At 46.0% G+C, this 72089-nt stretch overlaps 1 protein-coding gene across 1 annotated transcript; it reads left to right on the forward strand.

Moving 5' to 3' along the window:
• Positions 1–10105: 10105 nt before the first annotated feature.
• LOC142802874 (uncharacterized) lies at positions 10106–29667 on the forward strand. Its single transcript, XM_075887942.1, has 7 exons — positions 10106–10386; positions 13319–13539; positions 15839–16202; positions 20290–21124; positions 21835–22102; positions 28015–28266; positions 29065–29667. The coding sequence occupies exons 1-7, from the start codon at positions 10106–10108 to the stop codon at positions 29589–29591; spliced, it is 2748 nt and encodes a 915-aa protein (XP_075744057.1). The 3' UTR covers positions 29592–29667.
• The last annotated feature ends 42422 nt before the right edge of the window (positions 29668–72089 follow it).

Here is a 72089-nt window from a genome sequence, read left to right on the forward strand (position 1 = left end):
GCTCATAAGTTGATCTTGCGGATGGGACATCACCAGAAGCTACGTTATTCAAAGCTCCTTTCTCGGATCTCTCTCGGCAAGGTCGCAAATTGCTTCCTTTGAGCATGGGACGACAGCGCGGGAAGCTACGTTATACAAAGCTTCTTTCTCGACTCTCTCTCAGTATGCTCTTGTAACTATACACCACTTATCCCCTGGAATGCAAACTACGTCCGTCTCCTCCGCTGCTGGGGACAAGCACACAATGTGAAACGAACCCGCTCTGCCAACCGGCTTGGAATGTTTGTGGTTTAGAGACAAGTCGCCGCCGCCGGGGGCAAACGCACAATGGAATTAAGCGACCCCGTCTTGCTTCCGCGGCCGGGCGCGAGCTCAGTGGGAGTAGGCGACACGCTCTGCCCTGGCGATCGGCTCAAAGTCGCAGCGATGCACGACCCGAGCACAAGGAAAGCGGAGAAAGTCAATGGCCGCTTGCTACCTGCGGGGGCAATTACGTTCCGCGCGCAATCATTCAATTTCCGGCTTTGGAGGTTCGTCTCGGCTCGCTGGGTGTGGGAAAGGGCATGAATGTACCGGGTCTACAATGCCGATATCTCCCGAGCGTTAGAATTCCTAAGCGCGTGGGAGGTGGAGAGAGAGAGGCATGATGGGAAAGAGTACCAAAACGCCTGTTTAAACTGTAGAAGCGCTGCTGTCGAGAGTAAGGTCAGCCCAGTAGGGAGTGACTTAATCTTAGTGGAAACAGATTGGATGAAAGAATGTTGAGGCGGACCAGCAGTGGCCCCCTCCCCTTTTTCTTTGTTACCGCAAGATGCTTAAGACTGGAGGGAATCCGTTTCTCTTCAGTCGAGGCTGCAATCACTTAACTGATAGATCAGTACGACTCCGTACGATGCAACTTTGTCTGGGCCGTAACCACTTGGTGGTCGAACAGTGAGACTAAGTACGTTGTATGTAGTAACAGTGTTCTAGGCTCTAACTTAAAAGTTAAGTAGAAGAGTAAGACGCTGTTGATGTCTGTGTTATCATGAGTGTGCTTCGGCAAGATGTACATATGACTGTAAATATTTCGCTGTAATATACCTTCAAGTTTTCAAGAAGAATGGCGATTTGGGCTAGTTGGTTTGAATTCATAGTAATAAGGGCTGCAGCGCGAGCACGAATGTGCTAGAAGAAACAGACAAAGTCGAGGTACGGAAGGCAAAAGAGGACAACACAGCGCTCGTGTTGTCCTCTTTTGCCTTCCGTACCTCGACTTTGTCTGTTTCTTCTAGCACATTCGTGCTCGCGCTGCAGCCCTTATTACTATGACTTCAAGTTTTCATTACCTCCAACCTGCCTCCCGCTTCATCGACGCCGATCATCTCCTTGACGGGACTTCAATCCACATCAAGGAGATCAACGAACAAAAAGGAAAACTTGACTACCACGTTCCGCGAACTGTGCGAACGCACACAATGGTGGCGCCGTTCGGCTGCGGGCCCCCTCCATTACCGCGGGATGACTACGCTGTCCAGCGCGACAGCCGTCCCGCGGACTTTAAACCTGACTGATGGGTGGCTATGCACTGTTCTCACGTCACCCGCCGGCATTTCGAGGTTCGGGGACCATTTAGTGGGTTTCTAGAAGCCACGACTGACCGCGTTATCCTTGCCAGAGGGGGCGCGCTTACGCCGAGATTACCGTTTCCCGAGAATCGGCTTTTTGGGAAGCGCGCCCGTTTGAGACCGAGAAGACACGCTTCCATGGCCTGCACCGCCAGACCTTACACGCCTTTTCCAAGATTCGCGCAAGCGCTCAAATGCAGCTACGCGAATAACAACCTAAAGGTATGGCGCCACACGTCCCCGACCCTGTGGTCACACTTCGCAGTTCCTTGAACGCCAGAGACGTTTCTGCAACGCGTGCAACACTTTCTCTGCTTAACCCTTGGGGCCCCACCAAACGGACGCCACCACATAGCAAAAAAAAAGGAAAAAAAAACCGACACGCGGTCACTGTGTACACAAGTACAACCCATAAAGCAGGCAAGTCAAACAACAACAACTTCTACATGCCTACAGTCGTACATATACACAAAAAAACACTTCACTGAAACACACAGACGCCCTTCCGCACATGGTGCTGTTCAAATTCAACCAAATACTAATAACTCCTGCATGCTACACACACGCACAAGAGAAACAATACACTTCACTGAGGCACATAGACTTTCAACACGTGGTGCTGTTCAATTGTCCACAGGTTCGCGCACGTCACTCTTGCGTGTCCACAACGCACCTAGTCCTCTAGTGTCTCGACCCCCGGAGCACCGCTGCCGATTTCCCAGCACTCATTAGGCACCCTCGAAAGCGCATCTGCGTTGCCATGCTCGACGCCTTTCCTGTGCTGCACCACTACATGATACCGCTGGAGCGCCAAGGCCCAACGGCTAAGCTTAGCCACAGGAAGAGTGCCCTGGGTGAGAAAAGCTAGTGGGTTGTGGTCTGACACCACGGTAACCTGTGCGCCGAAGAGCCAGAAATGAAACCTTTTCAGACCCCAGATGACTGCAAAGGCCTCTCGCTCAATAGTCGACCAGCGCGTTTGAGTTGAAGAGAACTTGTGGCTCGCAAATGCGATCGGCATCTCGGTACCATCGTCCGCACGTTGCGACAGGCAGACTCCAGCCGCGACCGCGGACGCGTCTGTAAACAGCCAATACGGCCTCTCGGGATCTGGGGTCGATAATGCTGCTGCCTCACACAGTGCGATCTTAAGCCGCTGAAACGCCCTTTCAGCTTCCGCGCACCACGGAATTCGGTTCGGGATTCGCTTCCCCGTAAGCTCTGTCAGGGGCCTCGCTACCTCTGCGTAATCTTTCACATAGCTTCGGTAGTAGCCACACAGGCCCAGTACGCTGCGTAGTTCTCTTTTAGTCTCCGGCGCCTTTAAACCTTTGATCGCTGCAAGCTTCTCAGGGTCAGGTGCATGCCGTCCGGAACCTACCACATGCCCCAAATACCGGATCGATGGACGAGCTATCTGGCACTTATCCCTCTTGACCTTCAGGTTAACCCGCTTTAGGGTCTCACACACCCGCCCCAGGTGTTCCGCGTGCTCCTCGAGCGTTTCGATAAAAACGGCTATATCATCCAGGTATGCACAGCAGTATCCGCTGTGTGGCCTTAGCAGTTCGTTCATTGCCCTCTGGAATGTTTGAGCAGCGTTTTTAAGCCCGAAGAGCATTACCATCCAGGCAAACTGTCCGCGATGACACGCAAACGCTGTCAGCAGGCGCGAAGAAGACTCGAGTGGTACCTGACAATAACCTCTTCGCAGGTCGAGCAGCGTTATGTACTTCGCTTTTCCTACGCTCATTATGAGTTCTTGCTGAAGGGCCATTGGGTATGCGTCCGCCACCATCCCCGCGTTTAATGCCCGAAAATCGACACAGAGTCGCATGCTGCCGTCTTTCTTAGGAACGCACACCAGCGGATGGGCATACGGGCTCTCGCACGGAAAGATCAACCCTAATTCGAGCAGCTCGTCTACCTGCCTCCCCACCTCGGCCTGGAAGCTTTTGGGTACCCTGTACGGATGCGGGCTTCTGCGGACAAACCCATCTTGCAACCTTATCTCGTGTGGCCTTACTGCCGCTACCGTCGGCCCCCCGCCAAACTGCTCCACATGCCTCTTGAACACTTTGCAGATCACCCCGCGTTCCCGTTCTACTAAGTGGGCTACCATATCGCGGGATGGAAAAACTTCTTCACTACGCATTGCCCCTGGCTGTGGGGTGCACTCTACTTCACCGAAATCACCATCCTCCTCGAACATTACTCCTACCGACATAACCCTGGACTGATATGGGCGCAGCTTATTCGCGTGCACCAGTTTCCGGTTACCTGCTGGCATCTGCACGAAGTACGAATGCTCGCAATATCTCTCGGTGACACTGCCTGGCCCTTCCCATTTCGGAAACATTTTGCTGGTCGTTGATCATCAAACACCAGACCAAGTCACCGACGTTAAACTCTTTTGCCTTCGCCCTTTTGTTGAATTGCGCAGCGTAGGTGTTTTGCGATTTCGAGCTGACCATTTCCGCAACCTGCGCCGCGCGCCTAAGCCGCTCTCGTAATTCTTCCATGTACGCCGCTGGCGACACCCCCAACTCTCCTGGCACTGCAGTTTCCCCTGGCCAAGCCCTCTTAAGTATACTTAATGGACCCGTTGGTTGCCTCCCATATAGCATCTCAAAAGGCACTACTCCGGTCGTGTCGTGTGGGACTTCCCTGTACCCCCACAGCAAGAAAGGCACAAATTGATCCCAATTCCTATCCTCCTTCTCTATTATGTGGTATAGCATGTTCTTGAAGGTCCTGTTCCATCGCTCGACCGCCCCATTGCTCTCAGGGTGCCCCGGTGTGGAAAATCGAGGGGAGCAACCAAGTTTCGACAAAAACTCTCTTGTCAGTGCCGCTGTAAAGTTAGTGCCGCAGTCGGACGCAATAACCTCGTGTATGCCTGTTCTGCTAAATACTGCCAGCAGTGCATCGCAGGTTGCCCTAGCGCTTAATGAACGCAAACACACCACCTCGGGCCAGCGCGTGCATAAGTCGATGACGCATAAACAGTACTTATGGCCTCGGCCTGATACTGGCTCCAGCGGTCCAGTAACGTCCACGTTAACCTGCTGAAACGGATATCTTGGTCTCGTAAGGGGTTCGATCGGGACGCTGTCCCCGCGACGCCAGTCTGCCCTCGCCTGGCAACCATGACAACTGTTGCAGTGCCGTCGTACGTCGTCTCCTACGCCTGGCCAATAAAAACTGTACTTGATCCTAGAGCATGTTTTACGGCAACCAAAATGCCCGGCCCAGCTTGACTCATGCGCCAGTTGCAAAACTTCCCCTCTGCGGCATTGCGGCAGTACCAGCTGCGTTACCGATTGCCCCAAAACCTTATCCTTATGATAAAGTAACCAGTCTATTACTAGCATATTGCCTTTTCCTGTCGCTGCTCCTCTCCACGCTTCCTGTAAAGTCGGGTCTCCCCGTTGTTTCTCGCGAAACTCATCTGACGCGGACCTCTCCTTCACGCCGGCGCTCGGGGCTTCGTTATGCAACACGCTGTCGTCCCGCTGATCCCCTTCATCGCGGCTTGCTACAGCTACCTCGCTGATCAACACCTCCTCGGTCGCGTGTCGCTCTACCAATTCTACACGAGTGTCCACCTCGTCCTGACGCCACCCGGCCTCGGCGTGCTGAGGCTCGCTTTCGAACTCTGGCTGAGCGCCGCCCACTTCTGAGGTACCCTTCACTACCCCTTCGAGGGTGCACTCCTCGTGTAGTAGTTTCCATGCTTCTTCGGAAAGTAGGCAATCTGTTCGTGCCGTTAGACGATCCGTTAACGCACACAACACTGGGACTGGTTCTCTAACGTCGGGAAACACTCCACGCTCACGCGACATAGTCAGTGGAATAACTGCGAGCTTGGCCTGTACTTTCTCCCCGAACGCCGAAGTCAGGTTGACCATCCCATGCGGTTGCACCATCTCTGGCGGGACCACGCTCTCACGGACTACTGTAATTTCCGCACCTGTGTCTAACACTGCTCCTATATGTTTGTCTTTGCAGTCGAGCGATACTGGGATTAAATCACTGTGTGCGGCTGGGGGACCTTCAATCGAAACACGCGCCGCCAAGCTGTCTTCTTTACGGTTCGGAAGCACTTCAGTCGGCTGTTTCTGACGCTGCGGGCAATTCCATTTCTGGTGCCCTGTACTGCCGCAACTGTAGCAGGCCCTGGGCTTTGGTTTCCCCTCCTCGATACGGTTTTTCCCAGCCCCGCGGCCCTTCATTGTCTCTTCGTCGGATCTAGCCCTGCTCGCGCTTTGCGACTCCGCCACGCTTTGCTTCGCCTGCCTCGCGGCGCTGTTTGTCCCCTGTGCTTCTTCAAACGTTCGCAGCAACGCGGATATCTCTGGGGCGCTCATCCACGCTCTACCTTCTTGGAGTGTGACATATCGCAAGGCCTCCTCCGACAAATTTTTCTTTAATTGGTCGGCCACCAAAAGCTTGACCAGGCCCTCGAATGTCGACACCCCTCTTACCTCAAGGTAAAAGTGGAGGTAGCTCTCTAAGCGTGTCGAAAAAGGTCTCCACCCCTCGTTCGCACGCTTGCCTGACCCCGAAAATCATTTTAGATATTCTCCGGCTGAAAGTCTGAGCTCGTCTAGCACCGTTTGCTTGATTACCTGGTAATCTTTGTGCTCCCTTGGGCTTAGCCGCGTGGACAAAAACGGGACTCTCTCTGCTACTAACGGGAAAACTAAACGTCCCCCAAACTCCCCCGGTACCTCGTACGCTTCTAGGGCACTTTCCACGGACTCAAACCACACCGGTGCTTCAGCCTCGGCTGGAAATTTCGGTAACACCCCGGTGAGGACTTTTGAGTAGCGTCTCAGTTCGCTACACGGATCCCGCCTGCCGAACTCGGGTCCTCTCCACCGAGAGCTTCCGCCCATCATCTGCGATAACTTCTCCATCTCCAACCGCAATTCCTGCAGTCTACGCTCCGGCGTGAGGTTTCCGAAACGGTCATCTTTCTGGCTCTTCCGCGCACTACCCTCTCCCGGGTTTCCCACGTCGCTCTCGTCTCCCGACTCACGACTCATGGCCTGCGCTCGCCTGTCCGGGTTCAAGTGGGCAAACCTCGTGTCCATGGGACGCCTTAAAACTAAAAAATAAAGGCAGCGGCACCCCTGAGATGTAAGAACACCAGAGGACTCACCACTTTTGAAGTTTCTGCTCGCTGGTTGCTCGATGTCGCCGGGGTTGTCACCGGACTGATGAACTGGGATGACCGTAGCTGGACCCCTGGCTTCCTCGGGTCGATGGCTGCCACACTGCCATCTCCTCAGCTTGGTGGCTTGGCTCTTCGTTAAAACAGCCGATGTCTTGGCTTTTGGTCTTGCGTGTTCTCCGCAACACGACGATCTCCTTCTTGCGCAGAGCGCTCCTTGTCGTCGTCGTCTCGATCCTGTCGGACTGCGCAGTAAAACTCAACCTTCTACCCACTCCCTTTTTTCCCTTGAGCAGATCTCTCCCAGCTGCGTAGCGGCTGTTGCTACAGAAGGGAGTGGAAGGTTGGTTGCTTCTCGGTGTCCGTCTTGTGTTCTCGTAGCTGCTGCTGCTTGTTCAGAGATGGAAGCCAGCACATCTCAAACGTGACAACTCGATTTTATATACACAAACTTATGTACATATTTACAAGACTTGACCGCCGGAACCGTTGTAAGGTCTGGCGCTGCAGGCCATGGAAGCGAGTCTTCTCGGTCTCAAACGGGCGCGCTTCCCAAAAAGCCGATTCTCGGGAAACGGTAATCTCGGCGTAAGCGCGCCCCCTCTGGCAAGGATAACGCGGTCAGTCGTGGCTTCTAGAAACCCACTAAATGGTCCCCAAACCTCGGAATGCCGGCGGGTGACGTGAGAACAGTGCATAGCCACCCATCAGTCAGGTTTAAAGTCCGCGGGACGGCTGTCGCGCTGGACAGCGTAGTCATCCCGCGGTAATGGAGGGGGCCCGCAGCCGAACGGCGCCACCATTGTGTGCGTTCGCACAGTTCGCGGAACGTGGTGTACAGGCCGGTCCATTCGTCTCTCTTTCCGACCGAGCAGTCGAGTGCGGGAAGAGGAGAGGGAGAGGAGGGGACGGCAACAAGTGTGTTTTCTGTCCAATAAACAGACTAAATTGCTTTGGTTGGCCGGGAGGAGAATCGGGAGGGGCAACCGAGGTATTAAAACCTGGCTTCCGAGTCCTCGCGGCTGGTTCTGGTCGCAACAAGGAGTGCTCTGCACGATCGGCTCTGCTGAGGCAACATGCGACGGTTCCGGCGGTCAAGTCTTGTAAATATGTACATAAGTTTGTGTATATAAAATCGAGTTGTCACATTTGAGATGTGCTGGCTTCCATCTCTGAACAAGCAGCAGCAGCTACGAGAACACAAGACGGACACCGAGAAGCAACCAACCTTCCACTCCCTTCTGTAGCAACAGCCGCTACGCAGCTGGGAGAGCTCTGCTCAAGGAAACAAAGGGAGTGGGTAGAAGGTTAAGTTTTACTATGACAGTGATATTGAGAATGAGTTTATTGTCGTAGAACACGTTCTTTTGACAATCCTGCTCATGTCAACCGCAGAAATGAGATGCTAGAAAACTTACCACGTTGTAGTTCATTATATCATGCTCCATTAGTTTAAAACAAACACAGGTTAGAGAAACTAGACGGTACTTATTCAATGAAGATGAGGAATTCATTAGGTACGGGGATTAGCCCTCGCACTTTTCAATCTTGGGACGCCATATTAGATTGCAGAGAGTGCCTAAAGACGTCCCATAAAAAAAAGAAACGCCAGGCCTGCGCGGAAGGTGCAGCACAGTCACAGCGAAACCTAGAAGAGCGGCCTTTCAGAGCCTCTTCTAAACACTCATTGGGTAACTGCTGCAAGCACACTTGCTTGATACCTACTATGGCATTAATAATAAAGAAATTTTGGGTAGTAGGCCGGCATCCACTATGCTATTTTTGTCATTGATACGATACTCATTGTCATTGTCATTGGTAGGAGTCATTTGTCATTTGTAGGAGTGGTAGGATACTGGGCTGGCACCCAGTGGACCCGGGTTCAAGCCCGACTGTGTCATTGGTGCTAGGCTTTATTTTTCTAGTTTTGCGCGATGTGGTTGCGGACACCTGCGGTGGCGGCAGCGTACTACTAGGTGTTCTGTGGTACTACTACGGTGTTGTGCGTGACCCGAGTTGTAGTCTTATAACAGCTTTCGCTGTAATGTACCAGTGACGTGTTCAGTATTATTTAGCAGTTTAGAGTTGTTTAGCAGTTTAGAGTTGTTTAAGCATTAGACGTTTTCGTTTTATCACACATGTACAGTGATGATTGTTTTCTTGTCATAGACCTGTTTATTTTACGCGTATGATCCCGAATGTTTTTATGAAAGTGTTACCGCTGCTGCGATGTGTTTCGGGGAGGGGAAGGGGGCCTGCGGCCTTGTCAAGCTGGCATCACGCCAGCCTTTTCTGCAGGTCTCCTGCATCATGTATCTTTGATGCGAAATAAAGTCATTACTATTATTATTATTGTTATTATTAGTTGATTCTACCCTTTTATTGCACGCTGAGATGGGGTAGCCGTCACGTTAACTAGTAGTAGTTTTCCTTGTGGATACGTGCAATAGTATCATTATCGTAATTTTTGCTCTTGTGGGTTGTTGGTCTTGGGTTAGCTTGTCGTAGCGTAGTCAAAACTTATTTTGCTGCATGAAATTTTCCGAACACGATAAACCCTTTACGTGCTAGTAAATATGAAATCTTGGAAATTCCCAATGATGACGATGGAATTTGAGCCACCACCACCACCACCACCACCACCACCACCACCATCATCATCATCATCATCATCATCATCATCATCATCATTGTCGTCGTCGTCATCGTCGTCATTGTCGTCGTCGTCGTCATCCTCTGTGTTGTCGACAATTTGAAGTGCGTTCCTCAAACACAAAGACGTAACAACTGTGACAGCTGTCAGTTCAGGCTTGTACTTTGTGTACCTGTGAGTTCTTTTCGAGCGTCCTTCTTAGTGCTTCAGTGACATGTACGCTGCAAGTATCTAGCTGCTTGTCGTTCTTCATGCAACAATCAATTTCTTGCTATCGTATTTGTTGTTCGCCCTTACGACGAGACTGTGATATTTTTCCTATTGTTAAATTTGTTTCTTTTGCACAATAGAGTAGAAAAAGAAACCCACTTTTTTCTTTGGCTGGTTCTCTTTATTGAACACGTAGTTTTGCCTTCTTACTTTACGTCCAATCAGTTCTCAAATGACGTACTGAATTTTAACTTTAAGTTAACGTTTCACTTTCCCAACCGATTTCCTCGTCGTGGGTATGAACCACGTCTCTGTCGCATACCAACAAGTCGTTGCCGAAGTAGAAGCGTCGCGAGCGGGGAGCCGTCATCACCGCAATCGAAAGCCGATCATTGGCCTCTCTCGCAGTCCTCTTCTCTCAGTCCTCATTCGCGGTCTTGGCTGACCTCTCTAACAATGTCCCGCTCGCCTCAAGGCGTTAAGCCATTGGAAGGCGCGGCAAGTTTGCGGGCCACCGCTCACTTGCCGGGCAGCTCGGCACTACGCAGTCCCGGAAACAAGAGTCCACGGCGCACGGGCTCTCCGCGCGAGGCGACCACGCCGAACCGAACGCCGACGCGAACGCCTGCAATGTCCGGCAGTCGGAGCCCATTAGGCAGTCACGTGGCCGGCACCACAACTCCAGCCCCGGCCTATGACTTAGCGGGGTCCACTGGTGCTCTGATGGCAGCTTTCGGGTAAGATTACGTTAGAAAAAAGCGACAGCAGATATAGCGACAGGAAACAGGACGGAACGAGCAGAGAGAAAGATGTTCATGTTAACCCCAAAGGTTATGAAAGTGCAATTGGCAAATAAGCTGGCTGAAATACGTCTTTGTGCACATTGTCGCTTTCGAATGGAGAAATTATTAATGAGGTTGGAGCCTAGGGCGAAAATAACTATGTTTGAAGCATAACAGATGTGGTGGCAGTGCTGTGCTAGCCTTTTCTTATCTTTTTCTCATTCCCTCATCTCGTATATGTGTATTTCTTCTCCCCAAATTAAGTCTCCTGTTTGTTCTGTCTCGTCTCCTATATTTCATGCTGTCAGTGTTTTATAATGTATCTATAGAAACTCGTCTAAAGGTTAACTAGTTCGGCATTAAGGGACTTTTAGTCTGAAGACAACATAAATATCAAATTATCGCTGAAGAAGATGACCTCTAACGCTAGCGGAGAAGGTTAAGAGACATGACATTGCGAAAGTTGTTTCACTGCATCATATAAAAGACCACCTTAATGAAGAACGTGAAGCCAATTTCGGTCAGTCGTATAGATAACGCCACCACGCTTGTATTACCGCCTTCAAAATCGACCATGCGACCATCATCAAAGGGAGTCCAAGCCAGCGCCACCTTGAGAACGCGATACGAAGCTGCGTCGTTTCGCGGCAGGTGCGCAAATGAAGTAAAGGCCGCGGTGAAACGTCGTCAAACTCATCGCTTGCGTTTCATTTGTCTGATTACTTCGTTACAACAGGAAACAGCGCCGTTCAACACGAGGAACGAGAAATGTGAGCGACTTCTAATGGTATGGGTATCGCTTTTGTATGATCCATCGCGTTCTGAGAAGCTGCTTAATGAGCCTCTACATTGAAAAGAGATCAAAGATGATAGCTGGAAAAACCTCATGCCTACACTCTTAAAGAAATTTAGTAAAATGGCAGCAACTTCAAGCAAAAGAATAGTAACTGTAGTGCTTACTACTTTTCTTGGACAATTACTAACCTTTTCCTACCTGCTTACTACACTAGTAAACAGTTACTGGCTGCAATCATTACTAACTTTTTGCTACAAGTTTACTACCTGGGTTAGTACTCAGTAACTAAAAGGGTAGTAACTGCAACGTTTACTAACTCCCTTGCCCCGTTACTACCTTTTTGCAACCCAGCCGTCAACTATCTCATCTAAAATGGTAGTTATATCTATTGTAATTATTTTTAGGAAGAATCGTCATGACTCATCATGTTTACACGAAAAAAAAAACTACACAGAAGGTATCCATGGGTCAAGAAAAAACACTGCTCTTGAATTGTGGAATCGAGTTTTCTGAGAGCCATTGTGCTATTGTCAAAACATTGAAGTACAAGTTAATGAACAATAAACAAGTGTTACACATTACACATGCTGCAATGGATAATTACAACTAACCTTGTAATTTACTACAAACTAACAAGATAGACGGATCAAGGTAAACCAGATAGTAAAATTAATCCGTAGTTTCGGACTATACAGTGTGTCTCACAATATAGTGGTTTTGGCACGTAAAACCCTCGGAACAATTATCACCTTTTAAGCATCAATATAATAACACTGTAAAATATTCAAATTCATCGAAACTATGTTGAATTGAGTACCTTGTTTCAGCCGCTGTATATATTGCTTTCTTGTGGCCATTTTTTTATCAATAGGTATGACAAGTGATTTTGTATGAGTACGGCTAATTAAAAATCTAGTGCTACGTCCCAAAACACGCATAACCAAGTATTATAGTATAGTGTTCTAAGCTCGCATTTTTATAACTCATCCTGAAACAGAAAAGCTCACTTGTGTCATACATGCGTCTTCAAAGTAGATTCAAAGTCTCAGACCTTCGCTAAGAGCATCGCATTTGTTTATTTCATGTTATTCACGGGAATTACCTAGATCCAAAATGTTCATGCCTCAGCCCTCACGCAAAGTGAAATGTGAATGTGTGCACTGATTATTTCCACGGGACGGCTTTATCCTCTCCCATAGTAGAGTACCGAGTACTCTAAATCGTTCCCAAATTTTTCTAAACACATAAACCACAGCGTTTTCTCAGCGGAATTTTTAGTGGGACGGCTCAGTGCTCTCCCATCGTTGAGTACGAAGTACTTGAAATCGTGAAAATTTTTTTCTAAGCAAATCAGCAGCTGGAAACGCATGGCGAAGAGGCTTTCCTTCGACGATGGCACACACGTTCCTTCAGAGTAAGAGAGGGACAGCCGCAGTTTCAGTTGTTTCGTACTAGTCATGCGCCAACTATTGTATGCATACACACGTGCTATTCTGGAAAATGTGATAGCCAGTGATCAATTAGATTTTGGTGCTCATTTGTAAGATGTATACACTGTCTTTACTAGTTTTGATGTTTCGTTTGTGTATGCACAAGTTATGTGTACAATAAACTTCCGTTTCTCAATACATTTGCCTGTTCATTCTGCATACAAGTGGAGTTCCTGTTTGTATACTCTGGTAGTCGCTTATGGTACTGTAGTGTAGCCAGCTTGTTAGGCGTATGTATTCTTCACGCTCATGTCACACCACGCAAGGTTACCCGAAGTTGTTTCGCGATGAGACATCAATTGACCAGCATTAACAATAGAGAAATAACATCGCAAAAGAAGTACGGTAGTGCCAGTTACAACTTTTTCTTAAAACCTTTGAAGGTTACTTCTTATGGCTTGTAACGGCTATAGGGTAGTAACGGTAACAGGTAGTAACGGCAAAGGTAATAGCTGTTACCACCCTCGTCGTTACTACCTGTACTTACTAGCAGGGTTGTAATATATATGTGACAAACCATTACTACCAAAAAGGTAGCACGTACTGCTACCCTTTTCTAAGAGTGCATCACATTGTTGTATGCAACTGCTTGTTTGCGCAGAGCTACCGGCTACATCACGTCCAGCAAGAAGGCCGCTTCGAGCGATGGCGCTGCTACTTCTCCGAAGGGACAGGTGCAACTCAAGGAGCCGGAGGTCGCGTCGAAAGAGGCACTGACTACAGCGAGCACGGTGGCGGGCGAGGAAACCGAAGCGAATGACGCAACAACCGTGACCACTGCCGCTTCGCTTAGGGTATCCCAAAAGCCGACGTCACCGTCCCGTAAGCCAGCTGCTTTTGCAACTAAATACCTTGAGATCATGACCTTCCGCAGTGCGTCTTGATGTGTTCGTTATGTGGGCAAGTAACATACAACAATGCCGGGAAAGAATACATGAAAAGTAATGTTAAGTTGTACAGAAACAATTGACGCTGAAATATATAAGCAAGGGATTGGTTTTTAACGGCGCATCTGTTAAAACCGGAGATGAGGCCGTTGATGTCTGCACTAAAGTTGGCATGTGCCACAGAAATCATCTATGTGCCATGCAGCTTCTAGGGTAACACAGGTATGCCTAATGTATAACAAAGGAAAAGAGAAGTGAGGGTGGGAGGGATGTCAGGACGTGAAGGAAAGAAAGAAGAGGGAAATGGGTAAAGCGGGAACGTGCCAAGCAGCTCCTATAGCACAGCATGAAATTGCCATGCAACCATAAGATGTTAGAAAGGGGTGGGAAAGGGAAGTGAGGGTGACGAGTGATGATAAGGTGAGGGGTATTGATAGCAGGTTATGTATGCATATTCATGTATTCATAGCATTGACATGTATTCAGTAAATCATTGCAATATAAATGGGGGAGGCTGCGCAGACTGGTACGTTGCTATTACAATAACTTTTCCAACCTGCCACGCCTTGAGCAGGCAGGGATTGGCGAGACATCGAACAACTCAGCTCCATGCATGGAATTGTGAAGACATTCCCCGTTTGGCGACGCTTTATTTTTTTTGCGATCGCAATTTAGGGGAAGTAATCTTGCAAGATAGAATTTCTGTGCTCGATTTACGAGATATATGTCAACGCCACACACACTCTTGCGGTGCCGGCAAAATTTTGTAGCAGCGCAGCCGCCAAGCGCTCACCACTTAAAAACACGTAGATTAGTCTTTTTCTGGCTATCTGCCGTACAATGGCAGATAGCCAGATCATTAAGATGTCAGAAGGGAGGCATACATGCCTCCCATTGGTAGGCTTCAATCGTGCACAAATATTTTCTTCGCTGGCCCTGCAACACTTCTTGAGCATGGTCTGAAAACGCTGCCGATTGGTAGTAGAGGCTTCCGACAACACGCGAGCCAAATATTATAGCGCAGCACGTGGCCTGGAATTCACAATAAAGTATCATAGTCAGGTAAAAACAGCTTTATTTTCTCCCGACAAATCATGGTATAAGCCCAAAAATCACTCGTAGTAAGTCCATAAATTTCGAGCATATCGGCCATTGCCTGATTTTAACATAGCACGCTTGGTCGTTGCAGACATTGCCGCGGGAGGACGCTACTTGTTCACGCGTGCGCGCGCAATCACATTCAAAAACCCGCGCATTCAAAAAAAAAAAGAAAAGAAAGAAAAGTGCTTAGGGTCCGGAGGCGCGCGCGACGTTTTTTGTTAGCCCCTCCCACTCCTCCCTGCTTAGCTTCCAGCGCTTCCGTCAGGACGAGAGAGGATGCGATTGCGGCGTGTGACAAATCTTTATAACTCCACTCGTACCGGACATATGCTTAAAAATTTTGCGGCGTCGAGTTTTTTAGGCAATACGCTTTTCCTGTGAATTAATTTCGTGGGTACTCAATGAAGTGTTTCACGGTCCCTTTAAAAATTAACGTGCAAACAGAAGAAAAGCCACTTGCGTAGCTCATTTTTTCCCTTCTATTGTTCTTCAATAGCTTTTCCCGTGAAGGCTTTTCGTGGTTTTATTCGAGAACAGCTCGTGCCTTGTTATCGCAGCCGCGTATTCTCGCCGATGCACCCCGATTCACTACTTGTAGCAGCTGTTTTACGGGACCTTTTTGTAAAGAATGAGGTTGAACATCTTAGATTTTTAAACGTGTTTGCTCAATAACATGATTAATAACAGCACCTGAAAGTGAAACATTAGACCTTCATATATAATAGCCTTCATATATAATAGTTGACATGTATAGGTATTTAGGCACAAATGCCAAAATAAGCAATAATAAACACTATAACAACACTGTAAAAGCCCCTTCTAACGATATAACTCATACTCGTATGTCAAAGGGCCACGATAGGAGCGGAACAAAATTAAATTTTGCCTAAAGTGCGGTCTCTAGATATTACCATAACTAACTTAGAGGCTAGCAAATTGCACCCAGAATCCATGTATAGCGTAAGTGCATCTCATGAGTTCACCACCTCGTGGTTCGTGACTATAGGCTACTGTAAGTTAGAAGCATTCGCCTCAATGCAAACTGGAAGCAAATTTGCTTGAGCTTACAGAGTTATGTAGATATGCATTTGAGCCACTCCGGACTCTGTTTTTTTTTCCCTTTTATTGCGCAGGTCAGGCGTCTGCGCCACCAAAACTGGTACCCACAGTGTCCGACCACCACGCCGCCTCACCAGGTCATTGCCCTCCCGAGGATGGCTCCCCGAAACATCCTGGTGGTCCGTCCGATAAGCAGTCACCGAAGCAGGAGGCGACACCGAGCAGCCCATCACCGCCTAGGCAGTTCCCCTTCTCAACCGAGACCCTGGGCTGCCTCGTATTCTTGATCCTAGCCGTCATCATCGCCATAGTGTTCGCTACCGTTTACTACCTAACGGAAAGCAAGAACTCAACGGCAGCTGCAATAAAGGCAGCGCCCGAGCTGGCGAATGCCTGCGCTGACAACAATTCCCACGCGGGATGTCATAATGTTACCCTGTAAGTAATGGATGAATTAGCCCTCTTCCAAGTGTTCAGTTGCGAAGCAGCTCTTTGATTAGCCTGTGTAACACTGTCTCTCCGTCCGTACCACTCCCTTCATATAGGTTTTGGAGTGGTGCCAAGTTTTGCAGTAGTGTCCTATTAGCAGTGGGTGGTGACGTCTCTCCTCTCTCTACTCTCTCTAGCTCGCCGCGTGTCAGCTCTCTCTCTATAGTCGCGCCTTTCTAGCCACTAACTTCCTCGCTTCACCCTATCCGCCGCTCGCAATGCTCGAGCCTATTCCTCACGTGGGCATCATCTCATCCGCGCCACCTCTCTCCATCTGTCCACGAGAAAAAGCCACGAGCCGGCGGGTGCGCGTGCTGCGCGTGCCTTGACGATCTCACGGCGCCGACAATAGCGAGCTTAACAGACAGACAGACAAAGAACTTTATTGGGTCCTGAGAAACGCTGCTCCTTTAGAGCAACGTCGCGGGCCGCTCCCACGTAGGAACGGGGGGGCCTAGCCTCACCGCCGCGTCGTGGGCTCTCTGGACAGCCCGTAGTTGTGGTAGCAACTCTGAACTTCGTAATGCAGAGTCCCAATCTTCTTCTGTGAGCCGACTTGGGGCCCCGTAACGAGGGGCACTGCCAGAACATATGTGCTAAGTCACTAACCTCACCACAATCAGGACAGGTAGAGTCAAAAGCCTTTGAGGAGACTATGCTGAGGAAAAATAGGCTTGGATAGGACCTGGTTTAGAGCATTCTAAACGTGATGGCTTGAGGTCTAGACAACTTGTTGTGTGGTGGAGCAAATGACCCCCTACTCAACTGCTAGTGTTTAGTCACTTCACTGATTGTAAGTAAAGCGTCCCTGAACATCTCACTGCCAACCTGCGGACCTACGTCCTCCCCAGCACGGAGGGTTAGTGTGCGCACGTGGGAGTGAGCAGTGTCATTCAGGTTTATTTGATAGTCCAGTAGGGGTTCGAGACGGGCAGGAAACCAGGTAATGGTGTGTGGAGAAAGTGTCCTATTTTCAAGTAGTTTAAATACTTCAGTACAGACGGAACCAGAGGCGAAAGCCTTGACCACTGACCTTGAGTCGGTGAAGATTTGCGATCTATTGTCATCCAAAAGGGCAAGGTCTACAGCCAACTGTTCGGCTGTTTAAGGAACTAGAGTGCCTAACTGACGCAGCATTGATAATAGAGCGCATATGATTGACGGAAATAACAGACATCCTAGCTGAGCGACCGTAATGAGCGGAATCGACAAAACAAACTGAATGAGGATCGTTCCTGATGTTCTTCAGAAGTGTGATGGCCCTAACCCGGCGCATTCCTACGTTGTGCTGAGGATGAACGTTTCGCGGAAATGGAGAGACCTGGATGGCAGTACGCTGTTCATCTGGTAGTTGGAGACGGTGATCCTATACGAGCGCCGGACTGAGGCCTAGGACGGACAGAATCTTCTTACCAGGCGGCTTAGACGACAGGTGCATTAGCTGTTCAGTCTCTTTGGCTTCAATGATCTCATCTAGGGTGTTATGAACTCCTAGCTGCATAAGCCGTTCAGTGCTTGTTCGCACGGGGATGCCCAACACCCTCTTTACGCTTTTTCTGATCAGTTTCCAGCTTCTTCTTTTCGAATCCATACCAAGAGTGCATGGCAGCACCGTATGTTATGTGGCTCATGAGGAATGCGTGAAAAAGCCTCAGTAGATTGCTTTCTCCAAGTTCCCCCCGTTCTGTTCGAAACCCTATTAATCAACCTGATCATGTTCTCGGTCTTGGTTGAAATCTTAGCGATGGTGTGTCCGTTGTACGCGTGCGACTCTATAATCATGCCCAGCACTCTAATAGCGTGCATTCTCGGAATCGGGGCGCCAGTTCTAGTGTGAAGTACAATGTCTACCTCCAATAAAGGCTTCCAGTTTTTTGGCCTGGCTCCTTTTCTATTGGGCCTGTATAGAAGCAGCTCCGATTTACTCGAGGAGCACCTCAGCCCTGTGCCAGCAAGGAAGAGCTCTGTCAATGGCGAGCTTAAGAATAACTTTTGTAGGCGCTGCGGGCGTCGCCGGCATCGCAGGCGCCATATGAGTTTTAGAATAGCGTTTGCCCTCCCGCAAACCGCAACGCACTATCGCAGCGACACCGTAGCCTCGAAACCATAGCGTTTGCTGGCCGCATGCGGGCCCCACTCGCGGCCGCTATTTCGGATTTCCTGCGGGCGGGCGGTGAGCGCGAACGGCGACTCACGTTACGACGCATGTGCAGTGGCAGTGACCACACTACAAGGGCTCGTGGTGCGCTATTCTAAAACTCCCTAACGCGAATAGCACGCCGCTGCTTGCCGGTCAATCGCACCGATGGGCGGGACGCCATTGCGGCATGCTCCCTGCTAATGTGCGCGTACGTTTCCCGGCTGTCGCCGGTGTTGCGAGGGTCAGTGAAGCCGATCGCGTTCGCGGATGGCGACGGCAACACCGACGAGGTGCGAGCCTGGGAAGCCGAGTGCAAGCGTCGGCAGTCGAATACCAGCGACACAGACGAGGTGCGAGTGAAGAACAGCGACCGTGTTCGAGAGTAAAGACGGCGCGAGGGTAACACCGACAAGACGCGAGACAAAGAAGTTGAGCGCAAGCTTCTTCAACGCCTCCCGCTTCCCGTGTCTTTGCGTTTCGAACAAACTTTGACTCGACTAAACGCTACACAGAGTTTCGCCTAAAACCGCTCTTCCAGCAGCCGTGTTCACGCCCGTTTCAACCAGGTCAACGTCATGCACAGGGCTGCGGCTTCGCATCCTATCAGAATTCCTCTCGAGGAGATGGTTCATAGTTTTCGGTAATAACGCGCAAGTGGACACCGCGGGACATGGCGGCATCTGCATTACGAGATCCGCTGTGAAGCGACCCGAACTACGGTACGATACACAAGCGGCGAAAGCAGATTCATATGCAAACACTGACAGCTACGCTGTTTGCTTAGAGACGAATAAAAACTTGACGCTCTATTTTTGATTGGATATGTGAGGTTTAACGTCCCAAAACCACTATATGATTATGAGAGACGCCGTAGTGGAGGGCTCCGGAAATTTCGACCACCTGGGGTTCTTTAACGTGCACCCAAATCTGAGCACATGTGCCTACAACATTCCCGCCTCCATCGGAAATGTAGCCGCCGCAGCCGGGATGTGACAGTTGTTGGCCCGCACCCGTCCTGTGTACGTTAATTTCGTGCGCAGTTTCTGCTTGAGGTGTGCGCTGGATATTTCGAGCTGCTTGCCATTGATGACGTGGCTTCATAATTTGTTTGTGTTGCTGAAACAATGCACAATAAACGCAAATCTACCCCTGTAAATACACGTGTCACTTTAGGGTTATTACGATTACTATATAGGTGGATTAGCTACGTTTTGTTTAGGTGGATCCGACATTTCAGCATTTGTTCGGTTTTTTGCCGAGGAATGAACTTTGCCGGTTGAAGAAGCAGGGTTGCTTTTTATCGCGTCTAAGCTCCTTCTTTCCATCACGTCGCAAAGGTGAATGAGCGCGGCAAACTTGGAAGGAGCTTTACCGTAATCTTTGGCTTTACCAAAGGTTCTTATGTCACTCTGAAAACTTCTACCAGCATTAACCACGGAAGTAAGCCTGAGCAACTAGTAACTTAACATAAAGGTTTAGGCTGTGCGCGATTAAAGAATTTTTTATAGTACGAAGAAAAAACGCTGTACAAGACAAATAAATTTACAGGACAAGCCCGTACGAACAATGAGATATTAGTGTGCGTTTGCCCAAAGATTTTTTATTTTTATTTTTATTCTGTACGTACAGCTCTCCCAAAAGTCTGTTCTTGTAAGTTTACCGCTTGTTTCGATAAGATTGCTGACTTTGAACTTGCATGGTCATCGCGACGTGATGGGAGCGAATAGCCGATGTTAGAAGACAAAGAACTCCTCTCCCCTAGCAAATACAAAGAACCACCGTGCAGCCTAGAGCACTGAAATTAAGTTTGTAAATTTATACATTGCAATGAGGTTTGTAATCATCCCTAGTAATGTCATGAAACGACAACCTTTCTTCCCGACTTTCATCCCGCAGGTACATGTTGAACGCGATGAATCCCGACGCACGACCATGCGCAGATTTCTACGACAGTGTGTGTGGGTGGTGGCGAGCGAAAAATCCCGACAGGCGTCCTTTTCTGGAGGAATACGTCGCGACCTTCAACCACCGCGTTTCCGACACCCTTGTGACCAAGGCGACCTTCGACTCGGAAAACTCGAGCAGCGCACAAAGCCTCGATACTCAAATGGCCTTGTTCTACGCCAGCTGCTTCAGGGCAACCACCGGACAAAGCGAGACGAGTGACACCTCCGCTGTTCTCGAGGCGACGGGCAGTGATATTTCGGCCTGGATGAATGTGTCGAGCTTCGCCGAACTGCTAGATTTAGCAGTCAGCACGACCCTCAGGAGCGGCCTTCCATCTTTCGTTCGCGTAGAGTACTTGGCAAACCGGACATTCAGCCTCGACGTAGGACAATCATTGGCGTCGACTTTTGCTCGTGACTTTCACAAGGCGAGAATGTTTGTTGCGCGAACCCTATACGATCTCGGTATTCAGTCGTCAGCGGCCTGGCCAAACTCTTCCACGCTCTTCGCCATCGACCTTGTCGTCGACAACGAGCGATCGAAGGGCAACGGCAAGAGGTCACCACCGTTGGAAAGTCCCAACGATCTTGCGTATATCGCAACTGAAATTGACTGGGAAGATGCCTTAGAACGGGGACTGCCTTCCAGGTTCAGCAGTAATGGTCGGTGTCAGATGACGGTGCTGATAAGAGCCGTGCATGAAATCCGAAGCATCGTTGGTCACCTGAGGAAACTGCCGCTACGACATGCTAGCATGTACTCCCTGGTGGTCTTGCTTGCGCAGGTGGTAGCATTTTCGAATTTTTCTGTTAAGATGTGATGAAGTGTGATGTGATGTCTGTAGCATTTCAGACGCCATATAGCATTTCTGTAGCATTTCAGTCAGATTCAGAAGACATAGAAGCTGGATGTATTACCATAACCCTATATTTTATGCACATTATGCACGCAGGATGCATTATTTCTTGTGTGCCAGATTTAAGATTCCTGATTCCGATGAAAACATAAAAACATTGTGAAGAAAACATTGGGAGCTTTTTCTGGCGAAGTTCACCTATATATAGTAGGGAATATTGATGGCTAATATGTAATCACTCCACCAACATATTTCGTTTTTATAAATTTTCTGTAATGGCTTATACCCAACCAGATTTGAAGGTGAACAGGTGGTTCTAAATTTCACAGTAAGGAAGAGTGTTTTGTGTTTTCTAGGGTAAGGAGGAAAACAAGTGTTGTCACAAGTTCCTAATTACATATTTTTCTCCGTCTCAAAAATCTGTCAGGCTAAATACACAAAGCTTAACGCGAGAAAAAGCGTGCCTACAGCCCATATATTCTTCGCACAATTTAAAGAGTAATCACATCTATTCATGCCCTCAAGTCACTTGGCCTAACGAGCTTACAAGACGCCTTTCTGGTTCACACAAGAATTACGTGGAGAGGAATGTCTTCGCATAGTTTTTATAATTATTTCTTTTTCATACCTGGACACAGGTAATGAAGTACGCCCCGTACCTAGAAGAGTGGCCAGTGAGTTTCGTGGATGACGCAAACGTGTCGAGGTGTCTCCACCTCACAGCATCGACGTTCGGCCAGCTGTATCCACTCTGGGTGGCCAAGACATTTCAGAGTGAAGAGGAGGTCGCGTTGGTACGGAAGCTGTTCCAGGACATAACATCTGCGCTCCACAATGACAGCAAGGTTAACGCGGGTGTCCTGATTGATACAAACAAGCTCAGCAGTGCGCAGCTGGTCGTGTACGGTACGTATATGCTGTAGTAGACAGGCCTGTAGTGAGTGTCCAGTAAAGTATTTTTACGTAGCGACACTCGTCTTACGGATGTCACGTGATTATGAGCTTCCATGGTTGTTCGGCGCAAAAGTCAGACACGAAACTTCGACAGTAGTCTTGTGTTCAAGTTAATAACCTTCGGTGGCGACATTAGAACAATAGAACTCTGGTATGATGATTCATCTCTCTCAACTAAGTTAATCATTTAGATGAGTGTTTATTAAGAATTAGATGATCTAAATACTTTTCTTTGCAACAATATAAATGATAGCACACGGATGGTAATGGCTGGTGATTTTAACATTCCCCATATTATCTGGGAAACCCTGATGCCTGGTAATATCGAAATTGCAAGCGGAGATGAATTATTAAAGATATTGTTTTCACACAATCCTACACAAATCTTGAAGGAAGCCACTAGAATAACCACGGAAACGAAGTCATTGCTCGACCTTGTGTTCGTAACAAGCCAGTTGGATGGCTACATGGTGTCAGTGGAAGAGGGCATATCAGACCACCGGCTAGTTGTTATCAACATTGCCACAGAGAAAAGCGATCGTCCAAAGTCTGTTTCGCGTGTAAAAGTTAAAAGTAAAAGAAGCGGACGACACTTCTATTTTAGATTGTTTAGAAGTCGCCTTTGACGAATTTCAGTTTGCCTCAGAATACGAGTCCGTTGAGACATTGTGGAATCGATTTAAGGCAATCGTGGACACCTGTGTACATAGATTCATCCCGTCTCGTCTTAAAAAGGTAAAACAACGCAGCCCATGGATAACCAGGAATATAGTTCACATGAAAAGTAAAATTAAAAGACTACGGAAAAAAGGGAGGAACACTACTGAATTATCTCAAGCTCGTAAAACCCTTAAAGAAGCCTTGTCCGAATCAAAGAGTAAGTTTTTGAAACATACTCTCGCAGAATTTCTGAAGAGTGCGCCTCAGAAGTTCTGGCTTTATATGAGTGGCAGAAAAGAAAAAAATTGAACGGATCACTGCCGGATCGAGAACAGTGACGCAAAAGACTGAGATAGCAGACGAGTTTAACAGGTTTTTCCAGTCCGGGTTCACGATGCCATCAAACGTGCGCGGTGATAGCAACTTGCATTATTCATGTGCATGTCCTATGGAACCCTTATTGTTTGATCAAGAAGGTGTATTTTCTCGGTGTCTAAATCTGGATGCAAAGAAGGCTAGCGGTCCGGACAAGATACCAACTGCTTTTCTGAAAAGATATGGAGAATGGGTATCGTTCTTCCTTGTTATTACCTTCAAAAAATCTTTAGTAAACTCACACTATTCCACAGGACTGGCTCTGCGCAATTATCATACCTTTGTTTAAAGCCGGCAACCGAATTATTATTAGCAACTATCGTCCTGTGTCACTGACGTCTGTTTGCTGCAAAGTCATAGAGCATATAATAGCAAAGCGTATCATGGTTCACTTGCCCCGCCGCGGTGGTCTAGTGGCTAAGGTACTCGGCTGCTGACCCGCAGGGCGCGGGTTCGAATCCCGGCTGCGGCGGCTGCATTTCCGATGGAGGCGGAAATGTTGTAGGCCCGTGTGCTCAGATTTGGGTGCACGTTAAAGAACCCCAGGTGGTCTAAATTTCCGGAGCCCTCCACTACGGCGTCTCTCATAATCATATAGTGGTTTTGGGACGTTAAACCCCACATATCAATCATTATCATGGTTCACTTGAAGGTTAATCAATTACTTAATGACTGTCAGCATGGATTTAGAAGTGGGAAGTCCACAGTGACGCAATTTATTCAAACAATTCATGATTTCAGCTCGGCTATAGACGATCGCAAACAATGTGATGTAATTTGTATTGATTTTGCTAAAGCCTTTGATGTTGTAAACCACACTAAACTGCTTTTTAAACTGAGTAAAATGGGATTCAGTGATGAAATTTTAAATTGGATTGGCGCCTACCTGAGTAAACGCAAGCAAGCAGTGAGGATTGATGGTTCTTTTTCAGCTGCGCTAGATGTGTTTTCAGGTGTGCCTCAAGGGTCCGTGCTTGACCCGCTGTTGTTTTTGTTCTACATAAATGATATAAGTACTATTGTAAAGCCACCTGTTAAGATGAAACTTTATGCTGATGATTGCTTGATTTATATGCCTGTAAGCTGTACTGATGATCAACTCGAGTTGAATAAGTGCCTTGAAGATTTGGAATTGTGGTGTTGCGAATGGGATATGCAAATTAAATTTAAAAAAACAACATATGTACACATAACCAGTAAGAAAAAATGTTCTCAATTTCCAGTACAACATCGGGAGCAATAAACTCAGTAAAACACCCCATTTTAAATACTTACGGGTGACAATTACGAGCAACCTAACTTGGCATCGTCACATTGAATCGGTTTGTTCTGAGTCATTTAAAAAACTGTGTTTTCTACGAGCAAATATGCATAAAACACCGAAACACGTAAAGCTGCTTGCATACCACACATATATTAGACCTAGACTGGAATACGCCTCTGTGGTTTGGAGTCCTCACCAGAAACACTTGGACACCAAGTTAGAACGTATTCAGAGGCGTGCAGCTCGGTTTGTGGGCTCTAGATATAGAAGGCGGGATTCAGTAACTGATATGCTAAATTCGTGCAATTTAGAATCACTGGAAATTCGAAGACGGAAACAAAAACTTAAAACATTATTTCGTATAATTCAAGGGATATTCAAAATACCTAAAGACGAGTACATACGCCTTCCCGGAAAACGTAGCACTAGATTGAATCATGATGCCCCCATTGAACCTTTCAACGCTCGCACTGACACCTTTCGGTGGTCATTTTTCCCGGATGCTAAAGAACAATGGAATTCTTTACCCCAACATGTTATTAATAGTACCGATGTACAAACTTTCGACAGAGAAATTGATGCTTATTTTGGTAATGGTTGAAGTACTACCCATTCTGTTTTCCTGTGTTTATTGCTTAGTGGTTTTTTTAGGTGTTCTGTTTGTACTCATATTGTACTCTCTCCCTGTTATGACCCTCAAGCGAGGGTTTACAGTATTATTAAATAAAATTAAGCAGCCAGTAAACTACAGCACCGCTCTATATTACGAGTGCTTGCTTTTTTAGGAACAAGTGATAGTTCGCTTGCACCTTTAATTCCAAATAATGGACCCTAGATTGAGAAGAGTTAGGGATAGGAGTTAATGGAGATCTGAGTAACCTGCGATTCACTGATGAAATTGCTTTGATGAGTAACTCAGGGGACGAAACACAACTAATTATTACAGAACTAGACACGGAAAGCAGAAAAGTAGGTCTGAAGATTTATATGTACAAAACTATGGTAATGTGTAACGGTCTCGGCAGGAAACAGTCCTTTGCGATAGGTGGAGAGATGGTGGAAGTTGTAAAGGAATGTGTCTACTTAGGACAGGTAGTAACCACGGAGCCGCACCATGAGAGTAAAATAACTAGAAGAATAAGGATGCGTTGGGTAACAATCGGCAAGAATTCTCAAAAGATCATTAGTAATCTGTTCCTAACCCTCAAGAGGAAGGTATATAACAGTTGCATCTTGCCAGTACTTACCTGCGGCCGGAGCAGAAACCTGGAGGCTTACTAAGAGGATTCGGCTCAACTTGAGGATGACGCATCGAGCGATAGAAAGGAAAATGATAGTTGTTACATTAAGATAGGAGAAGAAGGTAGAGGGGGTCAGGGAACAAAACGGGGTTCAAGATATCATAGTTAAAATCAAGAAGAAGAAATGGACATGGGCTGGGCACGTAGCACGTAGGCAGAGTAACCACTGGTAATTAAGGGTAACTGACCGGATTCGCAGAAAAGGAAAACGCACGAAGGGGAAACAGAAAGTTAGGAGGGCCGATGAGATTACGAAGTTTGCAAATATAACGTGGGAACGGAAAGCACAAGACCGGGTTGATTGGCGGATCAAGAAAGAGGCATTTGCCCTGCAGTGAGCGTAGTCAAGCTGATGCTGCTGCTGCTGCTGCTGATGATGATGATAGTTGCACCTGTTGATAACGGCCGCCACTGTGCGCCTCTGAATGGGTGAAGCTTTATGATCGTTTTATATAGTGCAGATAAGATCGCGTGCGTCGTGAGTAGTTGCGTTTATTTGTAAGAAACACATTGCCAGAACCTGTTGAAGAAAGGCACTCGACGGACAGTTTCCAGAGCTGATGTATGGGTACCCCTGGCCGAGGCGTTGGGTCAGAGGCATTGGACAACCACACAAAAATATTTTTCTACAAATGTTTTGACATAAGTACACTTGTTTGGTTGAAATCACAATACAGCTTATACAGATTTAGTGATAGTGAAAAACAATTATTCCTAATGCCCTCAAGTTATAACTCAGGCGTTAGAAAATAATCAAGAACAACTAAGGTACTTTCATATTCACCTGCTTGTCCTGTCTAATAACTAGTGATTTATTGGTGCTTGCCTCTTCCGAAAACACTCACGCACATGGGGCCACGTGGACTGTATCGCTGGCTCGGCTTCCTATTCGGCGCTCTGCCGATTACATCTCTCTTCTCGGCACCCCTGTCTGAGAGACTTCTCACATTCCTTCTCATCACACCTTCACTTATCAGACTGGATCACGGCACAGCTCTTTCTAGACCAACCGATTGACAACAATACACCAGAACACGACACGTCCTCACCAACTCCTTTCACAAAGTCCTTACAGAATACTTTTTGCTTCACAGGCTGACTTACCGTTCGCTATGCTTCACCGTGGTTTCAGACTCTTTGCATGACTCATTCGTTTACACCGTACTGGATGCTTTGTTAAGAACTTTATAGTTCCCGCACGCCGTCTGGCAGTGGCGGGCACGTCGGCTGTCCAGATTTCTTGAACCTTTCAGGTTTTGCGCGGCAAATTTGCGCAATTGAAGGACGTAGGAGGGGGGGGGGGGGCTACTTGGCCTTTTGAAAAGCGGGCTGCCGGGTCCCACTTTTCACTATATCGTAACTGTGCACGTTATTTGACGCTGGCTTAGAGATATGATTTTCGCGCTCGTCTGGGACACGCAAGCAACAATCATAACGCTGAAATATGACTTGATGTATGTAAACCTGTGTTACCGACGATGCACATTATCGATGACCGGTGACTGGTTGCCGCTAATATGGTAATGGCAGTTTTAGGGAGATTCCAAATATGCGTATTCTCCCCTCTAACCGTTTTTCCGGTTTCATTCCCCGAGTTTATTCACACAACTCCGGAGGATGAAACCGCCGTATGCATACGTATTCAATAAAGCACTTCATTAAAAGAAAGGGTGTGCGTTCTTTAATCTTAATTAATATGTGGGGTTTAACGTCCTAAAGCAACTATATACGAACATTCTTCAATCTCAGCGACCTTTCGGTACCATATTCAATTTTTATCGATTACAAAACTTGCCCTCACCCCTTTAAAAATCTTGACAATATTATTCGATGTGTGAGAAACAGGCCTGCCCGGGAATGAACAGTAGTTTTCTTTCCCCACCTTTGCTGCTACAGGACAACAGTTTCACTAGAATGTGCCATTACAACCAAGAATATTGTAGAATTACAATGTTTATAGTATTGCTATACTGCGTCACTATGACATTGCACATAGACCCCAAAAGTACTTAGAGCGAAGGAATAAAGGCGCGTAACGTTACATCAATGAATTAACCACGAGCTTCCTGTTTCAGTCTTAATTTTTCTAATAAGCTTGATGCTTGGGCACTACCGTAGCGTGTTATAAGTTACCATTAGGGGATTTCCAGCCAACTTTAATTCGAAGAAAGTCTGTGGTAAAACGTTTTTGCGAGTTACAACGGGCAATTATGATCGTCGCGGACAGTCACGCTTTCGTTTTCTGCCGATCATTGTTTCCACAGGTGAAACTGACGGTGCCAGCCTGCCTCAAGAGCCGTTGGCGGCGACTCTGGGCCCACATTTTCTTCTAAACATTGCCTTTGTAGCAGCTGCGAGGGTGGGCTTGGAGGATACTGTACCGGACGATTACTGGCTCCCACAGCTGGGCGGGCACATAGGCTACCACGTCGACGGCAACTTTTTGGTCAGCTCGGCGTACTTGTCCCGAACCAGCCTTTTCGCGCATGCCTCCCTCAACCACAAGGTTCAGCGATGTGAGGAACAAGCAAACTTCTTATATTTGACAAGCAAGCGAACCAGCAGGCTATATCAAATAGGATCACTTGTGTCACTATTGTGTCCTTGTAGCAGATGCTCCTCGATTCATGGTCAGTAATTAGCCGCACTAGCATTCTCAGCCAGCATAAGTTCTTGTGTACTGAACTGGTTACGCAAAGCAGTCAAGTACTTAACAAGTGTATTGCTGCTTGACTCATTATTCAGGCAACTATTTGTTGACATTAGCTTGGTTAAGAATTAATCAGACATGCATTATTGTTCGTTTAAGGACGACGATGACCACATGCATGGTCGTCTTTAAATATCAAAAAAGTCTGCACCATTACTAGCAGATTTCTAAAAGTTTACCTTGCTTACGTAATAAAATAGGCCACTTTAGGGTCATAGTTTATCACCGCACTTATGTCAACCAACGACATAAAGCTGTGCTTTCGTAAGTTGTAAACTATTCCCCACTCTTGTTGACCGGGCTCGTACTCACAAAGCTCTGGGAACATAAGTAGGCGTATAATTGGGCACCTTCTTGCTAATATTCGCAGCATAAAGGTTAGTTTTGATAAGATTCTTACGTCATTGCTGTCTGTCGATAGCGCACCAGAATATTATTATTCTCATTCTGCTATAACATAAGTTGCAGCAATAGAATAGTCAACTTAAAGTCTCCACCTATTTCCCTCCGCGTGCGTTGCAGAGAGCACAGTGGGGAAACGGCTTAACGATTCTTGTGTTTTACGCTGCTTCGATGTAAAATCGGCCCTCTCCGCTTGCTGCAGCGGCAAGATACGCGACAATGGGCGCACTGATTCTGCGCTCAATTTTCGATTCTGACGCCAAGTACTTCCCAGAGTGGGCTCCCAGCTACGTCGACCTGTGCTTCGCCGCTTCGGCGTCGTTGGTGCTGGGTCGACCGGTGGAACCGATGTGGGCCAAGAAGTTTGTGCGGGCACGCTGGTCAGCGCAGCTCGCTTGGCTGTTACAGTTCAAGCGAGACGTCGAAGAAGCCAGCAATAACAACGAATCCCCTTCCGCCGCGGCCTATAGGGTGATGAAGGAAGCAGCAGTCGACCGGAAGATTGGTCTGCACAGAATCTTTTTCCGCATGCTGTGTTTCCTGGAGTGCGGAGAGCCCGACGGTAATGACGTGTGCAACGACATGGCCCGATCTGACCGGCGTTTTTTGGAGACCTTCCATTGCGACGCCAGTTCCGCTGGGTGGCCAGGAAGCTGTGACTGTGACGGCATGAACCACTGCGAAACACACTTTCCAGCCAGATGGGATGTTCAGCCGAGTGGGGTTTGAATGACACTCCGTTATCATATTTTTTTTGCTGCCGAAGTTTGCAGCTTTGCAGTGACTCAAATTATAAAGTGAATATGCACTCGCTACATTTTTCTATTGATAATGGGTTCATAAAGCTCTCTCCTCCATAAATTAGGATGTTATTATTAATCCTGATCCATATCAAACGCATGTCGCACTATGCTTTAGTCCGTGTCACGTAAGGGTGCATTGATTGATTACGTGTGCTAAATCTATGGTTCGAAACGACAAGCAGCCGAAGGCTGCACGTAAAGAAACTTATGGGGCATTATGTGACTGCTTCAGTTTCTCCTTTTGCGGTGTATTCAGCGTTGTAACGGACCAAGTTGGTCAATGAGAGTGCCAGCGTCATCACATACTGCGGTGCACTTAAAATTATTTCTCGATGACAATAACTGAAATCAAGTCCTGGTAAAATTAAATGTATGTCTGACAATGAGCACAAGCGGCCACGACCCTCCGCCGCTTAGTCCATGCCCCATCTATGATCCAGCACGTACGGCGACGATTCAGGAGAGAGAAAGTGGCACTAGTTCTCGGCGCACCCAGGCGGCGACGAGCGCGAGCCGCCGCGGCCCTCCGCGCCCTCCGCTACGCTGTGTACATGTCCCACCACCAATCCGACACGTATGATGACGATCAGGATACAGAGAGAGGCATTCGTTACTCGGGCAGCCAGGTACAGCCCGCGCAGAAGCCAATCGGAGAGTAGCGGTAAAGTGCCATCTAGAATATCCTCACGAAACTGCAGTTTGTATGTGCGTCTATAAGACAGCACCATGTATTATAGTGTTCGGGAGATACTTTCGGTTACGCCGGACGCTGGACAATGTAAGAGTAAGAAAAGCTTCGGTCATAAACCTACAACGAGTTGTCAGTGGGAAATTCATAGGTGCAGGCCAAGCCACACGCACATAACCTAAAACCATTAGAAATAGCACAAACGAGCAAAAAAAGGCCTAAGGTTATATAATGGGACTCCTTTAAAAAGATGAAAAATATGTAGGCATACCAAACGCTTTGAAACTAGTTTAGTGAATGGTATGATCTAAGAAATAGTGTGTGCTAAAAACTGCAGGCTCCTGTGTCTTTGCAGCGTTGAGCGTGCTGATGGCGCATGCGCAAGCATTGCATTGAAGTATTGCTCGCTACATCTGCCAAGGGGCAAAGATTCCAAAGAGAACAATTTAAGTCACTTGATTAAAGTTACCATTGTCGTGCAACGAATCCGGTGGTCGGGTCGTCCGCAGGGATCTATATAACTGAGGAACTACGACTTGCTGAGGAACAAAAACTTGTTGCCGGAAGAGAAACCGGCAAGGAATTGCCAATTCTGACTACACAGAACCCCGAACAGTGAAGTTCGACCATGGAGTAGTCAAGTACCACATCAGTGTATTATTGAAGCAGCCAAGTACAACGACAGTATACTACAGAAAATCACGAGGTGAACCGTCTTCGCTGTGAATTGGTCTTGCGCTGCCTAGCGTAAACTACGCTCTTTTTTTATTATATTTGGTGGAAAGTAGTGAAGTTTGCCAAGTGTCAGTGGTAGATACCCGCTGGGCTAGTTCTGTAGAGCTTTACGAAGCTTTAGTGGGCTGGATGTGAATAGCCCGGTGTGTCCAATTTTTAGCACGTTCCAATGAGAAGCTGCTGGGGACCAACCCTTCAGGGTTGTTATTCGCACCTACTTCTTAGTAGGGTAGAGGTGAATAGTAGAGCTCGCCCAGTTTCTATGTCAGACACCTACTATCAGCTGTGCTACGCTATGCAGGGATTAATCTCGACATTAAATAACTGCTCAGTTAAGTGTACTACTTCTGCTGAAGAAGGGTTTAAAAGATACGAAAGCCCTATTTCACATCCCTATTTAGAAACAACTGCCATAATGCCGACGTCCAGATGGCAGGGTACCTATCATAGTTGATCAGTTTTCATACATCTGGGCCTATAGCCTTTGAACGCCGCTCGGGAATGCGTCCGTTGGTTGAATTCTCTAACGCGACAGCGTTAAACAGATCGTTTCGCAGAAATTCTGGTGTCGGTGCCAGTGTCGTTGGTTGTGATCGAAAAATAATGATCTTGTGCATGACCGTAAAGTCGAGAAAGATGCAAATATGTATAAAAACTTCTGAGTCATAATGGGGATCAATCCCGGGTCATTTACGTGGCAAGAGAGTATTCTACCACACAGCCAGCGTCTGCTAGTGGATAATGTGAAAACAACTTCTTGTTCTTAGCTATTCAGTGAAAGTAACCCATGTTTTACAAACGCATGTGTCCTGTTTACGTGCTTCACAATACAACATTTATTGTTGGTGTGATGATGCGTGGTACAAGCGTGCATCGCCATCGAAGGTCAGAATATGTATTACCATGATGACTTCATGCTTTAAAGCCAGTCACCCGCCAAAGACCCGCGTTGCCGCGCCGCTGCTCTTTTAGGTACTGGGTGTATAGCAAGTTCGAAAAGATTTGATGCACCAAGCGTTTCAAGTACGCACTAGGGACCGGATATCGCTTTGGTGTTCAACTCTTAAAAGTGATGCTTAACGGTCTCCCAATTTTTGAGCTCATCTATGTAATTCTTGTATATATTACACTCAGGGATCACTTCAACGAGAACCAATTCTCTAGCCTCGTCTACTACAGGGGCACCGGAACAAAGAGACGATCGACAAGTGTGCACAACACAGACACAACGAGAGAAAAAGGTTAGGAGTTTATGGAAATCAGAACTTTTTATTTCGGTAGGTCCTCAATGAATTTCATTGTAATTGTACGCGTACAAAATTAAAGAGCATGTACGTAAATTAACTAGAATACTGCTAAATCACATATCTACATAAAATTACTACATTTCTTTCTTTCAAAAGCACTGCTGTTTTTTATCAACCTGCGCATGACCTATGCTTACACTAACATTCAAGTGTTGCATTCCTTTCTAGCCACCGGCATTATTCACCACTACCTTGTAGTGGGTCAGCGCTATCGGACAAAAAGCAAGTCAGGAGCACGCAAGCAATGTCCGCCTCATCATCGCGCTTCAACAAGGTAAATTAGGTCATGAATTTTCGTTTGAATTTTCGAGAGCAAAGCTTGCCGTCTACACATTAGCAGTACTATCACGTCAATGGAAGAGGCTTCTGTCACGTCAATAGAAGAGGCTTCTAGTTTCTAAGTAGGTTGAGCAGTGCAGATCCATAAACTACGCAAGCCTGACGAGGCTAAGATAAGGCCGACGCTCTACGGTTCCTAAAGCAATACCCTTCTGTTTGGTTAGCACCATGCTCCCTGTATACAATTTGAGGTACATTTATTTCTTCACAATTCCAGGAAGAGGCACTCTTTTCTATTGTATCAATTAGTATAACTCGTCAATACGCGCCGTGAAGCAAACTTCACTGAGAATTGTGCTTGGTTAAGCTCACTGTGGGCACATAGGAAGAGGGCTCCAACCAGCTACTTCGACGTGAACACAAAGACACATCAGTGGAGTGTCTGTCTGTCCCCGTCCGAATAGTTGGCGGTAGCACCCTCGATATATATTAAACTTTACGTCTTGCACATTGCTTCATTGCCCGGCATTGCGTGAATGTTAGACCGAAAAACTTCGTCGCCCGCTTTTTATAACCTCAGCAAAAACATATTCAAAGCTTTCTTTCTACTTTGCAACTTTCCCAAGCAAAGGCTGTTTATACGCAAGGACACCATTTTTTAAAACGTATCTCTACACTTTAGAAAGACGACGGTGGTAAAGCCGACCCAGCGAAAAGGGGCCCATCTTCGACAGTGAAGAAAACTGCTTCGTCATCCTCGGTCACTGCGGCCGTGCCCGTGCGCCTGTGTAAGCTGGTACGCCGACCAGACTTTGACGGCTACGGTTTCGGCATACTTGTCGACGAGAAGAGTAAGCTGGCCACCGTGACCACCGTGGAAAAGGGAGGACCCGCCGAGGCTGGAGGACTCCGCGCCAAAGACTGCATTGTACAGGTAAACACATCCTGAACTGCAGAAAATAAGGGATCTGTGATGTGACGTAATTATGAATTTTAGAGGTTTATCACTGAAGATTGACAAAATATTTGGAGGTGACCGTAATCCTCGGCTTAGGCTTCCAGGCACTCACACGCCACCGTTCCTGTATCCTGGTATACTACTGGGTTCCCTTCAAGTTTCATTCAATGGTAATTGGAAGGAGCAGCTATTCAATTCCTTTTGACTCGGAACCGCAATAAACATGGGCCGAGCAAATATTACGGCGTAAACGCCTAGGGACGTGAAGTTCCTTGCGGAGCAGTCGTAATGTACCACCAAGGGGAGTTCTACGTAAATTCAAAAACAAGTATCAAGATGAAACTAAGAAAACACAAGGAAGTGTTGATAAACGTGGCATATGACAGATGTGACAGAAGAGCGCAATTTATTGCATGATAGGGTGTAATCAACCACCCACATCACTAATGCAAGTTGAATGAATGACGATAAGTTTAGATAGAAAATGTCAAAATGAACACACTGTCGAGTGAAATTGGAAATTGAGGTTTTGTTTGTACATACTAGTGGAGCCTTAAGGTTACTTACTACAATTCACACAGATAATTAGCAGTTTTTTAAAGAGCGTAATTAGATTATTAAGTAGATGGCTATGAGTTACCAGTAGTGTTGGGAAGGCAGCAAGTGAGAGTCCTGGCCCACTTACAACCATTGACTAATCAGTTGATTTCATTTGACTAATCGAGTGTATCAGAGCAGTGCATGAAATAACGAGTGACATTACCGTACTGTATGCGCCTTGCCTATCACTTGTATCACCACGAGAGTGCTGCGAGCGTGCGATTTGTGTCAGTAAATTCACACGTGTCCTTTAAAAAAAAACTACATAGAGTGACATTCACCTACCTTGGGCTAGTCAGCCTTCGGTGTTTTGCTGGAGTGCTTGATATAGTTAGTGAGACAGACAGCACTCACAAATTAGAAACGACGCATGTCTGTGCGACACACAAGTAGGTGGCGCAGGGGTTGAAAGAGAGCGGAAGAGAGGAGCGTAAATTAGAGGCTAGCTTGCCGAAGGCATGAGTACCCAAAACACGATGACGAGACCTAGGCCGGGGGCAATTATTTCAACAACAACAACAACAACAACAACAACAACAACAACAACAACAACAACAACAACAACAACAACAACAACAACAACAACAACAACAACAACAACAACAACAACAACAACAACAACAACAACAACAACAACAACAACAACAACAACAACAACAACAACAACAACAACAACAACAACAACAACAACAAGAACAACAACAACAACGAAAACAACAACAACAACAACAACAACAACAACAAGAACAAGAACAAGAACAACAACAACGAAAACAACAACAACGGATGCCTGGTGGTCATGCAGTAGCACACCGAGCCCATATGCCCCCCCCCCCCCCTTTCTTTGAAACTTTTTTAGTCATGGCATTCAGAGCAAGAAAATTTACAATAACAAAAAAGTGCTCTTCTTCCCCTCCCCCCCCCCCCCCCACGGCAAAAAAACTTCTGCCTATGCTGTGGCTATTGGAATCAAGCCGAGTGCCTCCCACATCGGAGGCTGACCCTCAAGCCTCTCGAGCAGCGCGGCAACTTGAGCAGCACATAGTCACATCTTGTTGGCGTCGTTCGCTACAGTACTTTAGTGGTTGCGCCCCTTTACCACTGCCACCGCTGGTATCACAAGTTTGTGCAAATTAGATCTCTCCACCGGGGCTCATCCAGGTGAACGGGGAGAGCGTGATCGGCTACAGCCAACGGGACGTGGTAGACCGCATTAAGTTGTCAACTAAGGAGGTGCGTCTCCTGGTGACGAACAAGGAAACAGTGGCCACGTACAAAGAGCATGGCATGAGTTTCTCTAGCGACGCGCCGGGTATTTTCCGGCCAAGCTCCGCCACGTCGATACCGGTCAAGGGCAAAACGACCAAGGAGAAAAGCTCCAAGGTAGGTTTTACGAAACCCTTTCGCTGAGTCCTCGGTGCCAGGCGTGAGCGCAGATGGATATGTACGAGAAGCATTAAAGAAATTAACGAAAAAAGAATATGTGTAAAAAATGCTGCCAATCTATTTTGTGTGTTGGTGAAGAGTTTCACGTTTTGAAGAGCAAGAACCGATTATGGCGCGGATCTGCTATACCAGGTTTTGATTTCATAAAAATCAAACGTGATTAGGTGTTAATGTGCTGTGCTTGTAAAGAGACTTAGAACATGCTCTGCAAAGTGTGCAAGTTTGTAGTATTCACGCATTTAAGCACGAAAACTTGTGCTAGGTTATGCGCGTACTTTCGTTTACAGCTTGCACAGTTGGCGTCGTAGGGGCATAGTATGATCCGAGCACTTTGATCCGAAGCAGCATTACTCTTAACGGCCGGATTGGCTACGAGCGGATTAGGTTAACACGAGGTAAAGTGAGGTCCCGTTTCTAATTCTTTTATGATGAAGATTGATCGCGTGTACAGTGTGCACTTCACGAGTGCTGTATATATAAGCAAGTTATGTCAATAAGTACTACTAGGTTATGAACATAATAGACATAAAGATGGACGCTATTGTAGTCTGAAATATGTCGGTGGCAAAACATCGGACGCAGTTTATTGATTACTGTGGCTACGCGTTACTTGGGAAACGCTTCTGTCGCAGCAGCACCGTTGTGAGGCATGATACAATTTAAAATCATTGTGGGAGTTGAAACTCTATTTTGAAAGGCTAAAGAAGAGCTAAATGTTGGCATAATAAAGGACGTGCGCAGGTGCTTTTCTTCATGCTCTTTGTGTACTCTCTCATCATCGCTGTAGAACCCAAGCTATTTTCCCTCTTAATATTTTGTGGATGCTTAGATGGGCAACTGTTTTGTAGATTGGAAAACAACTTCGACGAGTATGTGCTTGACGTGCTTTAGGTGTGTGCAGTGATCGGTTAATATGGCCATTGGGCACAATCGTTTATTCTGCACTTGCTGTACCAAATACCCCGAGGCGCCACGTGAGCTTGCACTCATGGCATGAACGCGCCATGTAGCGTAATCTAAAACTTTGGGAGCCGTACTATGTTCTGTGTATCATCGTCGTTTTGTGTATTATATCCTGGCTTTGAGACGTTAAACGCCAGAAACTGCTGCTACTACTACTACTACATACTACTAGTACTACTAAAATTAAAAATATAAGAGCAATAGTAATAATAGTATTTTTATATTATTATTATTATTATTATTATTATTATTATTATTATTACTATTATTATTATTATTATTATTATTATTATTATTATTATTATTCAGTGTAACTTGATCAAGGCTCGTTTAATTTCGTAGGTAACGCCCAGCAAGTATGGTTGCGTGTGAAAATTTCACATCTGACCACGCACGCCATTACAAATTAGTGTACTGTATATTGAAAGTGTTAAGAGTGTGCCAGCGCAAAAAGGACAAACTCCGTTCGTCTTGAAACTTTCGCAGCCCCCATCACCGATGCGCTCCAGGAGAGGCAGCCTTGTTATACCCATAGAGGAGCCATCTGGAAGCGACAGCAGTGATGAGTTCATCCTGTATGGCAAGGAGGCCAAAGCCAAAAAGGTGCCTAGACCACCGGTCAAAAATGCTAAGCCTCTGGCTTCGCTGGGACCAGCGGCTACTATGTCTGAACCAGAGCAAAGTCTGCTGCAAAAGCACAAGCAAGCTCGCACGGCGGCTGAACAGAACACCGACCAAGGTCGTGGCAGTGCATCACAAACGAGCAACGCTAGACGCGGAAATATTGAAGCGCCGGAGATCCCCCTGAACCAGCCATCCACAACCACAGGCCGCCGTAGCGGTAACACTAGCAGGCATCAGGTCCGTTGGCTTTCGGTCAGGTCTCCCGAAAGCACTATTGGTTCACCGCCAATATCAAATTCACCGCAAGGAAACGACTACGAAGCTTATCTTGACAGATACATGGCAGACGCCGAGGACCCCTTTGCATGGCCCTCGGAAAGCTACTATCCGGTCGCCCCGACCCCTTTCTCAGCCTCGTACGGGGCACACCCAACCTTCCCGAGTCAGTACGAAGTCACGCCCTACGACCCTTACAACGTCCTCGCGGCGTACCACCCACTAGACTTCTACTGGCCACAGATGGCGCCCTACCAAGGGGCCCTTATGCCGGTTATGTCGGGGCCGTTCTACGGGTACACCAGCACGTACGCACCGGGATACTCGGATTTTTTCGCGCTTTACCCGGGCTATGCTAGTTCCGAGCCACTCCATCAGGCAAGCCTTTCGTCCGATCGGCGCGAAAGGCAGCGGGTGGTTCGAGAACAACAACAAAGGCCAGGCTCTGCAGCATCTACGTCGTCGTTGCAGGCGTCGAGTTCCAAGTCGACCAAGAGTGTTGCTTCTCGGCCTTCGGTGAAGTCTAAAGACAACGACAACAAGGCTGAAAGCTCAACGCTCGGCGAAAAACAGGGCGAGAAAAAAACTGACAAGAACACGGCCAAGAAGCCCTAACGTTTACACTCTCATAGATTCCACAACGCATGGGTTAAATCTTTTTCAATTTTGTTTTGTGGCTCGGAAGAATTCGTAGACGAGCGAATGATATAGAACGAATATAGAGTGCGTGATAGCAGCTGTGGATGTCGAATGACCTTTTTTATGAACGGCAAATATCAGCAGTAAGGTTTTCCTTTTATGAAGAATACATCCTGTACCCACAGCGTCCCTGTGAGGCTTACGTTGCCACATGTGTGCAGGGTACCGTAAGTAGCGATGATGGCGTAGTGGTTAGAGTCATAGAGTTTCCTAATATACTCTAGAGAAAACTCTGGCGGTAGTGTTTAGGGGAGCTACAATGCATGGCGCTTCAGCGAGCATGGGAATGATGGGTAGCACACACATTTGTCTAATTTTCGTACTTCTGGCCTGCTTCTGGCTCCTTGTGTGTTCGTGTGGCTTAGAACTGTTTTTTCACAAAAAAATTAGAAAATATTCAGCGTTTGCGCTCCACATTCTCCTTCTTTTAGGCTTATCATTCTAATCGAGTCATAAAGTTCAAATTCGTTCTTTCCTCCAAAACAAAACCGTAATCAGCAATAAACGAAGCCGCAAGTACGATTCGCCATCCGCAAGTACGAAGACTAGACGTATGTGTGTACTACCCATCATTCCCATGGTCGCTGAACGATCGCAGCGCCAGAGTTTCCTCTAGTTAATTTTAGAAAACTTTATGGTTAGAGTATCAGCCTCAAGTGGAGGAGTCCCATGGTCAGTATGCCGGTGCTGCGTAATTCCCCGCTGGATTAAAAAAAAAGTTATCTGCGTGATGATGAAATGGCATTCCATTTTTGTTGGGTAAAGAAACGCGTTGAGCTGTGTCTTATAGCATGATAAAATAGTTAAATAATAACCAGTCATCACAAAATGCAATTCTCAAACGAGGCGTCAAACAACATGAAATACGTAACGAGTAGGCCATTCAAAGCTTTCAACTCATCACAAAGGGCTCACCGAAATTCTTCCATCGACCACCACATGAATTAGGTGCGGTGGTCGAAGTGCTGTTCCTCATTCCTAAGCCTGGCTTCGGTTGGCTGTGCATGGCTCAACTGTGACGTGTACTTAAAGTGTCACTTGTGCGTGTAGCATTAGCTGTCTCCTAGTGTCCTTGAATGACTGCTGTAGATACAGCTTTTAAGTGCTCACTACACCACAAATATTTCCTTTTCGAACCAACGATGGGCCTACTACGCATCTGTAACGCAACACCCGAACCTACGCAGCTGACCTTTTTGTTGATTTTCATTCACTTATTTATTTATAAATACTACGATCCTTCAGTTGAAAGATCATGGCAGGGTGGGAAAAAATGTTCGAGAATCGGTAGATACAAAGAAATAAAGAAAACACAATATATATCACGATGTGAGGATAGAAGACGAAGGTTCCAAAACGTTTATTTCAACAAATGTTTCGAGTAATATAACACATAACAACGTAACACGTAGAATACGGGTTACAGACTAACACAATTACAATAAAACAAATATTACATTGCAATGTGTAGTGGTGCTTTAGGTAATGCTGTTTTTAAACAAGGACAGTTTCTTGTGTAAAACGACATCATTTGTCAGGCTATTCCAGACAATAATAGTTCTAGGGAAGAATGAATACTTGTAGCAGTTAATCAGTGAACGTAAAGCAGTTATCGTTTTACTATGTGACTTGCGAGTTGCATAACCGGAAGAATACCGATCGATGCCTGCAGCGTCAATATTTAAACAATTATTTATTGATTTATAGAAAAATTTAAGGCGGCAAGTGCGGTTTCTGTCCTTCTGCAGATGATGCTTCTGCAGATGAGGTTGAATAAATATAGGGGAGCGCTTTGTAAAGGGTGCGCATACAAAAAAACACCCAATCGTTGCGTAATTCACGCAACGATAGTTATAGCGCGAGAACAAAACGACACCACAGAGACTAGAAGGACACGAAGGACACTATCGTCATGCCATACCAACTAGCCGAAGCTGCCACACTTATAAGTAATTCACATGTTTTAAGACCGGGTGCGTTACTACGCTTATGCTACGCATTATCACCTGAGTTGAACAAAACTGATTTCGTTAAATGACATTCATACATAACGAGCGTATACTCGACAATAACGTAGCCCATGTACTAAACAGTGTTTTTCCTAAGCTATATTGACTACTGAGCCCTGTACACAGCTTCCTTAATGCGCTTACCTCACTCACCAGTGTCCGATATGATGGTTAAAGCAAATGGTAGTGATGAGCGAAATAACACGCTTATGTTAGAGTCTTCCACTGACTTTTACTCGAAACTGCTAAACAATACTGAACACGTAACCCGTACGCTCTTATATGTTGTATCTTTAAGCAATCGCTGTCATATTGAGGGGTGCCTCAAGACTGGAAAGTTGGCAAGGTAATCGCAGTACCAAAAAAAAAAGGCTCATCGTCTTCATGTAGTAAATATCATCAAACTTCCCTCACCGGTGTCTGTACCAAACTTGTGGATCACATCATTTACCCTCATGTGGTAAAGTTTCTAGCATCCTGTAATTTCTTCAATCATAATCAGCATGCTTTTGAAGAGGGCGGGCCTTCGAGACTCAACTCGCCCTTTTCGTCCATGAAATACCGTGTTACGTTTATCGAAATATACCCGTTGATTCCCTCTTTCTAGATTTTCAAACTGCATTTGACAAGGTTCCTCATAAAGGACTTTTCCTGAAACTTTGTAAAACATCCCCAATTAGATCTCCATCCGCCTGTCTACAATTGACTCAGTTATTTTTTTATCCGACCGTTAGCAATATGTATAAGCTAACCAACGGTCTTCTTTATCCCCTGTTGACTCCGGCATGCCACAAGGCACTGCCTTGGGACTGTTGCTTCTTTTCTAATATACATGAATGATTTACCTAACTGTTGTACGTCTAAAATCCTTTTGTTTGGTGCTGACTGTGTAATTAATCGTCCTATACTGAACAACGCAGACATCCTCACCTACCGCAGATCGCGGGATCAATGCCGACTGTGGCTGCTGCATTTTCGATGGGGGCGAAAATTATGTAGGCCCGTGTGCTCAGATTTGGGCGCACGTTAAAGAACCCCAGGTGGTCAGAATTTCCGGAGCCCTCCACCACAGCATCTTTTATATTCATAAGGTTGTTTTGGGACGTTAAACCCCAAATATCAATCAATCAATCATCCTCACCTCAAAGTCTGACCTTTCTCCGTTAAAATCTTAGAGCAGCAAGGTGCTCATGTCTCTAAACGTGAAAAAACCATCCATTTTAAGTTTTCATAGTTGTCAATATGTATTTCCAATAAGTTCACAATTTGTGGCTTGAAAATTAGCGCAGTTTCATCATACAAGTAGCTTGATGTTAACTTAAACAATATCTACTTGGTTTTTTCAGATATCTATCGTCACATACTTGGCTATTCGCGTACTTCAATGTCTGCGCCGTTAAGAGGGGCCTTTTTTCACCCCCGGTAATACAGTAATAGCATGCTTAACACTTGTTTGGCCAAAACTTGACTAGGCTTGCTGTGTTTGAAACCCACATCAAACTAACCTCTCATTATTGCTGTAATCCATGCAAAATCGTGCAGTTATGTTTGTTCTTTTGGACTATTCTTATCAAATAAGTGTCCCCGAACTTTAATCATTTCTTTATCTTCAAATCTTCGAGCAGCGCCGGTAATCTGCAAGATGTATGCCTGTTTCGTAAGTTCCATCACCTTCTACGTGACAGGCTCATATCGAACCGCTTGCGCAGTTCTCCATGCCATCATGACCAACCAAAACCAGTTTATACCCTGGCAGCCTGCACTATACAGCCCACATGAAATCATTTTTTTTCGTTCGGTCTGCAAAGGACAGGAATTATCTTCTTGCCGACGTGTTGAACCACTCCAGCCATACATATTTCAAGGCATATATTGAAGTCATCATGCACTAGTTATCCCCACCCCTCATGTAATACCCCTCACGGGGCATTTACGGTACTAGTAAATGAGGAAATAAAGAAATAAATAACAATAAAAATAAATACACTGCATTTTTATAAAGCAGTTTTTAAGAAATATAGTGACTCTTCAAATGAACAACGGCGGGCCACGCAAACGGTCTGTATTCAACGCTCACAAGGGTCAGGAAATATTTTTTCTTTATTTTATTAGCATCTCTCTCCACTACTTGGTGACGGACAAAATGATGATCTTTCGCTCACAGCCAATGAGGCCGACCCCAAGGCGGACGCTGACACCCGAAGTTCTGCGAAATGTGCTGTTTAACACGTTCGCTCTTAAAATGCTGGAATACGTAAAGCCTAACTCTAGCCTATAATAGTTCGACGAAACTTCCTATTTTTACTTTTGCATAACAAAGTTATTGCCGGTGCAACCAGCTGTGTAAGATCGCCCCGCCGCGGTGGTCTAGTGGCTAAGGTACTCAGCTGCTGACCCGCAGGTCGCGGGTTCGAATCCCGGCTGCGGCGGCTACATTTCCGATGGAGGCGGAAATGTTGTAGGCCCGTGTGCTCAGATTTGGGTGCACGTTAAAAAACCCCAGGTGGTCGAAATTTACGAAGCCCTCCACTACGGCGTCTCTCATAATCATATGGTGGTTTTGGGACGTTAAACCCCACATATCAATCAATCAAGCTGTGTAAGATCATCAAGAACACTTTTAACCTGACAGAAGCAAACACCAATCCTCGCCGAATACCCTTTTTAAAGTAAAGATTCCGTATCGAAAACAACGCAGTATCGGTAGTGGCTTTATTGACTGTGAGCGAAAAGCCATCACTATCCGTGACTGAAACATTCGCAGGGCGTGAAAGAACAGAAAATGGCCCTCTCGTGGTTGGATTGAAGCCAGGCTCTTTGCGCGACAGGCAGGCAGACTGCATACCTATATTATGCTGCGTGCATGTGTCACAAAGCTCGATGAGGATAGATCCAGATAAAGCTATTGCGTTCAACTTCAAATGGAGACGCTGAAGCATCGCCCACATTTATTGCACTATAATTATAAAAGCACGCACTAACCTTCACCAACATATTATACAGAAAAATTCATTATTAAACAAATTTTTTATCTCTAATAATAAAGGATGAACCCAGGTGCTATAAACATGAAAATCTAAAAGGACGTCGTGCTAATATTGATTGTTTAAGATATAATTACTAGTGCAAAAATACAAAAAAGAGTTCTATTTTCGCACTAATAAATTGACATTAAACGTGAGCCAAGTAGCAATTTTAGCTAAGTTTAATTCTATATTATCATTCGGCAGGGAATACGATCACCCCTGGCGTCAAACCAAGTGAGCTATGTACCCTAAAAAAGTGGTAAGAAGGGTAAAATGAAAGCTTGCGATAGAAAATTCGTAAACAGTGGTTGTGTCGAGCTAACGTTTTTGCAAGCGGACTTGTCTTTCTCAAGGCAAAAGCAGAACTTTGTAATATACAAATAATATTAAGCAATGCGCTGTTTCAAGCTTGTCAAAAGCTGATAATTCCGTAAGCAAGGTTACTCACATTTCGTAATAACTCAGAAACAGATGTCTTCTTAAAAGCAAACTAGGGCATCTTGGCACTGCATAATCCACGCAAATATATTGTTTGGAATTTAATACCAGAATAGCGCTACCAACGTGACACCTGCTGATTAACCTGTACAAACCAGCTTGTGTTTAATTTGGTCATATTAAGTTCATCAATTCACTCAGAAAAAGCCACTAACACTTGAGGATTATAAGCAACGTAGCACAAGGGAGAACTGCAATACATAGCTTTATTTTCTGATCTATGACTACTTTTCTATAATAATGAAAGGAAAGCTGCATAGATAATTTCTAAATTCATGGTTTCCAAATATAATCGTTTAAACGTGCGCTAATATGAGTATCAAATGCTACAAGTACGCCAACACCAAGCAGGTAAAGAATGAATTATCATTTGTAGTGAAGAAAGGTCGTCGGCGTGTAAACATACCACCCCACACATGACAATATGTAACTACGAAATAGAAAAAAATAATAAAAAACGCGATAAGTGTCGTAATCACAGTTCTGGCGAGCACGTCCTGCACGTTGAAGGCTCTTTCAGGGCTCGAAATTCTGAAGCAAACCCCCGCCAATCGTTCCGAAGCCTTCACCGACACGCTGTCTTCTTGTCGCGTCTGCTGTATTCTAAAGTTGACGCTGATCATCTCGTGCCTATCATCGGTGAAGGCAACGACGGGTCCTCGCTGCCAGTCCTCAGCGTCCTGTGCAGCGCAGCGTCGTCCGTGGTGGTCCGGACGCGGGCAACCACGGGTGTCACGAGCAGCGAGTCCAGGGAACTGCCGAAGGAGCTCCACGGCAGGTTGGACGTGTCGACAGACTTTGAGAGGTATAAAAATGTCATATGAGTTACGTTCGCGTCAGCTGTTCACGCAAGCGCAAATGGCGATGTTTTAAAGCGAACTTTGCACCACTTGTCCAAACAGTTAGCCAAATTAATCCAGTAACAAACTTTACTGCCTGGCGAATCAACTCCATCAAAATATATATATATATTTCTTTCAGTACAAGCTGAGTAATGGGGATTTGTCGATAGCTCTAAGCACTTACCCTTTCACTTTGCACCAGTGAGCTCGCTGCATGCTAAAGGTGACATGAGGAAATTCAGAAGCGACGAACGAACTGCGTCCCCAAGTACACACGCGTCATGGGCATAGATAAGGCAGGCGGAAGTGTTCAAGTACCTCCCGCCCAAATTGTTTGGTGTGTTTGTATATATGCCTATACATGTCAACATACAAACGCACGCAGGAACGTACACAACGTAATTCACGCCACCCCCCGAAAAAAATTGGCTACTCTGCTGGCACGCGTCCATGACTTTCTGAGCACTTCGCTGTTTCGCTTGAGCCCGCGGTGGTGGCATGCTTGGTGGCGCACGATGCGTCAACACTGGGTCACGCCCCGGTCGCCATGGTAACTGAAGGGTAAAAATAAATCAAGTATTTGAGGATTATTTCTACCACTTAACAATATTCGATGTCTCCCTCGCGTACTTTACTAAAGCATTATAACCACGGTCTGCGTGCATACCAGTGACGAACGGCATACCCATTTTCAGCGTGACGAAGAATTCTTGACAGGGAAGATGCGAGCGAAGAAAGCGTGAGCGAACCAGATGATGACGATTATAGTTGTGTGGCAGAAATGCTATCCAAAAACTACATTTATTTTTCTTAGAATGTCGACGGCTGACAATGTTTAAATAAGCCAACGTGATACCCTTGTGCTTTTGGGTGTCATCATTATTAATGTGTCTAACAAAATAAAGTTCTTAGGATTAAACTTCTTCCCTTTTGAATACGAAGAAAAAGTCTCGTGTAGAATAAAGCTGGCACGCCATCGAAGGGTCTGGTTAAGTGAACAATTACGATGTGTGCATAATATATTAGTATTACAGTTCACTTAAATTAAGAACCAATAAACTCTACGCATAGTTAACGAAAAGTAAGCTAACTAGTTCATTTTAAGAACAGATGGCTTTCTTGTAAGTAGCTGGGTAAATGGGGTCCTTGACAGAAGAGATCTCGATCACACGTTTCCTTCTACGTGACCTTTGAGATCCGCTTCAACAGAGCGACAAAAAAAAACCCGAGAAAAAATACAGTGAAAAATAATTGACACAATACCTTGTGCCGTCACCTAAGACGACTCGAAGGTTAAAGCTATCTTCTTTTTTTTGTAAGCCAGTTTATTGTATCTCTAACCTTACTCTTCGAAAGCTTTCTGCATCTGTATGTGGTTTGGCATGGCATCCTATGTGCTTCACCTGATTTCACACTGCCTCCTTGACTGGCCCACCATTGAACAAGTGACAAAGATATGTGAACACGTCTTCAGGTGAGGCCACGTGAAGTGACGCCACAACGGCACCCAACACTTCGCGGATGAGTGAAATCGTTGTGTGATGTGATCATTCTGATCAACCGTGCTGCCGGCCACGCTGCTGGACGCTGACGTCGCTCACGGACGATTTTCGAGTCTGGGGAGGCACACGAGGCCTCAATTGTTTAACATTGCACTGTAATAAACATAGGTCCCGACAAGCCACCGTATTACACCGTATTACATTACGTGGAACAGGGTAATGTTCACATCGAATGCTAAAACTTTAGGAATCGCCTCGAGGCGTCCTTGAGAAATAGCGCCTAATTATTTCAAGAAACGGTGCTTTCCATGCTAAGCCGATTATGTAGAAAGAAGCTGCAGTTAGATTTATCCTTTGTAAATGACGTTTATACGAGGTTGACTCACTGCTGGTGTTGCACGCAGAGACTTTACTCACCTGGGTTGGTATGGACGGCTCGTGTTCACCTTCGTAGTAAACCACCGTCAAAGAAGACGTGGTTGGCTCGGCCGGGAAAACCACGTGCCTGGTGACTGCCTCTGCACCCCGAGGTCGCTTGCGCCTTCTCGTAGATGTGGACAGCGCAGACGGCAGATCACTCTTGCTTCCGAACTGCAGAATCGAAAAAGCGGTAAGGCCACACAATCAAGTCTACACGGCAAAGCACCGCACCAAAACAGCTTCGTAGAGCTAAGAAATAATTTTCCTAAACCATGAAACGAAATCTACGTGTACACGACTCTGGCCTTTGAGCTTCATGAAAAATGCGGCCGGGATTGAATCCCGCGGTAGGCAAGAAGTAAAGATCGATTTCTGGCACAGGAAGAGAGCTTCACAAACGAGTACAGCTTTGGAAAAAACTCGTTTAGTCTGCAGTACTAACTACGCTGTTTAAAACCATATAGTTGTGTTATGACGACGACATGATTTTGAGAACACTGTATTTGAGGTCTTGAAGGAATGATATAACGTAATTTTCTTTAACGTGCACCCATAAATCTGATTACTAGATTTTAATCCATTACGTGCACACACACAAAAAATGCGACCATCGTGATCGGGGACTGAATCCGCAATGACAACTGAAGTGCCGAACCTCCAGTCATCTAAAGGGGTGCCCGTTCCAAGCACCCTAAATTAGGAAAAGTGTATAGCTGGGCCTGCTGGTATAGATCTATGGCAGCAAGCAGTGCAAAAAAATAAGACAGACACACTGGAAAAATTGACAACAGGATACTTCTGATTGGCCTGACATTTCACATAAGTTTAAGGCGCAAGACTATGGCCAGGCTTTTTTTGCTGACGATAATCGTGACCGATGCAAATGATGCGTATGTTCCGCTCGAAGAACACTTTACTCCTTACGTTTACCCCAAGAATGCCGGGGACCAGTAGCAGGCCGTTATGAGAACACGCAATCTCTTGATTCATTGCGCAGTTTGTTTCTATCAGACAGCCCAAAGTTAAGGTAGGAAAGAACTAGAATAGAACATCTGCTACCACCTACAATCTAACAGACAATAGTGCGCACGCCTGTTGTCATACAGCCACGGGGTAAGGAAATTGTCATATTTTGCACGACCTAAATGAGTCTAAAGGACTAGATAACTAAGGAGTTTGTGTCTCAACTGCTTGTACTTGTTGAGTGCAGCTTGTCACGTTTTTGCTGCTTGTGGCACGAGTATGCGACACCTAAGCCTCATAGCAGCACACGAAGGGCAAAGCCAAGTGTCGTTACTCACGCTCACCTCGACCACGCTGGCGTTCATGAACTCGGGGTGATCCGGTGGTTCAGGCAACGGTGACGTTTCGCCGTGTTCCTGCTGGACCGCGGATGACGCCAGAAGCGCGCTCCGTAGGTGTGGGTACCTGACCTGCGCTTCCTCGCAGCTCAGCACTGGCCGCACGAAGGACTCGTCGGGTGCAGTGTGCAGGCCTCGCTGGTCGGTCAGTTGGTTGGTCATTTCCGAGGAATGGTCGTCGGTCGCTTGAGGCTCTCTCAAATCGTAAGTGTACGGGCTGCTGTCGCCAGAGATGGCTCTATCTGGCTGCTTTTGCGCGCCCGCCGAGTCCGTGTTTTGCGACGACGCTGCCTGATGAAGAGGCAAGGTTCCGTCAACGGAGCTTCCTTGTGACCAGACTACAAAAGTTGCTGTAGACTGCTTGCTGCCGTCGTAGTACTTCGTCCAACGCCTGGCGAAGTTCCTGGGATGGTCATCGTTTAGGTGCCATCAACACGCGCAGCTTACAAGTAAGGAATGCAGAGAGTGCAGATAATCAACGAAACGTCACTTATACACAATGTCTAAACATAAGAAAGATTTCTTTGATAGAAGAGAAAATTGCAAGTTATTCCAGTAAAGCAGAAGGTCGGGGTAGAATTGAGTTGCTCAAAGGGTAAAGTAGCACATTACTTGCGTGAGATCTACATATACAGTTGTTACGCATTGTTTAAGCGCATATTGGTTGCCTCTGCCGTTTTATTTATTTATTTACTTAATTACTTATTTATTTATTTATTTATTCGTTTATCTATTTATAAACCCCAAAAACCTGAAAGCATCACATAGGGGAGACAAAAATATGAATAGTACAGCGTAGCACAGCTTCAGAACAGGCATCTAAGATAGTACAGCATTATCTTCGTAGCATCAATATAAATGTCCTATGAACCGAATAAACGTGAAAATAATAAGTACAGTTTTTCTGAGCATTTCTCTAATACCTGAATAATAGTATGAATGTGGTCGATTGTTGAGTAGCCTTTTCGAAATCCTGCTTGTTTCTTTGGCTGATTGAATTCTAAGGTTGTCTTAAAATTGTGTTAGCAATCAGCTTTGTAAATAGCTTGTATACTATGGAGAGCAAGCTGATCGGCCTGTAATTCTTGAAGTCCTTCTCATCTGCTTTCTTTTGTATTAAGATAATGTTAACATTCTTCCAAGGCTCTGGTACTCTTCCCGTCAGGAGACACTTCGTAAACAGGGTGACTAGTTTTTCTAACGCAATCTGTCCTCCATCTTTCAGCAGATCTGATGTTACCTGATCCTCAACAGCAGCTTTGCCTCTTTGCATGCTGTTCAAGGCTTTTCTGACTTCTTCTATAATTGCTGGTGAGGTGTCATCTGGGTTACTGCTAGATCTTATAGTATTAAGGTCGTACAGATCTCTGTAAAACTCCTCCGCTATTTTAACTACCCTATCTATATTGGTAGTTATTTTGTCTTCTTTGTCCCTTAGCGCATACATCCAATTTTTGCCTATCCCAAGTTTTTTCTTCACTGCTTTGACGCTTCCTTCGTTTTTAAGATCGTGGTCAATTCTCTGCAGATTACGACAAGACGTTTGATTCAGTAGAAATATGAGCAGTCATGCAGACACTTCGGAATCAGAGCGTCGATGAAGCATATATAAACATCTCGGAAGAAATATACAGAGGATCAACTGCTACCATAGTGCTTCATAAAAAAGCAACAGAATACCAATCAAGAAGGGTGTAAGGCAGTGGGATACAATCTCCCCAGTGCTATTTACCGCGTGCTTACAGGTGGTTTCCCGTGTACTCAGATTTGGGTGCACGTTAAAGAACCCCAGGTGGTCGAAATTTCCAGAGCCCTCCACTACGGCGTCTCTCATAATCAAATGGTGGTTTTGGGACGTTAAACCCCACAAATCAATCATTACAGGTGGTTTTCAGAGGCCTAGAATGGGAACAGTTAGGGACAAGAGTTAATGGAGAGTACCTTAATAATCTGCGCTTCGCCGATGGCCTTGCATTGCTGAGTAACTCGGGGGACGAATTGCAACTCGTGATTACGGAGTTAGACAAGGAGAGCAGAATGGTGGGTCTTAAATTTAAACTGCAGAAAACGAAAGTCAGGTACAACGACTCGGAAGAGAGCAGCGCTTCGAGATAGGTAATGGTCCACTTCAAGTTGTAAAAGATTATGTCTACTTAGGAAACGTAATTTCCGCGGAGCTGAACCACGAAATTGAAGTAACTGAAAAAATAAGAATGGGGTGGAGCACATTTGGCAAGCAATCTCAAATTATGAGAGATAGATTGCTACTATCCCTCAAGAGGAAGGTATATAACAGCTCTATCTTGCCGGTACTTAGCTACGGAGCGGAAACCTGGAGGCTTACAAAGAGGCTTCAGCTCAAATTGAGGAGGACGCAGCGAGCAATGGAAAGAAAAATGGTTGGCGTCACATTAAGAGACAAGAAGAGAACACAGTGGATTAGGGAACAAATGGGGGTTAAGGATATCATAGTTGAAATCAAGAAGAGGAAATGGACATGGGCCTGGCATGTAGCGCATAGACAGGATAACCGTTGGTAATTAAGGGTAACTAATTGGATTCCCAGAGAAGGCAAGCGGGTTAGGGGGAGACAGAAGGTTAGGTGGGCAGATGAGATTAAGAAGTTTGCGGGTATAAATTGGCAGCAGCAAGCACAGGACCAGGTTAACTGGCCGAACATGGGAGAGGCCTTTGTCCTGCAGTGGACGTAGTCAGGCTGATGATGATGACTAAATACAGTTTTTATTTCAAACCCGTCAGACATTTGAAAACGCTCTAACATAAGCAACCAAGGAACGACTGACACAGTTCTTTTCAACAGAACTAAGCGGGGAAAAAGATAAAAAGGTACAATAATACTTGTGATGAAGCAATATTAACATATCTTCTTAAGGTAGATAAATATGCAAAATTGAAAACCGCAGTTATACAGACTTCTCAGATATATAAAAATGCTTGAGTAATAAATACACACAAAATTTTATTGCAAAGAGGAACAAAAAAATTAAGAATAACCCTATAATGTGCAACGTGTAGAGAAAAAAGAAAGCATGTCACGGGATTCAATCGCGGCTGTATTTTACGTTGAGGCGAACATGCTTTGGGACCGTGTGCTTTGATTTGGGCGCACGTTAAAGAGCCCCCGGTGATCGAAACTCCAGGGGCTCTCCACTACGGCGTCTCTCATAAAGATATGATGGTTTTAGGGCGTTAAACCCCTCATATCGATCAATCAATCGAGAAAAGAAAACAAAAAGCGAAGGTGAAGCTTGACATGGAAGAATTTAAGTGTTAAAGTGACATTTAGGGCTGTTTACGAATGCATTATGATTAGTTATAACTCTAATATAAGCAGGAAGCTGATTCCAGTAATGGATGGCTCGTAGTAGCGGGGTGTTAAAGAAAAGATTGATACCGGCGTAGATGGGCTCGACTTTACGTTGATGATCAAATCGTGATAATGCACAATGAGCTTCTTTGGGATAAAACCAGTGCGTGATGGCACGTTGTGATAAATTTTATGAAAAAAAGAAAGAATTGTGGCAAGCTTACGCGGTTCCAGAAGAACACGATCAATTGAAAGTTTAATTTCGGTTATAGTTGATGTTCACTGGTAGTTTTTAGTAATATACGAAAGCAGTTTATTTTGTAGAGATTATAATTTATGAATAAGGTGTGCCTGATGCGGGTTGAAGATTAGTGATGCATATTCAATTTTTGAACGTACCAAATTGTTGTAAGCAAGAAGTTTAATGGTGTGGTTCTCTAAACTTAGGCTTCACCGAACAATGTGAAGTGTCCTAGATGCTTTGCTAATCATGGCATCTATATGAATGTTCTTGTGAATTATCTCACCGTAGAACACATATCGTTAGCAGTATCATTGTTATAACATAAAAACTGCATATATCCGAGCATGGAACCCTGAGGGACACCAGATTTGACATTGATGTAATGGGGCGGATTATTTACGAAAACTGATTGGTTGCTGATTGAGTGGCTAGGTAAAAAAATGGTTATCCAATTATCATTTCTCTTATTGATGTTGCAGCATTCAGTTTTTTTTGTGCTCTGAAAACTTTTGAAAACCAGATGTGAAGGATCAGACGGTGGCCCACGGTAAAAGTGGCCCGCCGTAAATTAAGGCACATTACGTTCATCCATCTGGGGCGCGTAATTCGCTATGCTCCGGAGAGCACATACAAATTGAATATGGTCTAATGGCCAAGTAGTACACCTGACAATCGCAGTCGCTATTAGGAGAAGCTTTTAGGTTCGATAGCCCAACTGTCAGTACATTTCATGGTCGTGAAGCGATGGGCTTACACTCCTTGTAGACTTTGTAGTTCAACATGTGTTTATTCTTGAGTTACTAGCGTAATCGAAATGACATATTCCCAATTTCTAGACTAGAGAGATATAAATGATTCTTGAGTTACTAGCATGATCACAGTGACATACTCCCGATTTCTTGAATAGAGAGATATAAATACTGCTCCTCTTTAGGCGCTGTGTGCTAAGCTTGAAGTTTCAAGAGTCATACAGATGGCAAAAGACCGCCAACCTGTGAACAAGGACGCAGATGCAGAACACGAACAGGATGATGAGCCCAGCGGCACAAACCAGCGTGATAGTGCTTATCCAGGGGGTCGCGGGACCTAGGGAGAGGAACCACACGAATGACGTAGAGAATTACTCGCTGTATAAACAAGGTAGGCAATGAATGGTGAAGACACGCATTCGCGAGCAAATAGCAAGCAAAGTAGTTCCGAGCCAGATGACTTATAACTCTTAATGACAACTGTAGTGATTGTGAGAAGACAACATTCATATTGTGCTACCTTTGACATATGTAAAGTGACGCAAAATACTTAATTATTTACAAGTCAGTAACCGCTATGTGGTCTGCAGCACGTCAAGCTTGTTAAAGACTATCTAAAGTACAGGTTGAAACTAATGATAAGAAATACAAGATACTGTTTAGGTTGTATGAACAGCCATACGTGTTTCAGGTAGGCTGGCCGAAATTCGGATAGGTACCTATCTTCACGAAAGGCACTTCATCATCGTTGATTTGTTAATATCGAAAGGGCTGGGCAATATTGTCGTCGTGGGGCGTTCAAGTGGATGCCACAGTAATTCAGACAAGAACATGACGAAATGAATACCATGGTACTCTGTCCCAGAAGAACAGTGCGGTACGTTATGTCACTGTCTAACCATTTCAAATTTAAACTGGCCTAATGAGGCTCATTTGACGTGGATATGTCCCCTTATCGAAATGTCGGCCAGCTTGTCCGAGGCAGGCATTCTTGTAAAGGCTACGGCACCTTCTAAACAACTCGAATCTCCTCCATGCGCATATTATTTTGCATTTCATAATGATTGTTTATTTATTGCACTTGCACTTCTCAAACTCAAAGCGGCTTTCCTAACTCCTTTCGTTTTATCTCTTAACTGAGGCAGCATTATGATACCACTATTCATTTAACACCGCGCAGAGTTCGCGCAAAACGAACAATAAGTTTCCCCGCAGAAGTAATATTTGTGACAATGGGACTGTGTTGTAGGTTCCGGGTAAGTTGTCGAGACTGTGAGAACCAGCATGCCTGCGAGAACCAGCATGCGAGAACCAGCATGACTGCGAGAACCAGCATAACCAACACGTTAGCAAAGTACAGACCAAGGAATTTTTAATCTAGTTTCGCGCATACACTGCCCGAACAGTAAAACGGCTTGCTCTTACAAACGTTAAGCCGCCATACGGTAGTACCAGTACGACGGCAGCCGAGACAGATGACATCGCATATGCATTTTGAGAAAGTGCCAAGTGTTCTCTTATTGTACTGACATAAATGCCAAGAATGTTTCGGTCGTATCGTTGGGGCAATAAAGCCGGTTATGCGTCGCAGCGAATACGCCACGTTGGCTGCATCGTAGCTTCCGCATTGTAGTAGATTTGATTGATTGATTGATTGATATGTGGGGTTTAACGTCCAAAAACCACTATATGATTATGAGAGACGCCGTAGTGGAGGGCTCCGGAAATTTAGACCACCTGGGGTTCTTTAACGTGCACCCAAATCTGAGCACACATGCACGCATTGTAGTAGCAGCGTGTTTGAGTAACCCCTCTACACTTTTCCATGTAGCCAAGAGATGACATCGCTATTTAAACATGCTGCCACGTGAACTACCCAATATAAGCATATTGTCACTGGTATGAAAATACTGATCTGCCAGAGCCACTGAAATGGCACCGAATGGACAGTGACGTTGTTTCATGGATGTGTCTGGGTTGCTCTACTCATTTTTATTGCGTGCGCTGTGCAGCGTCATCTTGCTCTGGTCTTGACTAGCAACCGCTATACAGAAATACTCCCTGTAACAACTTTTTTTTTTGGTGGAGGTTGCGATTCTTACAACCGCCCGGCTTTGGATTTCCACAGTGTCCACCACTTTCACCCATCCACTATGCCTGAAGACGGCGCACAGTCTTCGCAGTCTTCCCAATTCGCACCATCTCTGCAGCAACAATATTTTTAATCCACCAAGTACGAGCGGATTTGTAAAGACAAGTAACTGTCAAGCTGTCCTTTCATCCCAGTGAGAATATTCAATGCTAGCCGGAGAGGGTGTGTGAAAGGTAGAGCTTTATCGGTTTCTTTAAAAGCGCACGCGGCTGACGTACGAAAGTCGTGCTCGGGCTCACTTGACTGTGACGTCATGTGGTGCGGTGGGGGCATGTCTCAGCACACCGGAGTGGCTGCACTAAGCATATAGTTTCCCAGTGTGAACTAGAAGGCACTCTGGCGCTGCGACCGTTTAGCAACCACGGGAATGATAAGCAGTACACAGATTTTCCTGATCATAGCGCTTGCAGCTTCGAACACGCTTTTGACTTCGTTTATTGGGGTGTTCTGACGTTTGTTTCGGATATGGTTGTCAGCGTTGTAAGCCGATTTGAACTGGTGAACAAGAAAGCTTTAGGTGGAAATGTGAAACTCCTGCACAATCGCTTAACTTCGTGTTGCGACAAAGCACCTTCAGGGTAGATGGGCCCGAATGGGGCCGAAAGAACGAAGCTTAGACAAATCTGGTACTACACATAATTCCCACGATATCTGAGGCGCAGTGTGTAGAAGCTCCCATAGAAACTATAGTGACAGAGTTCTAGTGTGCTTCAAGGAAACTCTATGGTGGTAGTTATGCGGATTGCGGTCTTCAAGCCAGCTTATGGTAGTGTTGTATGCTTGTGCGACTCACTTGATTTATGTATATAAGACAATTTATCAAACGAATAGCAAGCGAATCATATAGGACTATTTATTGTGAATTTTTTATGAAAATGTGAATTTGTTAAATTTGTGAATAATTGTGAAGTTTAGCCACAGTTCATTGCTGTGCAATGAACTGTGGCTAAACTGCTCACAGGAGCCTACAATACCGATCAGCAGTATTTTCTGGCTACGTCAACAGTACGCCCGTCAGATTGCACAAAAGTCTTGTATGCAGAAATAAAAGAGGTTTTTTTTCCCTAGACGCACGTGTGACTTCGATGGTGGTGCAGTTCTGCTCATCCCACGGCCGGGACCCTGGCGGACAGCTGCACTGGCCGGCCAGACACAGAGCCGAGGACGAGCAGTTGGCATCGGCAGTGCACATCGCACCCAGAGAAGGCGGCAGCAAGGCAGTGGCTGTCATGTGGTGAGTGCGAACATAAAAAAGAAGTTTATGCACGAATAGGTTGGATAACAATCACGTCTATATGCTCACTGTGTAGGAGAAAAGCATTAGGGTGCAAATGAGCATTTCAATACAATCTGCTTCTGAGAGTGTTTGTGCACATTGCGAAGCAAACATGACTGTTGCAAATGCGACGTTGGGCAATGTGTATATTTGAAAATTTGACTCCTTACAACACGTATTCACTCTTAGATCTGACTAAGTACTCACTCTGCGAGTGCGGTAGTTATATCATGTTAAAAAAACTATTCATTCAGCTCTTGAATTCAGGCACGTGCTTCCTGCGGGCCTTCATCCTTGATTACTGTGTCGCATTTTTTCTACCATCTTTGTAAAGGTTCCTCTTTAAGGAATGTAAAGTACATGGCAAATCGGTATTATCCGAAACATGTAAAACGTACTCCTTTTTCGCTCAGAGGGCACTCAAGTTAATGTGCGCTAACCAACAGGAACCAAGATACTTTTATATATTACATTTGTAAGGCTTCTGTACAAGAATGGGGTTATTCAAGGCTAGTTTTTCTTCGTCAACCACAAGATTAACTAGAACTAACATAAAATAAAGTCAACAAAACTTTAGGTTTAGGGGACCTTATCTTTAGGTAATATTATGTCAACGTGAAAAAAAAGTGGGCGAAAGAGAATATAACCTGTCGCTGACAGGATACTAATCTGCGACCTTTCAATAATGAAATGCTCGGCCAACTGAGCTTGAGTGGTGGTCATGCCCCAGCTGACTTATAGAATGTGTGTATATATATATATATATATATATATATATATATATATATATATATATATATATATATATATATATATATATATATATATATATATATATATATATATATATATATATATATATATATGCGTGTACACACCTAAGCTATGAGTAGTAATATAGCAGCAGTGGCTACTAATTTCTCGAAATGTTATCCAGAGACAGAAAACAACGCCAAAAACACCAAAATGATTTGGTGTCCTGACGATAAGCGCATTAGGTATGTGAAGCTCTGATGTATTGGCCATGTGGCCCGGCTGATACCGCATGTTTACTCTGCTGTCACTTCTTTCTCCTCTGCTTCTACCAACCGTCGCTACCTTCTTACGTCACATGATTCCCCCTCCCCCCGAAAGAATGCACGAGCTACAATCTAGAAAGCATGAACAAATGGAGTCTTATAATAAAAAATAATGCCAGAAAATGCAGTAGTTCCATGCCACACGGCGAAAATGTTCACAGGAAAGGCAGCCCGGTGATCTCTAGGAGACCTCAGGTGGGCGAGGTTGGCTGTTGCGTTCTGGTGAGCATAACCATGCCTTCAGCGTTAAAAATGATGATGGTACAACCTGGTTAGTATTGAGGAACGAACAAGGTTGGGAGTCCTTGTAGTGTTGGAAGGTCGGATGTCTCATGCGTTGGATTCTGAGTCGTGGCTGCGACAAGACGCTTTGCTTCTAAAATGCGTGCTTCTTGACGGATTGTGACGGCGTGATGCCTGCAGGCTGGCGGTATGCAAGAAGTGCTTCCGCATCTTTCTTGGCGTTTTCCGTGGTGTTGCGGTCTGTGTAATTGCAGGCGCAGGGAGCATCTCTGGCGACTTTCCTCTGTGCGAGAAAATTTGACGTCTTGGAATACTTTTTGGGTTAGAGATCTTATTTTCTGCTGTTCTTCAATTGGTGAGTGTGCTTCCGTTGAATTTCGCGTTCGTCGATGCCTTCGTTGAAGTCTATTTTGTTGTCTCATGGGGTTGCGCGCTTGGCTATGCTTGTTTTGCTGATGCTGCTCAGGAGATGGCTGTAGTGGCAAGCTTTTCGGAATGGGACATTCATTTACTTTGAGGTTTGACGCGTCTTGTAGACAGCTTATGCATGGTGAACAGGTTTCTTGCTTATCGGGCATGGTCGGTGGTGCGCCATCATTGCTAGCCTGCTCTTCAGAGCGTCTGTGACGTGGTTAATTACGGACGCTTCTGAAAGACAACTGTGTACGAGGTTTGATGTATGATTTGCTTCTGAATTGATTCGATTCTTGGATTGGTGACCACTGCATGAGAGTACCACATGTGACGTCACATCACAAGGTTGAAAATGCAAATTTGGCAAGTCTGCGGTGTCGTGGAAATGAACTCTTGCGACAAAAACATTCAGAGTTGACAGATAGTTCATCAGGGGCTTCTTCTTCATGGCTCACTATGAGTGGTTCTTGCGCCTGGTAGCATGCGACGTTCAATGCGTCTGAGCCTTCTGTGTTTGGAGTTTCTCGTGGCTGCGCACTGGACGGCAACACCGCAACAGGGGTAGTTAGGTAAGGTTTGAGTTGTGAATGGCCCTCTTTCTGTGCAACTAACGATGCGAGCTGTTCTGGCGCATGAATCTGGGTGGTAAGTGCAGGGCTTGGCGTAGCATCGTCCGAGCTCCGCAGCTCTATCCCGACCATTGTGAGCGTGCTATATGTGAGATGGACATTGTGAGTCACGAAAGAGCCAAGCGATGAAAAACGAGGAGGCGGGCCAAGTCTGCGAGATGGGAAGTAAGCTGCTCCAATGCGTGAAGACTGATTTTCACTCTTTGAGTGATCTTGGCGTTGTTTGGTATTTTCCCCATGTGTCAGCTGGTCTACCATGAACAAGGCGTCCTTATCACACGAATAGTGACCGTTAGGAGCCTTTGAAGAGCTGCGTCGTAGAAAACCAGGTGGTGGACTATGTATGCGAGACGAAGCATGAAAGGCATCAGTAGTGTGAGCGACGTCTCGTGTCGTATGTTGGTGGCGCGATTTTGGAAATGCCGACTTTCGTGAAGAGAAACCTGGTGGAACGCCTCGTTTCTTGAGAAATAACCGTGGACTGTGACGGACGAGTGTGGTTGTATGCAGATGGTCGGTAATGAGGAAGTCCGGTTACGAACTTCAGCGAGTACGTCACCCGTTCATCGTAGCGTCACACCAGTCGACAGGATGAAGACCTGGCGGCCACTTCATCAACCGGCCACCATCTTCGAACGTCTCAGCAAGACGCAGTGACCGAACGTGGACCACAAAAGTACATCCCAACTTTACACCAAGACCAGCATCATGACAGCACCATCAGACGACCTTGACATCCCCAAGTACACCGGATCAGCGGACGACGGACCCGTACAGGACTGGTTTAACCCATTCGAGCTCCACGCTGCCGCTGCGTCTTGGTCGGAACGGGAGATGATCATCAACTTCACTGACTACATCTCAGGTGAGGCATTCAAATTTTACCTCACCCACATATTCGAGAACGACGAGTCATGGCGAAAAATTAAAGAGGAGCTGATTACCCGTTTTAACGACTATGACCAAGACCTGCTTAATGCCAACCATCTAGGGACAACCGCACCCTATCGTCAATTCCTTACGCAGTCCTCAACCATTCGAAAGCCCAGCGCGAATCGACAACTGCCTCAAGACGAAGTGGCACATGAGTTTACTTACAGAAGTCGATGCGTATATTGGGAAAAACCTAACCGTCAAGCGCGCCTCCCTTCTGCGCGAAAGTCAGCATTTCCGAAGTCATCGCTTCAGCATATGACCCGAGACGTTTCTCAACCACCTGATGCCCTTCACTCTTTGTCTCGCATACGTGGTCCACCACCCGGGTTTTCATCACGCGGTTTTTCAAGCGCTCCTATCGCTCACCATTCGCCTCATCAGGACGCCGCGACTTCGGTAGACGACCTAACGCTTCACAAAAATCCCTGTCGAGCCATGCTTTCCGGACATGTTCATTCATCACCGTGCGGTGCACACACACTAGACAGTCGAAGCAAAGCAGAAGGCTCAGACGCATCGAACGTCGCAAGCTACCAGGCGCAAGAACCACTCGCAGTGAACTGCGAAGAAGCCTCTGAAGAGCTTCGTGTCGTTTCTGCGGCACCACAGACTTGCCAAAATCTGCAGTTAAAACCTAGTAATGCCACGTCACCTGTGGTATCCCCATACAGCGCTTACAGCTCCAGGAACCGAAAAAATGCAGAAGTAATACATACACCAAACCTCGCACGCAGCTGTCTGTCCGAAGCGTCCATACTGGAACACCTTACTGAAGTCTTTGAAGAGCATAATGATGGCACATTACCAACTATGCCCGATAAGCAAGGCACCAGCTCACCATGCATCAGCTGTCTACAGGACGCGTCAAACCTTGAAGGAAATGAATGCCCGATTCCTGAAGGGGCGCCACTACAGCCATCTCCTGAGCAGCACCAGCAAAGCAAGCAAAACGAAGTTCACAAACTCAGAAAACAACGAGAGAGACTGCAACAAGGGCATCAGCAAACGCAAAATTCAATGGAAGCGCGTTCACCAGTTGAAGAACATCAAAAAATAGGATCTCCAAACCAACAAGACGTCAGACACTTTCGGACAAAAAAAAAAAAAGTCGCCAGAAACGCTCCCAGCGCCTGCTTTTCCGCCGACTGCAACACCACAGAAAGCGCCGAGAGAGACGCGGAAGCACTGCTTGCAAACTACAAGCACTCAGGCACTCCATCACAGTCTGTCGAGAAGCACGCAAGCAAGAAGCATCAGGATTGCACCATTCACGGCGAAAAATACAACCCCGATGACATTCGAGCTGCCGATGCAACAAGGCGTTCCAACCTTGGTCAGCCCGAACAAGAGTTCTAGCAGTACTGTCAGTATCCACGTGTATCCCGCTCTGTCCGGAACGCAACAGTCAGCCTCGCCCACCAAAGTTGTTATAGAGTTCACCGGTCTGCTCCCTCGGGCTTGAAGATTTAAAGAGACTGTGGAACTCCGTCGGGACGTGATACTGCGAATTTGGACATTTGGACATATTGGCTTCTTTAATTTTTTGTAGGTTATAAACGGTGCCATCTTTCGGGAGGAGGGGAAACAAGGTAGGTATGAAGCGATGGTTGGTAGAGGCAGAGAAGGAAGAAGTGCAGAAAGTCATCATAGCGTCTCTCTCTCTCTCTCTCTCTCTCTCTCACACACACACACACACACACACACACACACACACACACACACACACACACACACACACACACACACACACACACACACACACACACACACACACACACACACACACACACACACACACACACACACACACACACACACACACACATATATATATATATATATATATATATATATGGTCATTAAAAATTTTTTGAGTGCTGCCACTAGCCATGACTAACACCGTGGAACGCTTTTTTTCAGCGTGCTGGTGTCACGAAGCACAGAATCTCTTTAACAGCTTGCAATGCATCAGAACAATGAGGCCACCTACACTACCTTAAGACACTCAGTCTGCCAAAACGTATCTGACTGAATCACTGCGGGCCCAAAATTACCAATGAAAAAGAAAACCGACTCGTTAAGACCACTAAAGGGAAAAATGCACTCTACAACTTATGTCGATTGAACAACCCAAATACCTCTATCCAAGTAATTGGATCGTCTGATCTTATAAGTTTGCACAGGCACAGACTTCGCACATGGAAGACAGGGGTCACTGCGTTCTATATATGTAAAAATAACTACCTCTTTACACAGAGCATAGGCTAGGACGACTCGCAGAGCCTTGCTGTGAAACGCAGTAAGAATATGGTAGCATTAGTCACAATATTAGTATTATGTTGTAATTGCTCGTATAATGAAGTACGGCCCAACATGTGTGCTGGGCATACCTAGGACGCTTTGATAGACGCATCCTTTTAGGGCCCTGCTGCTGCCACTCTTTGAAGTTGGTAGGTGCATTGCGCCATCATTTTCAAGCCCATGTCTTTCATCAGCGCTGCTCATGAGTGTTGGGATGCGGTGTGTCTGAGTATGGTCGCCGCGTCATTTTAGAAGGCCCGGATGCCCCCTCTCTAAAGCTGAGAACGCGCGCAATAGAACGTCTTATGCATATCATTACCGAAGCCGGCTGAACAACTACAAACATACAGTTATACCCTAGCGCTGTTCGGAACAACTATGTGTACGTACTAACAAGCCCGCACAAGCACCATTTCAAACAGTAAAAAATATTCAGAAGCTGGAAGCCTTTCCACTTCCGTCCCAAGTATCCTCCAGGAAGATCTATCAGCCAGCCTTGTAGGGCCATCGCATTGATGGCAGCAGTGTCTTTCTCACCTGTGGAGTTGCAGAGCCCTCCATCGGTCATCATTGGTTCGCCGGGGGAGGAGGGACACACGCACAGGTGGTCAGAGCATGACATTATCGGGTCGATGGCCGTGCACTGGTCGGTCGTGTTGCAAGTTTGATGAGGGGGTGCTGCGAGGTACATAATGGTGCAATCACGCGTGATGGTATCTTTCAAAGTGTATGTATGTATGTATGTATGTATGTATGTATGTATTGATGAGTGATTGATTGATTTGTGGGGTTTAACGTCCCAAAACCACCATATGATTATGAGAGACGCCGCAGTGGAGGGCTCCGGAGATTTTGACCACGTGCACCCAAATCTGAGTACATGGGCCTACAACATTTCCGCCTCCATCGGAAATGCAGCCGACACAGCCCGGATTCGAACCCGCGACCTGCGGGTCAGCAGCCGAGTACCTTAGCCACTAGACCACCATGGCGGGGCTATGTATGTATGTATGTATGTATGTATGTATGTATGTATGTATGTATGTATGTATGTATGTATGTATGTATGTATGTATGTATGTATGTATGTATGTATGTATGTATGTATGTATGTATGTATGTATGTATGTATGTATGTATGTATGTATGTATGTATGTATGTATGTATGTATGTATGTACTCGCATTGGCCCAAGTTAAGGGATATAGCAATATACTAATTGGTTCATGTTAAAGAATATCCTCAGCGCAAACAGATGAGGGTGATAAGAAGCACATGCAGTGAGAGACGCAGCGCCATGCTTGTTTGCTCGTGCTTTCCTTCATTTGCCTCTGCTCAAGCAGAGTACCTCCGTAATAAAGAAAACTTTCTGAATTAACCAGTACTTGGCTGCATTTAAAGCAAAGCGCTCCCCAAAGAGTTGGCTTTTATGACGTGACTGCTTCTTGTTCTTGTGCGAACTGCCCACCGTAAATCACGCAAAACTGTTCAAGTTCGACTAGTGTCGCAAACGCTACAGGAATGTTTTCCAGGCGTATTCGTTTAGCCTGCCCAGACGATTCCACCACGGTCGGTTCATGTCACATTTATGCTTTTTTGTTTGTTTTCTCGATCTCAAAGTTACAATGACGTTCATGCAATCTTGCGCTGCAATGCCTACTTACGTGTACTGCTTGTTGCGTTAACCATAGCTGCCAAGCACTAAGGCGTCCCGTCAGCGCCAACACCAGCAGCTGGGCAGCAATACACTGAAAGTGAAAAGAAAGGATGAATGTCCTTCATTTGCTGTAATTTCAGCCACACCTGCAATATTAGATACTTGCCTTACGGCGTTTCGAATGTATGCGTTTGGGCGAAAATGGCGGAATTAGCCGACGAGTTCGGTTGTTAGTGAGTTTCATCCACATGCAGCAAAAATAAATGAATGAATTTGCTTGGGGAACATTAAAAAGTACCGTAAGTATTGAAATGATGAACACACTGATGAAAGGAGACAAAGCTTATGCATGTACAAGCCGGACAGGGATACTGTGAGTTTTTACCAATTAAGATATTACCACTGCACTGAAGCGGCGGTTGTCAGGCACCCATCATTTCCTGAATTTTGACTGATTCAATAGTCACCGCAGTACAAACTATGGTATGCCAGAGCACTCTTGAGGGTTGTTAATAGCCACCGAGTACTGCCATAACATGGTGTGTCTATTCTCCCGGCAACCGGGATAATTGTTTAAAAAAATTTCTCCCGGCAGTCACCTCCCATTGGATCTCATAAGTCACGTGACAAACTGCCGGGATAATTTTTTTTGTATGATTCTCCTGAACGCCGGTAGAACTTGACCTAACCTATTCTACATAACATAACGCAATCTAACCTAACCCAACACACGCTAGGCCAAGTCTGTCCAGTCTGTCTCGCAGCCAAACATAATCTAACGCACGCTAGGCTGCGTACGCCCAATCTGTCCCGCAGCAGCCAGTTTTTTCTCTTCTACCCTTGTCCTGGAGGTGCAGCCCCAAAACTCTGAGCGTCTGCACGTGCGGTATCGGCGTTCCGTCTTGGGTTACCACGTTGATGTTCTGCGTTGTCGGGCGTCACGCACTTCGCGGTGAGATCACTAGCAGTTCCGACTTGGTTGGTGAACATTTGAGTCCGGTGGGTCGTAGGTGTTCTTCTACGGCGGCGACGGCTTCTTGGAGGGCTGCCTCGATCTGGCTGTCGCTTCCTCCCGTTGACCACAGCGTGATGTCGTCCGCGTAGATCGTGTACTTGATGTTTCTAACGCGTTCCAATCTTCTTGCGACGCCTATCATGACAAGGTTGAACAACAGAGGGGAGACCACCGAGCCCTGCGGTGTCCCCGTGCTCCCCAGCTTCTTGAGCGGTAGTTGTAGTTCTCCTGCCACAAGCCGTGTGGTGCGGTTGGTCAGGAAATCTTTGATGTAAGTGAACGTCCTCTCCTCGTCTGGGCAAAGCACGTTTGCCCGGAGGTTTACACCACTGATGTATGCCAACACTGCAAGAAGGCGCGAGCCACCCAGAGACACCTCCTCTGGGACTGTGCACCACCGCTGGGTAACCAAGAAGTATTGCCAACTGCCATAAGCAGCAAAATCATCAGCCGAGAGCCAGGCAACCAAAGAGACGTGGTCCAGCACGTGCTTAGCATCCTGGAACGCCAGCGGCCGAAAGCGGCGCCCCCACGGGTTTCACGCGAGTAGGTTGCTGCTCCGGGACGTCCGAGCACGCTAGTGTCTCGCTTTAATCCCCCTACCCTTTCCCCCTTTATGCCGGATCGTCAATAAAGTTGTTTCACTCACTCTCTTCTACTCATGGCAGTTAGTCACGTGACATGAGAGCCAATGAGAGGCGATCACCAGGAGAACTTCTCTTTTACAGAATTATCCCGGTTGCCGGGAGAATAGATACTGCGGCCTTAATAAAGGACTGTGAAATATGCCTGCCATTCTAAGCGTAACTTAATCTGAACTGAGGAGGAAAGAGCTCAAGAAATCTTGAATGCACTTTGGCATATCAAGGTTATCCCAATATCTAATTGCTTATGCTCTCTTTTTTGGCTCAAGTGTGATTTAGGAGAATCTGCGCCAGCCTCTGTGACCTAACGACAACCGACACCACTTGATACAAAAAGAAAAAGCTGTCTGTGTGCTATCTCGTACAAGCCACACACTGGACCACTAACTGCATCTTTCACCCAGAAATACTCGCCTTTATCAGTTGTATATCTGCCACGTAGAGAAAGCGAACGGGCGTTTGTACTGCGTACATCGGTAGCAAGCACCTTCTTCTTCTTCTTCTTGATAACTTTGGCATGCTAACACAAACCGAACATAGGGCATTAGCATCGATGCTCGTTATGGTCAAGGGCAGCCCATACCTCCAGCGTCGCCAGCTCAGCATATTCACATACACCGGCCGTTATGTCGTCGTGGAACTGGTCACACTTACGAGTTGGTGATACGTGTCCGTATTGCCCCACTCCAGCGATGCAAGCAGATACATACCACCTTTTATGGACATGTAAAGGGTTGCAGCCAGAACGCTCCCGTCACGTCCTTCAAGCCGGCCTTCGCTACAGCGACACAGACAGTTATAACCGCTGGATACATGAAAACAGATTCCACAAGAGACTACCTCACTTCATACACAACACCGGCCTAACAGCACACATTTAACAAAAAGCCTTATGCCCTCAAGGCAAGCTTTCGTCGCAATAAAAAAAAAGACAGACGGATGGACGCTTCACCCCACTCATCACCATTTACTGCGTGAATATGCTGTAATTTTTACAGCGAAAGCTGTTATGAGTGTCACGTGCGGTGCCGTAGTTGTCCGCCGTCACCGTCACCGCCGGTGTCCGTAACTAGTATCGAACGAAAAAAAGTCAGTTAATAAAAAACACCAATGACACAATGATATTCAAACCCTGGTCAGCTGCGTGCCAGCCAAGTATTTTATACCACTGAGCCACGCCAGTGCGTGGAACTCGTTTTTAAACTGGCCTTGGCGGGCTTGATGTCGGGAAAAGAATCGGGTTAATATGAGTAATAAAGCATGTAAACATCAAAGAAACAGCCAGGCGTCACGAAATGCGAATTGCGTAACGAGTGGGCCGTTCAATGCTCCAACCCATTAGAAAACTTGTTTTTCCTCACCTATTAACTGTGGCGCATACGCACTTCAGTAATATTCTTCATCGTCGTCAGCCACTGCACAAAAAAAAAAAAAAAATCGCACAACATTCGTTGTAAGCTATAGTGTTTAGAGGATACCACGCTTCTCCGAAGAATAACGAAGAATAGCATATGAATGCGGGCTTACTAGACAAAAATGTGATTATTAATGGCGTAGTGGGTACCCAGCAGTGTGCTTGTAGCATGCCAAACAGTGTTTAGAAAAGTGTTCTTAAAGGCCGCTCTTCTAGCTATCGCTGTAACTGTGCTGCGCAGTCTGCGCAGGCAGGTCGTTTTTTGTTGTTTTTTTTTGACGTCATATAGAGTGGAATTTTCTATTAGAACCTACAGGTTGGCTCTACTGGTCTGCTACAGTTAAAAAAAGTGTCTATTAAAATGGCATGTAATGAATTTCGGAATATTTAGGGCCGACAAAATTAAGAAACACTTTCGTTTTGCCTCTTTACTTCTCTTCACTTCACTTTATTACATTAATGACTCAGGCTAAGCGGCTTTACGTATAGAGTGGGTTGAAAAATGAGGATTACAAAGAGTAATCTATTGACAAACAGAAAGAGCCACAGTTTAGCCACTAGGGCAAAAGAGTGAATACGATGCAAATAAATTATTTTACCCGAAGAAAAGAGACACGCAGCGTGATAATTTTAGCACTGCAAACAAGTGCGCGGTTCAGTTTTCGTTTAAATTTCCCCTAAATAAGCTTACTCCCACCCCTTTCCACGTGTCGCTGCAGCACAAAGAAAGACGCTGAAAACGAACGCGTATATGTAGATAGGGTAAGGTGGGGTAAATGAGACATGGGGAAAACGCGACATTTAGATTTTTCTAACTTCTGTTGCTAATAGAAAAAAACTTTTCTTTATTTTTCTATTTCAACAATAGGTGCTAGTAGTTCTTTATCTTTTTATGTGTAAAAGCTTGTTATTGTTCACAGCATTCGCGCAGAAAAAAATACGCGCCTGGTGTCCATGTGTTCGTTATCCGCCAAAAAAGGGGCGAAATTCAGCTCGGGCAAAATTTTGGATCCGTGCATGAAGCTACGCCGATGTCAGTACATCAGCTTACGTATTCATTCTGTTACTTTATTCTACTAGCCACATACCACCAACTGATTGCTTTCTTTGGTTGACGGTGCCATAGCGGATATTTTTTTTTGTATTCAGGCGTGTGGGAGACAATAAAGGCATCGAAATATTTTAGTGTCTTATTATATGCACCGTTTACTATTACTAATTTTATTTTTATGTTTAGTAGGGTTCGGACGTGCATGAAATTATTATATAGAGCTTCATGGGTGGAAAACGACATAAAAATTTCATTGACTGCTGTTGACCACTTCCACCTTGACTTCATACGTGCTACATCGAAGCTATTCCGCGTTACCAAGGGTGTTCTCAAGAGGCGCAGGAAAAAAAAAGCGAAAGAATATCAAAGTCAAGCCGTTTACAAACACGTTTTAGAATTGACTTTTAATGATACTTGGTTCATACCGAAATCTTAAAAATAACAAGCGATAGAAAATCTCAAATTCATCGCCTCACAAATCGCGGGAGACGAAGTTGAAAGTCACAAAATGCCCGCGCAGTTCTGCATCAGAACGACAAAAAGAGGCGAAGATAATGCGTCAGAAGATATTCTTACAAGGAAACGTATATCTGCAGATATTTACGACGTTTACACGCGACAACAATGCCTGGCACACTGGCCTGCTGGGACCAGTCTCTATCCACTTCGTAATCTTTTCTTCCAGGCAGAGACCCTCTACCTCTTTATGCCCCAATCCCACTACAGCCTTCAGGCAATATCTAGCCTTCAATCATTGAATAATTTAATGAAGTGCAAGAATTCAATAAAAGACACTATTAGCTCAAAGAAAGAGGGCAGGGGGTGCTTGATCTGCTAGGAGTCTTGGAGCAACACAGCGCCGAATTCTGTCTGGATTTATTGCGTGGAGTGCAAAGAGTAGGCTCATAAAGACCGTGTGTGGGCCAACGGAGTGAATTTCAAGTGCTGCTGCTGGAAAATCTGAAGAGATGAAATTGTTTCATACTACTGCGTTTTGCCCCACGCTGTGTCTCGTTTTTTCTCCGTAGGTTAGGGGTAAATGAGACATATGGTGCATTTTTTATTTTGAAAACGCCCCTTTAAACTAGGGCAATATGGTACTACTTGTGCAGCACACAAGTTTTACCCAAATGAAAGTTTTTGCATTTACAATCACAGATAATGAGTGAAATGGAAGGAATGTGCACTTTCTTCAAATTTTCGTCGTATTTTACCCCAGCCTATCCTACACAAAACAGTTATGAACTATAGCTACTGTCATAGCTGCTACGAATCAGTATTTGAGGAACGAACTGCGAATGTCCATAATGCAGAAGCCGACGCTGTTCGATTTTTCATATGCTGTTGTGTTGCCCTCAAATGTTGATGGACACGTGATGGCTCCGCATTCACTGTAATTTGTTTTCGTTCGATCTATTGTTTACGCCGACACCAACGGTGACGCCACCTAGCGCAGGAACGGGTGCCTAAGCGCTGTGCTCGAAGCGTCAAATTTGCAAGAAATCGAAGTCTTCCATTCATATAGACATTTATGCTGGATGCAAATCATAGCATAAGTTGATTTCGAATGAGGGATAAACAACTGTTAATGTAAATAATGAAGATTGATTGAATGGGCCTTTTCCTAGTCCGAACAGCACCCAAAGTGGAGGTCGCCGAAATCAAAACTGGTGGCTCTTGGACTCTGAAACTGTCCGCCGAATGTACGTACGCAATCCCGGAGGCCTTCATTTACGCCTCTCTTGGAGGCCAACAATTCCATGTTTGTGGCACAAGATGTCGCTTGGTCCGCACGTGTCGTCGCGTTATCAGCCACCAAAAGCTTGCCTCCTCGAGGCCAGAACGCGTGCGCACACTACTATACCCAGAAAAGGCCCATCGGTTCGCCCGAACATCAGACCATTTTCCTGTGAGCAGCTTCCTCGATGCGTGCGTCTACGTGGCCGTTAATACAACATAGATTGACTCAGGCGGAAAACATCACAACTACGCGCTTCATTCTACGCGACTTAAGGGATAAGCTTCGGCAGCGCGATAGAATACGCACCTTAGCACAAGCGAGGTACCCGATGGCAATGACGCTGCCAACAAGTCACAGCACATGCAAGGCATTCACTATAAGCGATCACGATGACCAATAAGCACGCTTGCAGCCCCACTTGGCCATCATGGCACAGCCCATGAAAGGTGCCCGCTAAACGTCATGATAATGACGATGACATTGATGACGATGGAAAAGAAGGGTGTTGCAGACGACACACTTTTTCTGCCATCTATCAAAACGAACGTGAAAGTGCTCTCACCTGCGAAAGGCAAAGCGGCAATTCCGACAACAAGCCGCTAACAGTGAGCGTGCTGGGCTCAAAATACCAACGAATTCGTGAACAGCGAGCCGTTCAAAGAACAGCTCCAATATAGTGTATCATCACCGTACATGAACTTTTCGAGGCCGGAATCAGGTCTATTGAAATAATAATAAGAAAGCTGTTGTCGATGAGGAAGTACACTGCATAGCGTCGTCCAAGAGCCTTCTCATTAGGTCGCTTAATGCCTTATATATAACAGGCAGGATTTCTAGAAATACGGACTGCAGCATAGCGTGAGAAGGCAGTGCAGAAACGATGCTGCCATTAAATAAAATTGATAAAAGCGCAGTTATTTGTATTGAATACACGACGGTGGGAGAGAGGCAAAAATAACGCTAATCGACGTTAGCCCGGTCGCATATCCACCGTCTCTTCCTCTATCTCGTCTTCGTGTACATTCACACGACACGAGGGTTGTTCTATGGCTCTTCATGGACGCCCGTGTTTGCAGAGCTTGACTGGGCGCCCGCCAAGTGACGTGATTTTTCGGCGTCCTCTGTGCAGTGACGTTCAGTCGTTGCCTGGTCCGCATTGGTCATTTCTATGGCACTCTTGAGGGGTTCACTACTTGCGTAGCCTGAGTACATCGACAGGAAGTCAGAGTAACCAGGAGCGTATGTAGTCGTCCGCTCTTGCTGGAGGTCCATCTCTAGCGGTGCGTAAGGCAACTGGAATGACCAGCTCTGCACCGGACAGTGAAGGTCGCAATGCTGGTTCAACGTGTAACACACTGAACCAGGTGCCGACGACGTGCGATTGGCTGTCGAGGACATTGGGCGTAATGGCGAATCCATCGGAGTGTAGCTTTCAGTAGGAGAGAACTTCGTCGAGCTGGGAATGGAGGACAACACCTTTTGGGCTGAGAAGTACTCTGAGGCGCTCCTTGTGGGAGATCGCAGAGGCGAACTGTTTTCGTGCAATTCAGCCGAAGCGGGATGATGAGACGTCATAAAGGTGGAGGATGCGGGTGTTGGAAGGCTTGACGGTTCGTTGGTATTGGACATGCTGGGGAAGGGCTTCGACGCAATGCCGTGAAGGTTCGTCTTGGCCGGCTGATGTTTGGGCTGCTGATCACGCGGTGAGTCATCTTCGTCTTCATGCTGACGTGATTTCGGGGCTACTAGATTCATTGGTCGAGCTACGAGAAGTGGTACAGATTGCGATGCAGGTTTAGGGGGCCAGAAAGAATTGATCAGTTTGTTTTCCTGTGGCTTCTCGGCCGTGGTACTCCGGTCATTCAGCTTGTCACTGGAAACGACGGTGGACACGTCGGACTTGAGTGGGGTCTTTGGGGTCTCCTGCAATATTCACGATGCATATCGATGCTGCGAATGTAGGAAAGTGGTGTTACAATAACTTCATTGATCACTACCTGCCACGCAAGGGAACAGTATAGAAAACCGATGTGCATGCAGAGGTACAAAGACGATAGTCTGCTCTGTACTAGTATATTAGTTGTTTGCGCCTCTCACTGTTTTTGTCAGCACGTATAAAATGAAACGAAACCACATATGCGCTACTGCTGAAGACATATGACATAGGGCGCACAAGAGTAACAATTTAAAAAAAATATTTAGGAAGAACATTTTGAGCATTTTGATGTGGGTTCACCTGACTGACTACGAGCAGAAGTGCACCTGAGGTTGACACGGTGATAGTAAATATCTGATCTGGAGCAGTGGCGCTACGCAGCTTCACGCCAGCTGCAAGATGGCAACACAACACTCACTGCTTTCCAAAAAGCGCGCATCCTAGTTGTTTATTAGAGTAGCTTTTCCATAGCAGCTATTCTCTTGGTGTTCGATTCACGGACATGTCTAATTTGATGGAGCTCATTCATTCCCCCCCCCAAAAAAAAGAAACAGTAAGTCATGGCGTCATAGCACGACTGCCTACGTCTGTGCACCAAACCCGCCAGCACATTCCCAACGCGAAAAGAGGCTGAGTGGACGAATAGTAGAGTAAGAGGACTTTTAAACAAACTAGATCATCCTGAACATGCGTACAAACGTAATTAAATGTTTGAAGACCGTTACAAGGAATGCGAAAAGACTTTTCAGGGGCGTTAGGAGGGCTTCCGCGTTAAACCTAACTCTAGGGCTAACGTGATTACAGTCCATGCATGGCTTCAGAGATGCGCGTCCAAAAGCGGCTCTCTGGAGGCAGCACTCGTTATGGCCAAACGTATTCCGTCTTTATCATTGGTTTCGAGAGTTGTGGAAGCTGCGTGGCGTCAAAATGACGTTGCGAAAGAAAGACCGGGAAAAGGCGATGTGCTGCTCGCCCGCTTTAGCCAGTCATGGAAGGCCGAATTAGATATGTTCACGAATTGGACACCGCGAGAATAGCTCCCCAGTACACATTATACAGCTACGTGTCTTTGTGAGTGCGAATGTGGCTTTAACTGGCTCCCATTGCGGCTCTGAATTCGTCTTCATCGTTTGCGCCATGACGGTGGTCATTGCGGTGCGTTTGGATGGTGCGATATCGTCGGGCCGGATCAGGCATGAATCGAATGTGAGAGAAAAGCACATGGCGTCGACGCGACGGCAACGTTGTCGCGCTCCGTATTTATGAGTGTGTAAGGCCAAAAGGGAGTACAGACAGCAGCGGGGAGATGCGATAAAAGATGTGCGATAACGTGCCCGGCGTGCGTCGTGGTATTCGCTTCTTTCGTCTGCCTTTCAGCTTTG

This window comes from Rhipicephalus microplus, chromosome 3 (genome assembly GCF_043290135.1).
Source record: "Rhipicephalus microplus isolate Deutch F79 chromosome 3, USDA_Rmic, whole genome shotgun sequence".
NCBI lineage: Eukaryota > Metazoa > Arthropoda > Arachnida > Ixodida > Ixodidae > Rhipicephalus > Rhipicephalus microplus.

Coding starts and splice junctions, on each gene's coding strand:
- LOC142802874 (XM_075887942.1), top strand. CDS start 10,106: ATGTCCCGCTCGCCTCAAGGCGTTAAGCCATTGGAAGGCGCGGCAAGT. Junction 13,540..15,838: donor AAAGCCGACGTCACCGTCCC/GTAAGCCAGCTG, acceptor TTTATTGCGCAG/GTCAGGCGTCTGCGCCACCA. Junction 16,203..20,289: donor GGATGTCATAATGTTACCCT/GTAAGTAATGGA, acceptor TTCATCCCGCAG/GTACATGTTGAACGCGATGA.